At 48.4% G+C, this 60,948-nt stretch overlaps 1 protein-coding gene across 1 annotated transcript; it reads left to right on the top strand.

Moving 5' to 3' along the window:
* Nucleotides 1–31,734: 31,734 nt before the first annotated feature.
* Nucleotides 31,735–60,715, top strand: LOC147099455 (cytochrome P450 2J2-like). Its single transcript, XM_085969625.1, has 9 exons — nucleotides 31,735–32,175; nucleotides 35,948–36,110; nucleotides 40,945–41,097; nucleotides 44,365–44,525; nucleotides 45,093–45,266; nucleotides 47,482–47,623; nucleotides 48,453–48,640; nucleotides 55,159–55,300; nucleotides 56,350–60,715. The coding sequence occupies exons 1-9, from the start codon at nucleotides 31,960–31,962 to the stop codon at nucleotides 56,547–56,549; spliced, it is 1,539 nt and encodes a 512-aa protein (XP_085825751.1). The 5' UTR covers nucleotides 31,735–31,959; the 3' UTR covers nucleotides 56,550–60,715.
* Nucleotides 60,716–60,948: the final 233 nt, after the last annotated feature.

The raw sequence follows: 60,948 nt of genomic DNA on the forward strand, positions 1-60,948 counted from the left end.
AGGATTACCGCAACCGGAAGGGCTACCATTCGCTGAACGTACAGCTGGTGTGTGACCACAGGCAGCTCATCCTAGCTGTCAATGCCCGCTTTCCAGGCAGCAGCCACGATGCCTTCATCCTCCGACAGACTTCTGTGGCAGACATGTTCCAGGCCCAGCCTCACCCACGAGGATGGCTTATCGGGGACAAAGGCTATCCTTTGTGTACCTGGCTGATGACCCCGCTCCGTGCACCCAGCACCCCTGCTGAAGAGCGATACAACGAGAGCCATCAAGCGACGAGGAACATCATCGAACAAACAATCGGCGTCCTGAAGCAACGGTTCCGCTGTCTCGATCGTTCCGGGGGAGCACTGCAGTATTCGCCAGAGCGAGTCTCCCATTTCGTCGTCGTTTGCTGCATGCTGCACAACCTGGCTATCCGCAGGACTCAGCCACTGCCACCACACATTGGAGGACCACCTGAGGAGAAGGAGCAGGAGGAGGAGGAGGAGGACCAGCACAGGAGGGAGGCACAAAGTGCAAGGGCCGCCCGTCGCCGGCTTATTGAACGTCGGTTCTAGGCCCCCTCTCAGGGACTGGCTTGTGCCAATGTCAGCAGATGAATGTAGCCGCTCCACAAGCCCTCAGCCGAGCAGGCCAACCAGGACTTAACCAAAAAACCATGCACACTGCAATTTAACAACAAAAATTTATTGAAAACCTCTGCCCTTCCCACATTACATGCTCATGTGGAGAAGCCCCCTCCAAAAACACAAAACTACCAGTCTCGGCCTTACAAAAATAAAGAAAGACACCAGTCTCGGCCTTACACAAATAAAGATAGACACCAGTCTCGGCCTTACACAAATAAAGAAAGACACCAGTCTCGGCCTTACACAAATAAAGATATACACCAGTCTCGGCCTTACACAAATAAAGATAGACACCAGTCTCGGCCTTACACAAATAAAGATAGACACCAGTCTCGGCCTTACACAAAAACAGATAGACACGAGTCTCGGCCTTACACAAAAACAGATAGACACCAGTCTCGGCCTTACACCAAAACAACTGCACAAGTGTCGGCCTTCCAACAAGCACCAGGCATTTGTGCATACCTCTACTTTTTGCCCTGCGAGGGCGATGCCTTGCGCATCCTTGCCTGGCCCCTGCCCGCCCTGCTGCTCCTCCTCAATGGGAGCCCAGTGGCTGCAGCAAGGCTGGGGGAAGGCTGCTGAGGGACAGATGGCGAGACGGCAGATGCCCTTGGGGGTCGGCCTGCACCAGCTCTGGCCTTGGAGGGGCCAGCTGCTGACTGCTCCAACTCTGGCTGGGCGGCAGCAGTGTGTCCAGCAGCTCGTGGCAGCTGCAATGGCGGAGTGGCAGTGTCGGCTGCAGGAATGGTGGCAACCTGGCAGATCGCAGGTGCTCGCTGGTCGCCTGACACATTGGCACTCGCACGGGCCAGCAGTGCAGCATGCGCAGCAACCAGCTGAAGGACAGATTGCTGGGCTGCTGCTGCGCGGCGAGTGCCCTGGCGAGGCTTGGCTGATCCAGCGAGGGTGGCAGCAGTTAGTGCCCGTGTGGCCCTGGTCTGTGTCCGCAATACACCAGCCAGTGAATGGACGGCACGACTGAGCACTTGGCTAGAAGCCGACTGTGCTGCTGTGAAGTCCTGCAGACTCGTGGCCTGTGCTGCCGCGATGTCCTGCAGACTCCTGGCCTGTGCTGCATTGATGTCCTGCACACTCCTGGCCTGTGCTGCATTGAATTGTTCCAGACTCCTGGCCTGTGCTGACCCGAATTCCTGCACACTCCTTGCCAGTGACTCTATGGAGTCAGGCATCCTTGCCACTGCAGCCATGAGCTCAGTGTGCCTGCGCTGAGCCTGGATGGCCATTTCCTCTAGGAGGCGCACCTCCTCTGCGCTGACCGTCGCAGGACTGGAGGCCGCACTCACCCTCTGGGGAGAAGTCCGCCAAGCTTCCCCACCCCTCCCGCGTTGCTGCAGGCCACTGGGCCCCGGAGCTTCACTCTCCTCCGACCCTTCCCCCCGGCTCCCCTCCAGGGAAGCCGTGTCCCCTACATCGGCATGGGCTGGCGCGGCTGAGGGTGGCACTGATGGGCCGGCTTCCTCTTCCTCCTCCTCGTCTTCCGAAGGGCTGACAGTGGCAGCTTGAGGGCCCGCCTCCTCACCTGGCGATTCACCATCTGAAAGCAGGAAGGCACAAGAGTAGCTTTAGAGTGAGGACAGGGCGGCAGCGAGGGAGGCATGAGTGGTGCCATTCACCGCATTGGTCGGACAGTGGCAAAGGATGCTGATCTGATGCGCAAGTGGAACGAGAGAGGTCCAAAAGGTCATGCCCTTACCATTGGTGCCCAGAACAGGGTCGGCATCTCCAGTGACGACGGGGCCAATCAGCCGGCCTCCCATAATGCGCTGGTCGAGGTCGGAGAGCTCTTTGATGTCAGGACGGCCTCCCCCGGTCTCAGTTTGGTTGCGCCGGTTGTGCGCAACCTTGGCCTGCAAGAGAAAGGACGGCCTCTAAGTACAGTGTGAAGCCCTGATCCTGTCTGCACTGCCTCCCATGGTCGAATAGCTTGTACAGTGTGTAAAGTGCTGAATGTGCAAGTGATTTTCATGCCAGTCCCATAGCTGCTGGATGAGGGCTGGCCATTAGGGCTTTCAGGTCCCTTTGCCCATAATGTGAGGTGCACATGCAAGGATGAGGAGGACACTGGAAAGGATACTCACCCTGACAACCCGAGTGAGGTCGTTGAACTTCTTCCGGCATTGCACAGCAGTCCTGGCAACCACGCTGTTGGAAGACACCCTGTTGGACACCTCCCTCCAGGCTTTCCGGTAGGCGCTGGGCAGCGGCCTCTTGCCACCTTCTGGGTACAAAACATGGCGCCTGCGCTCCACTCCGCCAACCAGCACCCTCAGGTCCCCGTCGCTGAAGCGCTGCGCTCTCTCCCTGGCCTTCTCCATAGTCCTGGGCGTTGTACAGGTGAAGCTGAAGTGGTCAGGCCTAGGTTGAGGGCTGCAGTGTGCAGGGCGTGGCAGGCAAACAAATCCACCCTCCCCCTTTAAGAGCTGACCGGCGCCAGAGTGTCTGCCGTCAATCAAAAACTCGCCGCACCTGCGTTGCGCCCGGCCTCGGTGGTATCGTTCAGCACCGCCAGCTTAGCGCCTAAAGATAGTCGTGCATCGCCTGTTTTAGCGCAGCAGCAACCTCTTGGGGCGATGCGACTGAATATCGGCGAAGGGGGCGCGACTTTGCGCCGGGCGCAAACTTTAGCGGCCGCCCGACTTTACCGCCCCAAAAGTGGCTCGACTGAATTTCTAGGCCTTTCTCCCTATCTGCTCTATCAAAGCCCCATATAATTTCAACACCTCCATGAAATCTTCCCTTAACCTTCTCTTCTCTAAGGAGAACAATTCCAGCTTCTCCAGTCTCTCCACATAACTGAAGTCCCACATCCCTGATACCATTCTGGTAAATCTCCTCTGCACCCTCCCCAAAGCCTTAACATCCTTCCTAAAGTGTGGTGCCCAGAATTGGACACAACACTCCAGCTGAGGCCTAACCAATGATTTATAAAATTTTTGGAATTTGCATTCTGTGCCTATATTTAGAAAGCCTTAACAGCCATTTCAAATTGTCCTGCCACCTTTAAAGTTTTGTGCATGTAAACCCCAGCGGGGAAAAATTCGTTAGTGAGCATAATGGGTCGCTATCATCGCCTGGGCGCTAAATTTAACGCCCTGCGAAAAATAGTGCCGGCGATCGCTAACTTCAGTGTTAGCACCCCAAGAGGGAGGTGGAGCGCTCATTCAAACGCTCCACTTCCTTCTTAGAGCGCTAACCCTGAATATCGGGGCGGTGCGTTCTGCAGCGCTGCGCACTGGGCCACGTAGCGCTGCCGCACGGAAGGGCTCTTCCCCTCATTAAAGGGGAGGGCCCAAGCCCACAACGCAGCGGGGCCCTGCCTGGGCCACCGGGGAGCGGGGCGCCGTGCCAGCAGCCCGGCACACAAGAGGAGCGCCGGGCGGCCTGATCGCGGCACGGACCCCGCATTCAAAGACGCAACAGGCCGCGACAAGTAAGTCGGCCCATTTTTTCTCCCCCGCCCGCCACCTTCCCCTTTACTTAGCACCCCGCCAGCCTCCTGCCACTCCGTTCCCGCCCCCTGAATCAGTCGCCGTCATCGCCCAGCGCAGGTTCAGGGGGCGCGGGCCAATTTTGCATGTGGGCTGAAAATGGGGTGCTGCGCGCGGTGATGATGTCGTCATTGCCTGCGCAACGGAGCTGGGGGCTGCCGGTTGCCGCCGCCGCTAAACCCCCGCTGAATTTAGCGGGAGTCATTATCGTCGCCGTGCCCGGGCGAAAAGTCGTTTGCGCGTCTCATCAGCACCCCTTGGGAGCGCTAATGCGAGGCGCAAATGCACCGAATTCCTAGCCCATGGTCTCTCTGTTCCAGGACCTCTTTAAAATTATACCTGATGTGCCGAATAACGGCCTGAATCCAAGAGGTTATATCTTAAAACTAAAGGCTTTTATTAAGTAAGAACATAGCATCATGTTAACACAGGGCAACCATCATTCATCACCGACCCAGCCCTTATGAGTAAGACCCAGCTCTTATAAGTAAGACTCACACCAATCCGGAGGATGCAGAGGGGCGGGGCTAGGGAGGAGCATTAGTGGTTACACCTGTAGAACATTCCAGACATTAACAAGTACAACAGCAACAGACAATACAAATGCCAGAACACAGTTATTTCATCACATTCACCCCCTGCTATAGATTCAGTCTGTCAGGAGGTCTGATAGTCCTCTGGGAATGACGTAACTCTTGCTGAGGCTCCTCCCGGAGTACTAACTCCGGTTCATTCGAATTCCCAGAATCATCAGTGTTTTCCACACTGAGGGTTTGTGTCTCTGAACGTCCAATACCACGATTGAAAACTCTACTCTTGGAGTCGAACTCTTTTCGAGCTCCAGCAGGTGCAAGATCTTTAATAAAGACCGTATCCTCTCACCCATCCGGATATTGAATGTACGCATACTGGGGATTAGCATGGAGCAGTTGTACTTCCTCCACCAGCGGATCAGTCTTATGGCCTCTCACATGTCTGTGCAACAGCATAAGGCCCGTGGTCGTCAACCATGTGGGTAACAATACTCCATTAGTAGCTTTTCTTGGAAAACTAAACATCCTTTCATGAGGGGTGGCATTCGTTGCTGTACACAAAAGAGACCTTATGGAATGCAGCATGTCTGGCAGGACATCCTGTCAGCGAGAGGTTGGCAGGCCTCTCGACTTCAGAGACAGTACGATAGCCTTCCACACTGTTGCATTTTCTTTCTCGACCTGCCCATTACCACGAGGGTTATAGCTGGTAGTTCTATTCGTTGCAATCCCTTTCGATAGCAAAAACTGTCGCAATTCTTTGCTCATAAAGGAAGAACCCCTATCACTATGTATATAGTTAGGCATGCCAAACAAGGAAAACAGTTGGCAGAGGCATTTAATTACAACAGCACTAGTCACATCCGGACAGGGGATAAGAAAAGGGAACCGAGAGTACTCGTCTATAATATTAAGAAAATAGACATTACAGTCGCTCGATGGAAGGGGACCTTTAAAATCGAGACTCAAACGCTCAAATGGTCGAGTTGCTTTGATAAGATGAGCTGGCTCGGATGGCTTATAGAAGCAGGGTTTGCATTCAGCACAAACACAACAGGTTCTGGTCATTGTCCGGACCTCCTCAATAGAGTAGGGTAGATTGTGGGACTTAATGAAGTGGTTCATTCTGGTAACCCAGGGTGGCAGAGTGCGTCGTGGAGACTTTGAAGCTTATCTATACCTAGACTAGCACATACTCCTCGTGACAAAGCATCCGATGGCTCATTGAATACTCCAGGCCTGTACTGAATATCATAGTCATATGTTGACAGTTCTATTTGCCATCTTAAAATCTTATCATTTTTGATCTTGCCTCTCTGCTTAGTATTGAACATAAAGGCCACAGATCGCTGGTCAGTAATGAGCGTAAAACATTGGCCAGCAAGATAATGTCTCCAATACCTGACTGCTTCGATAATCGCTTGTGCCTCCTTTTCCACTGAAGAATGTCGAACTTCTGGTCCTTGCAATGTATGAGAGAAGAAAGCTACTGGTCTACCAGCTTGGTTAAGAGTTGCTGCCAACGCAAAATCAGATGCATCACTTTCCACTTGAAAAGGGATCTTCTCATCCACGGCACATACCACTGCCTTCTCAATGTCCCGTTTGATATTAAAAAAAGCCTCCTGAGCTTCCGCCGATAGCGGAAAAGACGTCGACTTAATAAGAGGTCGGACTTTATCTGAGTAGCTAGCCACCCACTGGGCATAGTACGAGAAGAATCCCAGACACCTTCTTAAAGCTTTTACAGTGTGAGGTAAAGGTAATTCCTTAAGCGGGCGTAATCTTTCAGGATCTGGCCCGATTACCCCATTCTCCACAATGCAACCAAGAATACATAAATGTGTAGTATTGAAGGTACACTTGTTTTCGTTGTAGGTCAGGTTTAACCTCTTTGCAGTCTCTAGGAACTTCGCGAGATTTTGATCATGCTCCCGTTGGTCGCGCCCACAGATAGTAACATTGTCCAGGTACGGGAATGTTGCTTCCAACGCGTATTCATCCACCATACGATCCATCTCCCGTTGGAAGACGGATACCCCATTCGTCACTGCAAAGGGCACCCTAAGGAATTGGTACAGGCGCCCATTAGCTTCGAAGGCCGTATAAGGTCGGTCTTCTATTTTAATGGGGAGTTGATGGTAGGCAGACTTTAAATCAATGATGGAGAACACGCGGTACTGAGCTACTGGTTCACCATCTCAGAAATACGAGGCAAAGGATAGGCGTCTAATTGGGTATACAAGTTTATAGTCTGGCTATAATCGACCACAAGACTTTTCTTTTCATTAGTTTTAACCACCACCACCTGGGCATGCCACGGGCTATTACTGTGTTCGATGATTCCCTTCCGTTGAAGCCTTTCCACTTCCTCTTTTATAAATTTTTTATCTTCTGAACTATACCGTCGATTCTTAGACGCTATAGGTCTACAATTAGGAGCAAGGTTCATGAACAAAGAAGGCGGACTTACTTTTAAAGTAGAAAGGCCGCAGACTGTGAGTGGAGGCCTGGATCCACCATACTTAAAGGTGACGCTCTCATGCTGACACTGGAAGTCCAAGCCTAAAATTAAGTTCACACACAACTGAGGTAATAAGAGGAGTTTAATGTCCTTATACTCTGTATCCTTAAAGGTCAATGTGACTTTACAATATCCAGTTACCTCCGAAGTAAGGGACTTGGACGCCATCACGATTTCACTTCGAGTAGGATACACCTTCAATGAACAGGAGTTAACAAGGTTGGGGTGTATAAAACTTTCAGTACTGCCACAGTCTATCAAACACCCAGTAGGACGACCATTAATCTTAATGTCCATCATAGATTTCGACAAGGAACACGGTATGGTCTGGTCAACCGTAACCGAGGCTAGAGTAAAATGATAGGCGGCAGCAGAAAAGACATCGGGTACAGGATTACCCTTACACACTTTACTAAAATGTCCCCGTTTCTTACATTTAAAACAGGTAGCCTCTCTGGCTGGGCATCTTTGCCTGGGGTGTTTAGATTGGCCACAAAAATAACACTTAGACCCATGGGGTACAGCCGCAACAATAGGATTAAGTGGAGGCTCCATTGGTGTTATGGATGCCTCCATACTCGGAACACACGAGGCTGAGAGAGATGCATGGGCTGATGCATACACTTCTAAATTCTTCTGGGCTACATCTAACAATCGAGCAGTAGCGACGACCGTTTTAAAAAATAACAAGTCATTCTTGAGGAGTCTCTGTCTAATATAATTAGATCGGAGGCCAGATATGAAAGAATCGCGGATGGCTTCTTCCTGATACAATATGGCAGAGACAGCATTGTAGTTGCAATCCTTAGCCAAAGCCTTAAGGTCCTGCAGGAAATCGTCCAGGGATTCCTCGGGTAATTGCCTGCGAGTAGACAAAGATACCTGGCGTATACTTTGTTAACCAACTTAAGGTACTGGGCCTTAAGGGCTGCGAGGGCCTCTTCATATGTAGTAATATCTTCAATTATAGAGTAAGTTTGATGACTTACCAAGTTGGTTAGAAGACCCAACTTGTTAACCGTCGGATCGAACAATGCGATGAAGTGTACAAAACATCGAAGCCAATGCGTAAATTTCTTCGACGCGTCTGCCGAATGGGGATCGATATCCAGGTGCTCTGGTTTCAAAAATCGATCCATCTTCCAAAAGTTGTTACTTAATAAAATTGATGTGTCAAATAACGGCCTGAATCCAAGAGGTTAAAGCTTAAAACTAAAGGCTTTTATTAAGTCAGAACATAGCATCAAGTTAACACAGGGCAACCATCATTCATCACCGACCCAGCCCTTATGAGTAAGACCCAGCTCTTATAAGTAAGACTCACACCAATCCGGAGGATCCAGAGGGGCGGGGCTAGGGAGGAGCATTAGTGGTTACACCTGTAGAACATTCCAGACATTAACAAGTACAACAACAACAGACAATACAAATGCCAGAACACAGTTATTTCATCACAATACCCTATAATTTATTTTGCCTGTCCTCATTCTTCCTTCCAAAATGTATCACTTCACACTTCTCTGCATTAAATTTCATCTGTCATTTCTCTAGTCTGTCTATGTCCTCCTGAAGTCTATTACTATCTTCCTCACTGTTTACCACATTTCCAAGTTTCGTGTCATCTGCAACCTTTTAAATTTTGCCCCCTATACCCAAGTCCAGGTCATTAATATATATCAGAAGGTGCAGAGGCCCTAATACTAACCCCCGGGGAACACCACTATATATTTCCCAACAGTCCGAAAATCAACGTTTCACCACTACTCTCTGCTTTCTGTCTCTGAGCCAGTTTTGCATCCATGCTGCCACTGCCCCTTTCATCCCAAGGGTTTTAATTTTGCTAACAGGTCTATTATGCAGCACTTAATCGAGCACCTGTTGAAAGTCCATATAAACAACATCAACTGCACTACCCTCATCAACCCTCTCTGTTTCTTCATTGAAGAACTCAATCAGGTTTGTCAGACACGATTTGCCTTTAATAAATTCATGTTTGCTGTCGATTATTAACCCTTGTTCCTCTAAGTGAATATTCATTTCTGTCCTGGATTATAGCACCAACTGGCCTAGAGTTACAGGTTTTATCCCTCTCACCTTTTTTGAACAGGGTTGCAACATTTTCAACCCTCCAGTCCTCTGGCACTACGCCCATATCCAAGGAGGATTGAAAGATTCTGGCCAGAGCCACAAGCTTTTGATCTATGTCCAACCTTACTATCTTGAGCAACCTAGGATTCCTTGACCCCCCCATTCCTACTAAACTGCTGACCACCCAATTTCCCTTTCTGGTGCCCATGCTATTGATACTGTAATTGTTTCTTCCCCTCATGTACCCTCCCTTTCAAAACCATCGTCATGACCCCCTCCTGTGCTCCATTTGATAACACGAGATGCATAAACTTTTTTATTTTTATCTTAAGAAGTGCCTGTTCCTCCAGGCTGGGAGTGGAACAAATTACCATTCCAGCTTTTCTGCCTTTCCTTAAATACCGATGATGATGATGTGTAAGAGACGGTGAGATGTAACCCTTTGCGTTGTGTGACTTAATGCAGATATTTTGTTCTGTATTTCCAGGGAACGTTTATCTTAATTAACATGCTGTCAGCTTTGTCTGATGAGACACAATGGAAGGACCCAAAACAATTTAATCCAGAGAACTTCCTGAATGAAAATGGGGAATTCTTTAAACCAGAGGCATTCATTCCATTTTCAATGGGTGAGTCGGCACTTCAGGCTGCCAAGATTCTTGTTTACAATCAGTTCTAGATTAATTTAATCTTCACCCTAACAACAAGCAGGAGCGCTTTCCAACACAACTCATGCTTTATTCTTCCTGAAGATAGAGGTGGGGGTGGGGAGGGGACCTCTGCTAACTGCAAGTCTCTGACGTTATTTCTCCTTTCTTTGTGGAAATCTCTGTAATCATCCAAACCTCTGCTGCCCGTGTCCTAACTCGCACCAAGTCCCGTTCGCCCATCACCCCTGTGCTTGCTGACCTACACTGGCTCCCGGTCCGGCAACGTCCCGATTTTAAAATTCTCATCCTTCCGTAGTCTCACCCCTCCCTATCTCTGTGACCTCCTCCAGCCCTACAACCCTCCGAGATCTCCGCATTCCTCCAATTCTGAACTCTAGCGCATCCTCACTTCCTTCACCCCGCCATTAGCGGCCGTGCCTTCAGCTGTCTAGGCCCTAAGCTCTGGAATTCCCTCCCTAAACATCTCCGCCTCTCTCTCCTCCTTTAAGACGCTGCTTAAAACCTGCCTCTTTGACCTTGCTTTTGGTCACCTGTCCTAATATCTGCTTATGCAGCACGGTGTCAAATTCTGTCTGATAACGCTCCTGTGAAGCGCCTTGGGGATGTTTGACTTCGTTAAAGACGCTATATAAATGCAATTTGTTGTTGTTGTTGGAGGCTAACCAGGAGAGCATTGGGTGAGTTGAGTCTAGAGGTACAGATGAGGGTTTCAGCCGCAGGTGAGCTGAGACGGGACGGAGACAGGCGATGTTGCGGAGCTGGAAGAGAGCTCCCTTGTTGGAGCGCCCCCTGGTGCTGAGCAGAAGAGAAACATCTGCCCCAGAGACAGCTATGTCAAGAAAGACTTACGTTTGTGTAGCACCTTTCACGACCTCCCACAGCCAATGAAGTACTTTTTGAAGTGTAGTCACTGTTGGCCCCAGGGATAACTCCCCTGCTCTCCTTCGAGACAGTGTCCATGGGATCTTTTACATCCATCTGAGAGGACAGACAAGGCCTCAATTAAACGTCTCATCTGAAAGACAGCACCTACCAACAGTGCAGTGCTCCCTCAGTACTGCACTGGAGTGTCAGCCTAGATTTTTGTGCTCAAGTCTCTGGAGTGGAACTTGAACCCACAACCTTCTGACTCAGAGGCGAGGGTGCTACCAACTGAGCCACAGCTGTCAGGGAGACCTCATGGCTCACCCATTATATGCTCCTATCAGGACAACAACGACTAGCATTCAAATAGCACCCCACTATCAAAAGATGTCAGCACTTTACAGGGACACTTATGAAGGGTTAAAGGTGGGGGAAACGAAAGACATGAATGAAGAGCTAGATTTTTAGAAGACTTTTCAGAAAACTGACCAGTACTCATGAGTCGGAGGAGCAGAGGATGGGGCTTGGAGAAGATTCCTGAGGTGAAGCAAAAGTAGGAATGGACTTAAAACAAGGCTAAGGCTCTTGAATTTGAAACACGGGACAAAGCAGCCCGCTTGATCGGCACCCCATCCACCACCTTAAATATTCACTCCCTCCACCACCGGCGTACCGTAGCTGCAGGGTGTACCATCTACAAGATGCACTGCAGCAACTCGCCAAGGCGTCTTCGGCAGCAGCTCCCAAACCCGCAACCTCTACCACCTAGAAGGACAAGGGCAGCAGGCGCATGGGAACCCCACCACCTCCAAGGACCCCAGCTAGTCACAATATATATTAATGACCTAGACGAGGGAACTAGATGTAATATCTCCAAGTTTGCAGAAGACACAAAGCTGGGTGGGCGTGTGTGCTGTGAGGAGGATGCAGAGAAACTCCACTATGATTTGGACAGGTTGGGTGATTGGGCAGATGCAGTATAATGTGGATAACTGCGAGGTTATCCACTTTGGTGGCAAAAACAGGAAGACAGATTATTATCTGAGCGGCAATAGATTGGGAAAAGGGGAAGTGCAACGCGACCTGGGTGTCCTTGTGCACCAGTTGCTGCAGGTAAGCATGCAGGTGCAGCAGGTGGTTAAGAAGGCAAATGGTATGTTGGCCTTCATAGCGAGAGGATTCGAGTACAGGAGCAAGGATGTCTTGCTGCAGTTGTACAGGGCCTTGGTGAGACCACACCTTGAGTATTGTGTGCAGTTTTGGTCGCCTTATCTGAGGAAGGATGTTCTTGCTATGGAGGGAGTGCAGCGAAGATTCACCAGACTGATACCTGGGATGGCAGGAATGACGTACGAAGAGAGGTTGGGTCGATTGGGCTTATATTCGCTAGAGTTTAGAAGAATGAGAGGGGATCTCATTGAAACTTTAAAAATTCTAACAGGACTAGACAGACTAGATGCAGGAAGGATGTTCCCGATGGCGGGGAGTCCAGAACCAGGGGTCACAGTCTAAGGATAAGGGGTAAACTATTTAGGACAGAGAGTGGTGAACTTATGGAATTCTCTACCACAGAAGGCAGTTGAGGCCAATTCATTAAATATATTCAAGAAGGAGTTGGATATATTTCTTAAGGCTAAAGGGATCAAGGGATATGGGGAGAAGGCAGGGACAGGGTACTGAATTTGGATGATCAGCCATGATCTCATTAAATGGCGGAACAGGCTCGAAGGGCCGAATGGCCTACTCCTGCTCCTATCTTCTATGTTTCTATGTAAGTCACACACCATCCTGACTTAGAAGTATATCGGCCGATCCTTCAGCGTCGCTGGGTCAAAATCCTGGAACTCCCTCCCTAACAGCACTGTGGGAGCACCTTCACCACACGGACTGCAGCGGTCCAAGAAGGCAGCTCACCACCACCTTCTCAAGGGCAATTAGGGATGGGCAATAAATGCTGGCCTCGCCAGTGACGCCCACATCCCATAAACACATTAAAAAAAACCCACCAGGGAACAGATAACCAAGTGGGTGTTGGAGAGGACAAAATTCACAGACCGCATGATAACCAGAATTATACGCCCAATACTTTATGGCTAGATATTGGCAAATATTACGTTAAGAGAAAGCCTTTAATTGCTTTTAATTCTGTAGTGCATTAGTACAGCTGGAGTAATCAAAGGTAAAGGAGCCAACATTTTAATTTGTCACGTTGACACACTGGAACTTCACCTGTGCAGTCACCATTCTGGACCTGAGCGTTGACCTGCAGGTGTCACCCATTTATAAGCACTTCCTAGAACTTCCTGTGCATGCTTATTCCTACCATATTCCACATCCCTCCCTTTATGCTTCACTCCACCATCAGAAGTCCTTGAAGCGACAAGGGAGCTTTTGTGACCGCAATGGTCTCCCCTCCGCAGGAGGCCGCTTCTGAGGACTGGCCTCCGGTCTGCAAATGCGACTCTCCTTTAGTCAGGGGGGGCAGGTTATTTATAATAAAGTGTTCCATCTATCATAATCAAGGAAGTTCTCAAAAGAGTCAGGGGTTCACAGAATCATTAAGTGCATCGCGCTCTCTCCATCCAGTATTCTGTTCTGAGTACTGGTGAGGGCGATGGTTCCTCTGGGGAGAGCAGCCAGAGTCAAGTCCACGGCACCACGGGTGGCTCAGCTGCACAGGGAGGGAGGAAAAAGAGTGGAAGAGCAATAGTTGCCGGGGATTTGATAGTTAGGGGAGCAGACAGGCGTTTCTGCGGCCGCAGACGTGACTCCAGGATGGTATGTTGCATCCCTGGTGCCAGGGTCAAGGATGTCACTGAACGGCTGAAGGACACTCTGAGGGGGGAGGGCGAACAGCCAGAGGTCGTTGTCCATCTCAGTACCAACGACATAGTCAGAAAGAGGGATGAGGTCCTGCAGGCAGAGTTTAGGGAGCTCGGAGAGAGATTAAAAAGCAGGACCTCAAAGGAAGTAATCTCCGGATTACTCCCGGTGCCATGTGCTAGTGAGTACAGGAATAGGAGGATAGAACAGATGAATGCGTGGCTACAGAGATGTTGCAGGACGGAGGGCTTTAGATTAATTTTATATATGTAATTTAAAAATTTTTTTAATTCATGTGTCCTTGTATTTTTTAAGTCATCCGTACGTACAGAACTCCCATAAGTATGAATGAGGATTCCCTTCTTTCATTGGTTGGCCTGGCCCATGTGATCCCGGGGTGCTTGCGAACCTCTTGCGTCCCTGGGATACCTGGGCCTCTGCGCATTTCTACCAGGAGAGGCCCAGGATCACGGGCCTCCGTATCTCCCGGACCACCAGGTCAATGCGGAGAAAATTTGATGATCGGAGGCAACCGCCCGCGGGAAGCCTCCGATCAAAAATTCCGGCCCTAACTGTCCAGTTCTAAGCTCAGTATTCAGGTTGATCAAACCTTCGACTCCAAATTCTCGTTACAATTGATCGCTTTTATGCCTTTCTCTCACTCCTGGTACGTGACAACCAGCACGTTTACTACATGACAAAGTTGTACCGACAGATACCGCCCTATATTTGTTACCTTATCTAATCACTGGTTCAGCTTTTCATAACTGCAAATTACTAATCTTAATGTACTTTTGCCTCTCCAATCTTTGAAATTATGCCCCCTATAACCTAGTCCAGGTCGTGATTATGTATCAAAAAAGAACCCTGGTCCTAATTGCACACTCCTGGGGGACACCACTGTATACTACCCTCCAGTCTAAAAAACAACCGTCCCCCGTACTCTTGTGTCAGCTGTGGCTCAGTGGGTGGCACTCTCTAGGTGGGAGGGGCTAGGAGTGAGCCAGATGTTACTGGTTGCCTGATTGCAGCTGGGTGTTGGAGGGAGTTTTGTAAAAAGTTGCTGGTGGGTTTTGTTTTCAGGTTTTAGGGCCTTTTTGGCCCACAAAAACAGCCAGATGGCTGCCGAGGGGTCCGGAGTGCCAGGCCCCTCAGAGGACAATGTTCCCAAGAGGAATTTAATTAGGGAAGAAACTGTGGTGGGAAAGGGGGAAAAAAAGGCCCAAGGATTTGGGCCGGGACCCCAGGAGGTTTGGTAAAGAAAACACGGTGGTGGTGCAGTGTGAGGATAAGAAGATTCGAGCCTGGGATATAATCTAGGCAGTTCATGAGGACTGTGGCGAGGGAAGCTGCTTTGCCTGCTGACCAAAGCCAAATGTGGGATTCGAGGTGACGGTCAGTGGTCGTGAGGAGGTGGAAAGACTGTTACTCAGTCTGAAAGTTGGTGAGAAATTCTTGGAGGTGACTCTGCTATATTCAGAGGAGGTGGTGGTTTCATTTTTAAACTTGCTAATTTACATTGAGGACAAAGTGCTAAGCAAAAAATTGGAGTCATGGGACATTAAAATCTGTTCTGCAATAAAGAGGAGGTACTATCCGGGAACACGGGTAGCAGATGGAACCCGGTATATAAAGGTGCGCTTCCCAGAGGGGGTGAGGTCGTTGCCGTAGAGTATGAAGTTCGAGACACTAGAAGGAGTGCAGTACTTTCGTGTGCTGCATGATACGGTGAGTCGGGACACATCGCGCGGAGCTGCAAAGCAGAGAGCTGTGGGGTGTGTCACAAAGGCCCCACCCGCTGTGAGTGTGTGGCAGAAGGGAGCGATATGAGTGATGAGGAGATGGGAGAAGGAGCAGGAGATGAGAGTGGAATGGTCGGAAGAGCGGTGCAGTCGGAGGACACAGCCGGTAAAATGAAGGAGAAAGGAGCACAGGAAGAGGCAGAGGTTGGCGGAACGGAGAACAGGATGGAGATAGCAGAAAACACGCTGAGTGCGGTGGAGGGGAACAAAGACAGCAGCGGGCAGCAAGGGTCGAGTGCAGACTCGAGCCTTAGTGCGGTTCAGCTCCCCCTGGGGAGTCTGGTGTCTGCAGGGGGAGAGGAGGCGGGAGCGGGCTGTGTGGTGGATGTGGGTGCTCCGGGGAGAGGCGGGGAGTCGGATATCTTGGTGAGAGGGAGGGAGCAGGACGGGGAGAGGGTGCAAGATGCAATAGCCTTAAAGGGTCACCAGGATGGGATCGGCGAGATAGAGACGTCAGAAGGGAATAATTTAGGCGCGCCATTGTCCCATGGAGAGAGGGAACAGGGTGCAAGGGTCAGAGGTGGAGATGTGGTCAAAGGGAGCGGCACAGTGGGAGAAACTGCGATAGCAGGAAGACTCTCTATGGGAGATGAAGTATCTGACGGGGAGCAGGATTATGTATCGGATGGGGAGCAGGCACAGGGGGTTGCAGAAGAGCTTGAGTGTGAGGAATTAGAGGGGGTCAGAGACATGGAAGTCGGGGGTGGGGTGGCATCATGTGGAAAGGGATAGGTTAGTGAGGGGCAGAAGGAGGGAGAAAGGGCAGCTCCTGGGCCCAAACTTAATGCAAGGAAGAGGCTGAAACAGCAGGGAAAGTTAAACAGGAGGTGAAAAAGAGTCGGAGGCTGCAGGAAAAAGCAACAGCTGCCCGAAAAGTTGAAAAGGAGCATGAGAGTAGGGAAGAGCCAGAGATTAAATGATGGGGCGATTATCAGGCATACTTCCCTTCTTTGGAGCCATGATTACATTGGTCTCGATTAATGTGAATGGACTGAGGGGTGAGAAGAAATTGCAGCAGTTGTTGCAGGGTTTTAAAGGTTCGGACTTGTTGTGTCTGCAAGAAACCTTTTGGGATGAGGATATACTAGAAAGAAGGGAGAGGTGTTTGCAAGTTGTGCAAACAATAACCGTAGAGGGGTGGCTGTTTTGGTGATTCCGTCCATAAAAGAGAATGTTGCCTTGGTGGCCAAGGACACTGAGGGGAGATTTTTACGGCTTGTAGGGGGTTTCTTCCTGCTCTCTTGCCCATTCTGGCCTCCTGCCAGGCTTCGTGCAAGAATTACCCTTGAGTGGTTCGACCCACTCCCCCTACGGTTCTAGACCTTGGACTTAGATGCAGAGAACAGTAGTGCAGAGAAAAGGACTCAATAGACCAGGCTGAATAGCACGAAATGGATGCTTTTATTTTTTTAAACAGCTTGAAGCATTACAAAATACATGTCATAGGCACAGATTAAAGTAACTACAATCATGCACAAATTTATGAACTTGACTCTATGGAAATGGGGAACACACGGCACATCGTAAAAGGGGAAACACATTACGATTTCCCTTAACTCCCTCCCCTATACCTAAACTAAGTTTCGACCTGGGGAACCTGGGATCATGCTCACCACTCTCGAAATCGCGAGAAAGGGGGGTTCGCAGCCTTTTTGGCACCGCTTTCCGTCGTCACGTGGATTTGGAAACTTCTGGCACAGTCGATATTCTCTCTCTCTCTCTCTCTCTCTCTCTCTCTCTCGAGGCGATGGGGTAGACACAGCCTCGATGAGCGCTCGTCAAGGTTGAGATCCACTAAGCCTGTCGTGGATTTTTGTTCATGGAGTAGAACAACAACCCAATGGGATGTTGAGACACGGAAGTGTCAGGCCCGGACTGTCTTTTTGTCTCCGGCCTGGTCGGTTCTCCAGAGGGTTTCTTCTCCGTCGGCCTGGGTCGTCGATGATCTCCCGACCCCAGTACCCAGGCCACCCTCGTCGTCTTCTCGTCGTGGCCGAGCCTTGTTTGGCTGAACACCGACCACGTTGTCTTTTTACCGAAACCGTCCGTCTTTAAAAAGACGAAAACGTTTTCATCGATTCTGCATCTGCCGAAGTGGAAGAGGCGCCGATCCTGGCACCGTCCGAAGAAGTTGAAGTAACGTATATGGACTTTCAATCCATAGTTATACTCTTTTGGAACAGTCTTATCTCCCGCCAAATCATAGTCCTGTCTTTGTATTAACTTTGGCGGGCAGAAATCTCTGCAGGGGCGCTTTGTCTTGTAACGGAGCCGGTGATAACTTAAACTGGCCTTCCTGGCCGATAATGTTTTTTAATGTCTTTTGCCTTGTCACCGCGGCTCGGTTCGCATATTGATCGGTCCGGAGATTTTCCTTGATGGCTGCTAAACGGTTTTTCCTTTGTACAATAAATGGGTATGAGTGATTTTGCATTGTCCGCCCATATCTTGATGGGCCCCATCCTGTACTTGTAATCCATTGAATATGTATGCTGTTCCTCTGAGTTTCGGTTCCCAGATACTGGCTTTCGCGGGCTCACTGTCTTCAATCCACAAGCCTGTCTGGCTTGCAGTAACAGAAATAAAATGGTTCAGAAACTGATCACGGGGCCTGGCGGCCATTTTGTATGCCCTTTTATCAAAGATTTTTCTGTGCAAGCTTACTTTGGTCAATAAACAGTCTTATTTTATCCAGTTTTCTTGCGTGATTTTTGCTGAAAATTGCGAATCTTACAGGCTAAGGGTAAAAATGGAGGGATTTAATTGCGATCTCTTTAATATCTATGCACCAAACAACCATTGCAAGCATCGCGAGTTTTTTCGGGGTTTATTCACTGAAGCGGCAGAGGTGGAAAATCTTTGTATAGTGGGGGATTTTAATGTATTTTTATCTTGGATGGACATTTCAGCCCAGATGACCTTTAAGGATGATAACTCCAGAGGGATGATTGTAAAAATGATGGCAAATTTAAATTTGAGAGACTTATGGAGGGACCGGAACCCCATAAAAAGGGAGTTCTCCAGAACAGGTTGGGTGGGTGATGTTTTAAAACAGAGCCGAATAGATTTTGTGTTAATGCGGAAAGGTTTAAGTTCTGAGGTGATGGAGATTTATTATAAAAAAGTATTTTTTAGTGATCACTCGGCTTTGGTTCTTAGAATTAGGAACAGCAGAGTTAAGATCGGTTCAGGGGTGTGGATTTTAAACATTCAGTACCTGAAAGAAATTGCTTATAAAGAAGGGATTATAAATATAATAAAGAATGCTCGGAAGGAACCTTTGTTCTTGAAAGAAAGAAGAGTTTGGTGGGACAATTTCAAATATGAGGTAAAAGTTTTTTCGGTACGCTATGGGAAAAAGAGGGCGGCAGCTAACTGGTGTCGAGAAGAGAATATAAACAAAAGGTTTACGGATGTCTGTAAAGCAGTTGATGGAGGGGATAAGGGAGCTGAGACTAAGTTCCGGGTGCTAAAGGAAGAGTGGGAATTATTGCAAGCTGAAAAATGCAAGGGGGCCATTCTCCGTGCAAAGGCTAGAGATGCATTGGAGGGCGAAAGATGCACTAGATATTTTCTAGAGCAAGAGAAGCTGCGACAGAGATTATCGTTAATTAAAGAGTTGAAGGTTGGGGAGAAGATCATTCATGAAAGTGGGGAGATTTTAGAGGCGGCTAGCAGCTTTTATCAAGAGTTATATACAAAAGAAGACATTTCCAATTTGGCGATGGAGAAGGTTACTGCTTTTATTGAAGAGGGTTTAAAGGAGGATGAGAGAAGCATGTGTGACAAAGAAGTAGGATTAGCGGAAATAAAAATAGCAATAAGTGGAATGAAGGGGGGGAAAAGCCCAGGGTCCGATGGACTAAGTGCAGAATTTTATAAAGAATTTTTCGAGATTTTAAGTCCATTGCTCTTAGAAGTTTTTAAGGAAATTAAAATTGAGGGAAGCCTGGCCCCATCTATGAGGAGAGGTATCATAAGCTTAGCTTATAAAAATAAAGGGGATAGATGGGATCTGAAGAATTGGAGGCCCATCACATTAATAAATGTGGATTATAAGATCTTGGCGAGGGTTATGGCAAATCGTTTGAAGGAGGTGTTACCGGAGATAGTTTTGCTCTCTCAGTCCTATGGAGTCATAGGCCGGGACATCGCAGACTCTGTGGTCTCAATCCGAGATGCAATAGAGCTCATGGAAGAGAGTGGGAGGGAGGCTTATGTATTAAAGATAGCTCAAGAGAAAGCCTTTGATAGGGTCTCTCATGAGTTTTTATTGAAGGTTTTGGAAGCATTTGGTTTCAAGGAAAATTTCATTCAGTGGATAAGGATTTTTTATTCAAACATATTTAGCTGTGTTAAATGTAATGGTTTTTATCCAAGTATTTTCCGATACAGAGATCAGTGAGACAGGGTTGTCCCCTGTCCCCATTGTTGTACACATTGGTAGCAGAACCATTAGGTTACATGATGCGAAAGAAACAAGGGGTAGTTGGGATTGTGGTTCCCAGTTCTGGGCTGGTGTCGATGATACACCAATATGCAGATGACACAACCTTAACATTGAGAAATGGGGAGTCAGTGAGGAAAGCTATGGATGTAGTGGAGGAATATTGCAGAGCTTCAGGAGCCAGAGTGAATTATAGTAAGTCCCAATGCCTGGTTGCAGGGATGGGTAGGGGGGAATGGTTGGGGGAATGTCTCTTTAAGGTGGTGGAGGTTTTGGAAGTTCTGGGGGTGCATATGGGGTGCAAGAAAGACAGGGGTGAAGTGGATCGATTAAATTGGGAACAGAAGGTTATGAAAATTAAAAAGATTTTGGGAAGATGGGAAAGAAGGTGGTTGAAAGTGCAAGGAAGAGCGACAGTGGTGTCTGCTCTCCTGCTATCTAAGCTATGGTACTTATTGACGGTGGAGGATATTCCTGAGTGGGCGGAAAAGTCCATCCGAGAGGCTTGTGTGAGGTTTTTATAGGAAGGGAAATCAGCCTTGGTGGCTTACAATACCATCATTGGACGGAGAAATCAGGGAGGTCTCAATTTCCCAGATATTGATTTGAAGAAGAAATCCTTTAGAATCAAAAGGGTGAAGAGATTTCTTCAGAAGTCAAATACAAGTTTTTGGAAGAGTTGTTTTGAGCATTTTTAAAAACGAAGTGGGATAGGAGGGCAGGGGATATTGTATATGGAATACAATAATATGTTTTTGAAATCGATAAAACTTCTCCCTAGGTTTTATAAGGGGGTTGTAGAGACTTGGGCCCAATTTTTAAAAAGTGTGCAGTTTATGCCCAAGGGGGCTGAGGAATTTTTAGAACAGCCCTTATTTTTGAACAGGTGGGTCAACATCAAAGGAGAGGTTTTATTTAATCAAGCTTTTATAAAAGCTGGGATTATATCTGTGAAAGATGTATTATACGAGGTGATTCCAGGTTGGTTGCCGGAAGCGATAGTGAGGGACATGGGCCTAGAAATTCACTATGGCCCCGCCAGCTGGCTAGCGCCCAAAAGTTAGCGCTGGGCGCGGAGCCATTTGCGACCGTCAGATATTCACTTTTTGCGCCCCAAGTCGGAACTGGGCGCTATTCCAGGGTGTGCCCGCCCCCGCTTGGGGCGCTGAAACTGAATTTCAGCGCTCTAGGTGCCGCTGCGCCACCCGATGCGGTGCGGCAGGCTGCGGTACTGCAGGCCTCCTCCTTCTCTTAAGGTGGAGGTGCCTGCAACGGGGAGATTGCCGCTGGATTGTGCTGGCAAATGAGCCCGGCACCACGGAGAAGTGCCGGGCTCGCGGAAAGCAGCCGGCAATGCCGCGGGGGGGGGGTGGTGGAGGAGGCCGGGGAAGGAGGTGCGGGCAGGCGGCCGCGGAAAAAGCAGCCGGCCGCACCTCCACCTTTATGCGCCCCACTAAGGCTGCAGTAAGGCCCTGGTCTCCGGATGTCAGTAGCGGCCGCCACGGAGGAGGCGGCGACAACTGAATATGGGGGTCGGGCCGGCATCGGGGCGGAAACGGGGCACTGCGCACACCGATGACGTCATCGGTGCCGGCGCAGCGCTACCGGCTACCGCCGCCATTACCGCCGAGCTCAATATCAGCGCAACCTCCTCTACTGGCGCAGAAGCCCTCTTTAGGCGGTAACTTGGCGCAAAGCTTGCAGCGCCTTACTGAATTTCTAGGCCATGGTGTGGGAGGAGGATCAGGAGGTAGAGGGAAAAGCAATAGGAATCATGTATGAGAAGATTGTGAGGGCAATGCCACAGGATTGGATGGAAGAAATAAATGCGGAAATCTCCAAAGGAAGTAAAATGCGTCCTGCTTTTCCAAGCTTTGTACTGGAGAAAGGGGGAGAGTTGGTTCAATTTGACAACTGTAATACTCGAGATTTCTATGAGGTATTCAGAGAATGGAGATTCAAGATACCTGCTGGTCAGGAGTTTTGTCAGAGTATATACCCACAGCTGGACTTCAACAGGATTTGGAAGGGAGTGTGGGCGAATTTTAAATGCCGAGAATGGATTGAACTGGATTTCAAATTGGCTCATAACCGGATTTTTACCATGACGGTCTTGTGCAAGATTGGACGAGTGGAGGCGGCAACTTGCCCAATGTGTGGGACACGGGATGAGACTCTGTCCCATTTACTGGTGTTATGTCCGCAGTTAAATGACTTTAAGTACTATGTTCGACAGTTGTGTGAAGCTTTTTTGCTGGGTGGGGACCGAACAGCGAGAATGGGAATCCCGCGGGACTCAATTTTGAGATGGGGATTGCAGGAGAGTCTGCCCGAGTCTAGCGGAGCAGCAATTAATTTAATGTTCAGTTTGGCTAGATTCGTGATTGTGCAAAGAAGGAATGCTCTGTTTTTTAAGGGGAGGAGAATCAATCTAAAAGAGTATTTTAAATATAAGCTAAAAGATCATTATAAGGCTCTGTGGATGTTTTATTCAGAAAGGAATTTAAGGACAGTATTTTACAACCAATTTTTAAAGTACAATCGATTAATATATGTTACAGGTGACAAATTAAACTTCAGGTTTTGATGTTAAAATGTGGTGGCGGAATGGCTGTGCAGAGCGGCGGAATTGATTTGTATCATACAATGAAATGATCATGATGTTGTAAATGTTCTTAATGTTCAATAAAGTATATTAATTTAAAAAAAAGTGGGTAGCACACTCGCCTCTGAGTCAGAAGGTTGTTGGTTCAAATCCCATTCCCGGGACGTGAGCATATAAAGCTAGGCTGACACACCCAGTGCAGTGCTGAGGGAGTGCTGCACTGTCAGAGGTGCTGTCTTTCAGATAAGATCTTAAACTGAGGCCCTGTCTGCTCTCTCAGGTGGATGTAAAAGATCCCATGGCACTATTTCAAAGAAGAGCAGAGGAGTTCTCCCCGGTGTCCTGGGGCCAATATTTATCCCTCAACCAACATAACAAAAACAGATTATCCGGTCATTATCACATTTCTGTTTGTGGGAGCTTGCTGTGCGCAAATTGGTTGCCACGTTTCCCACATTACAACAGTGACTCCATTTCAAAAGTACTTCATTAACTGTAAAGTGCTTTGAGATGTCCTGTGGTTGTGAAAGGCGCTATAGAAATGCAAGTCTTTCTTACTCTCTGCTTTCTGTCTCTTAGCCACTGCAGGGAAAGAATTCTGGAGCACCGCACTTTAGGAAGGACATGAAGGCTTTGGAAAGGGTGCAGAACAGATTTACTTGAATGGTTCCGGGGATGAGGGATTACAGTTATGTGGATAGACTGGAGAAGCTGGGGTTGTTCTCCTCGGAGCAGAGAAGGCTAATAGGAGATTTGGTAGAGGTGTTTAAAATCATGATTTAGATAGGGCAAAGAAAGAGAAACTGTTTCCAATCGCTGAAGGGTCGATAAGCAGAGGGCACAGATTTAAGGCGATTGGCCAAAGAACCAGAGGCGAAATGAGAAAAACTTTTTTACGCAACGAGGGGTTAGGATTTGGAATGCGCTGCCTGATAGGGCGGTGGATACAGATTCAATAGTAACCTTCAAAAGGGAATTGGATCAATAGTTGAAGGAGAAACAATTGCAGGGATCTGGGGAAAGAGCGGGGGAGTGGGACTGACTGGATTGATCTTCGAAAGAGCCGGCGCAGACTCAATGGGCCAAATGGCTGCCTTCTGTGCTGTACTATTCTACGATTCTATGTATTCTAAATAAATGTGTTGTCTCCATCTCCGACACTGAGGAGAACTGAGAGACAAGGGCAAGTTTCTGGTTATCTATGCTGTAAAACATTTAGTTGCCCTTTTCTTACTGAATTCCTAACTATTTTATGAAGCTTGTAAGATTTGCAAAATTTCTACATTTCCCTGAAGGTTATTATTAATAAACGGGACCCTGCGTGGACATTTTAAATTAAAAAGGGTACCCAAGATGGCGTCTGTGCCTCGTGGCAGAAAGCCTGTGAGATTTTAAAATGGACTCTGCAACGCAGACAGCTTGTGGATCGAAGCCAAAGCTGCAGTTTCTGTGAAGAGAGACTTTGTATTTTGAAACCAGACAGGACTCTGAATTATATATTAGACCGAATTGGAGATGAATCTAAAATCAGTTTAGGCCTATAGTTAAGGCCATCAAGCAGTCTACATATATAATCGGAAACAGATTAAGAGAGCCATCGAGGCTGGACAGGCCCATCAAGGAACTTTCATGACAATGCAAGTTAATTATCGGGCCGGTAGATGCGATTACCGGCCATCTAAAACCAGTTAGTATGGATTGCTACCATTATTTAAAATAGCCCGCCAAGATTAAGACAAAGAACTAACCTGATTTGGCGCGCAGATAAGGGTTTTCAAAAAGAGTATAATTGAAGGCCCCCGGGTAGCAATCGCTTTCTTCTCTTCTCTTCTCTCCGCTCTTCGGCTCTTCGCCCTCGTGGCTGTCGCTCTTTCCCCGTCCTGCGCTTACCCCCTGGCCTTTACCCGTGCCTTTCTCCACTCCATCTGGAATCGCCCCGGCACCGTATTGGACGGACACGGACAATTCAGGACAGGCGAGGCGGGACACGACGAGGGGAGGAGGGAAGACCACCTGAGGAAGGCCAACTGAGGAGACGAACTGAGGAGACGGGCTGAGGGTAGGCTTCAAATTATCGGGCCTCAGCCTTAGCCGACCTGCGAATATCTGCACACCAACTTAAACTGATGGCTGTCGACAAAGAATCGTCCCTGCAAGGTGAAGTACCCAAACAGAGACTTTAACTTTGGGGTACTCGAACCTGGACAACGCCCTTGCAGCGCCCGGAGACCATGTGATGACGGCAGGCTCCAGGGAGCACCAAGAGCGAATCCCGAACCCCGCCGCTGTTTTGAGTCCAACAAACCCTTTTGATTGGTGAGCATGAAGTTCTGACCCCTCATAGCTTAACCTAGTTAGGTATAGGGGGTGGGATAAGGATAAGGGGATTGTTAAGATTGTTGTTTGCCCTCGGTGTGCCGTGTGTTCCCCATTCCCTGTATAAGTATAGTTATTCTTTCGTATTTTTGCCTGTAGAAGTGTACACTAGTAATTTTCCATAAGATTGTATCCATTCTTCCTCTTCAATAAAATCTTGGTTTTTGTTTACATCCAACCACCTGTCTACTCGAGTTTTCTGTACCGCCGCCTTGTACCTAAGTCCGGTGTCTAGAACCCAGGGGCGTGGGAGCGATTCGAACCGCTCATAAAACAGTCAGAGGCATAACTGTCTGGACCCCACAGGCCGCCCCCTACAAGCTATTGTCCATTTGATTACGTGCCACTTGCAGGAGGATCACGTTCATTATATTGAGGTGGTACTGTATTTGGTTAATCCTGTGCTGGGGAGAATTGCAAGCTTAAGGATTGAAGCAATTCCTTCTTGGTACCTGAGTTAATTTGGGTCAGCGGCTGGTTGAAGTACTGCCATGTTCCTGATGGTGGTGATGTCGAGCTGTTTAAACCCAATCAGCATAGAAATATAGAAGATAGGAGCAGGAGTAGGCCATTCGGCCCCTCGAGCCTGCTCCGCCATTCAATGAGATCATGACTGATCATCCAAATTCAGTACCCTGTTCCTGCCTTCTCTGCATATCCCTTGATCCCTTTAGCCGTAAGAAATATATCTAACTCCTTCTTGAATATATTTAATGAATTGGCCTCAACTGCCATCTGTGGTAGAGAATTCCACAGGTTCACCACTCTCTGGGTGAAGAAATTCCTCCTCATCTCTGTCCTAAATGGCTTACCCCTTATCCTTAGACTGTGACCCCTGGTTCTGGACTCCCCGACCATCGGGAACATCCTTCCTGCATCTAGTCTGTCTAGTCCTGTTAGAATTTTATAAGTTTCAATGAGATCCCCTCTCATTCTTCTAAACTCCAGCGAGTATAAGCCCAATCGACCCAATCTCTCCTCATACGTCATTCCTGCCATCCCAGGTATCAGCCTGGTGAATCTTCGCTGCACTCCTTCCATGGCAAGAACATCCTTCCTCAGATAAAGCGACCAAAACTGCACACAATACTCAAGATGTGGTCTCACCAAGGCCCTGTACAACTGCAGCAAGACATCCCTGTTCCTGTACTCAAACCCTCTCGCTACGAAGGCCAACATACCATTTGCCTTCTTAACCGCCTGCTGCACCTGCATGTTTATCTTCAGCGACTGGTGCACAAGGACGCCCAGGTCTCGTTGCACTTCCCCTTCTCCCAATCTATTGCCATTCAGATAATAATCTGCCTTCCTGTTATTGACACCAAAGTGGATAACCTCGCATTTATCCACGTTATATTGCATCTGCCATGCTTCGGCCCAATCACCCAACCTGTCCAAATCATACTGGAGTTTCTGGACATCCTCCTCACAGCACACACGCCCACCCAGCTTTGTGTCGTCTGCAAACTTGGAGATATTACATCTAGTTCCCTCGTCTTGATCATTAATATATATTGTGAATAGCTGGGGTCCAAGGACCGATCCCTGCGGTACCCCACTAGTCACTGCCTGCCACTCGGACAAAGAGCCGTTTATTCCAACTCTTTGCTTTCTGTCTGCCAACCAGTTCTCTATCCAAGTCAATACCTTGCCCCCAATCCCATGTGCCTTAACTTTACACGCTAATCTCTTATGCGGGACCTTATCGAAAGCCTTTTGAAAGTCCAAAAACACCACATCCACTGGTTCTCCCTTATCTATTTTCCCAGTTACATCCTCAAAAAATTCCAGTAGATTAGTCAAGCACGATTTACCTTTTGTAAATCCATGCTGACTTTGTCCGATCTGGTCGCTGTTTTCCAAGTGCTCTGCTATTACATCTTTTATAATGGACTCTAGCGTTTTCCCCACTACCGATGTCAGGCTTACCAGTGCCAGGAACCATATCAGTTCTGGTTCTGGCTCTACTGAACAGGCAGTATTGATCTTAAACACCACATCGCACTAAATATTCTACAAAGATAACTGGACACTTGCAACTAGTGCTCCTTTGGTACGTATTCCCTTGCTGTGTTGTATCTGGAGATTTGTGTGCTTATTATTTTAAGTTCAACAGCTTGCATTTATATAGCGCCGTTTACATAGTAAAACGTCCCAAGGAGCGTTAAGAAACAAAATTTGACATCGAGCCACACAGGAAGCTATTAGGACAGGCTTGGCCAACGAGGTAGGTTTTAAGGAGCATCTTAAAGGAGGAGAGGCGGAGAGGTTTAGGGAGGGAATTCCTTAGCATAGGGCCAAGGCAGCTGAAGGCACGGCCGCCAATGGTGCAGCGATGAAGAATCATAAATGCGCAGGAGGCCAGTGTTGGAGGAGCGCAGAGATTGCGGATGGTTGTGGGGCCGGAGGAGGTTACAGAGATAGGGAGGGGGGGAGCGAGGCCATGGAGGGATTTGAAAATAAGGATGAGGATTTTAAAATCGAGGCGTTGCCGAACCAGGAGCCAATATAGGGGCGTTGGGTGAACGGGACTTGAGATACGGGCTGCAGAGTTTTAGATCAGCTCAAGTTTACGGAAGGTGGGAAGTTGGAGGCCGGCCAGGAGAGCATTGGAATCGTCGTGTCATTTTAGATTGAAGCATATAAGAGTCTGAAGGGGCTTGACGGGGTAGGCGCAAAGAGGATGTTTCCCCTCGTGGGGGAATCTAGAACTAGGGGGCAGAATTTCAGAATAAGGGGGCACCCTGTTAAATCGGAAATGAGGAGGAATTTCTTCTCTCAGAGGGTCGTGAACCTTTGGAATTCTCTTCCCCAGAGAGCTGTGGAGGCTGGGTCATTGAATATATTCAAGGTGGAGAGAGACAGATTTTTGAAAGGTAAGGGAGTGAAGGGTTATGGGGAGCGGGCAGGGAAGTGGAGTTGAGGCCAAGATCAGGCCAGCCATGATCTCATTGAATGGCGGAGCAGGCTCGAGGGGCCGAATGACCGACTCCTGCTCCTACATCTTATGTTCTTATGAGTTTGGAGGTAACAAAGGCATGGATGAGGGTTTTAGCAGCAGATGAGCTGAGGCAGGGGCGGAGACAGACGATATTACGGGGAGTAAGTGGTTCAATTCATAAATTGATTATGAAACTTGTTTACAATTGGACATCGTGAAAAGCAGGCTTCAATGATAGGAGAGATGTATCCCATCCATTAACATGTCTGACTTATTATAAAGAGGGAGGGTCCCTTTATCACGCAGGTTCCAACTTGGAAATGTGCCTGGCGGTTAACAGTGATACACACTGGCAGCATAAAAAGCCGACCCACGCCGGGTCCCGTCTCCTGGAGGCGGGAAGGGGATTACTGCCACTTAACTGCCTGTTAACAGGTAGTTAACAGGCAGATAAGAGGATTTTCCCCATTTTGCCCTCACAAGTGCGGGCTTCCCGAAGGCTCTGAAACCTGCCAGGGTCACCGAGGTGAGCAGTGGGTCTGCGGGGATCGGAGGGGTGCAAAAGTGCACTGTGAAGGTAAGTGATGGGTGCAAGTGTGGAGAGGTGAGTATGTGAGGTAAGTGGAAAGTGTTAGAAAAAGTTTACTTACCTTTGTTTCTTCCTGTAGGCTTCAGTCGGTGGGTATGCGCAGAGTCTCACACCTCCGCGGTAGAGATGACAGATGGCCGCTGCATTCTCCAATGCAGCAACCATCTCATTTCTGCTAAAGAAAGAAGTTTGATAAGGTCTTGAATTCAAGAACTCATCAAACTACAGGTAATGTCAGTGTTTGACAGCTTCACAGAGCTGTGCTGTCAAACGATGACAATTCACCAGTCAAAAATTTATGAGAGATGAAACGTCATACACTGACGTTCTCTGTAACCGGCTTTCCCTTAATTGGACTGCTAAACCCGCTGGGCGGGCTCAACAAGGTCAATCAAGGGAAAATAGCGTGGGTTGGCCAGAAATCGATGGAGGCGGGACTGAAACCCGACAAGTGGGAGTCCCGCCTCCAAAAGCTCCCCATTGGCAAAATCCAGCCCCCTCAGTCTGTGCAAAAACGCACAGCACCTGCCTTAATTCTAGCCCGGCGCTCAGCGAGCAGAATATGTGCAAATGTACTAACTCACAAAATTCCTGTTGATGTAACCAAACAGAAACTCTATTTTGGTTCCAGTTCTATATTAGCAGAGATCTATCAATATTAATAGGGTTAGATTGCGAGGCCAGACTTGCATTCCCTTCAATATAGAAGATTAAGGGGTGATCTACTTGAGGTGTTTAAGATGACTAAAGGGTTCGATAGGGTAGATGGAGAGAAACTATTTCCTCTGTTGGGAGAGCCCAGAACAAGGGGGCACAACCTTAACATTTGAGCCAGGCCGTTCAGGGGTTGTTGTTGTTAGGAACGCGCTGCCTGAGAGGGCGGTGGAAGCAGATCCAACAGTAACTTTCAAACGGCAATTGGATATATAATTGTAAAGGAACAATTAGCAGGGCGATGGGGGAAAAGCAGAGGAGTGGGATTAATTGGATGGCGCTTTTCAAAGAGCCGGCACAGGCCTGATGGGCTGAATGGCCTTTCCCTGTGCTGAAAGACTCTGTGGGCTCGATTTTAACAGCCACGAGGGGGCGGGTTTGGAGGCGGGCCAGCTGCGAAAATCGGGAAAAATGGCTTCAGACACCCAACCCGCCTCCATCCCGCCCCCACGCGATTTTCGTGGGTGTTTGTTGAGCCGCTCCCAAACTGACCCGACTCCAACCGGTGGGACAGGTAGTTAAGGCCTTGCTAATCCTAGTTTGATGGAGGTTTCCCATCTTCGTGCCTCCGGCTCCTGTTTCCCGTCTTGTCAGAAACAGTCCAGCTGCAATGAGGCGGGTTGGTGGAGGACATGATCTGTAGTCATTATTGGTGCAGCACTTTAAAAGCGCTCCTGGAACATGGCTGACATTCAAATGCAACAACTTTGTTGTTGGAGGTTTGGGATAAGATTTTGCAAATCTACTGACCTTGTGACTGGCCAAGCTGACACACATCTGCTGTTTGAACTGATTGGAATAATTTCAGGCCACTTTGAGTGTGCGCTTGCACGCTTCTTGCCTCAACTGGAATCTATAACAAGGGGATGGGAACCGTTTACATCCTCTCATCCTGGTCGTCAGATTCGGAGGAAGAGCAGCGCGGCTTAGTGCTGCCGGATGAACAATTGGCTCAGCACACAGCCTCCTTGGAGGAAGATGAAGAGGACGAGGAGGAGGATGAGGACGAGGACGGGGAGCGATGCCTTGCGGGGCCGGATGTGGCCAATCCAGCAGCAGGCGACCACATTGCTGGCCGTCAGGCAAGGGATGCACTCAGTCATGGTAAATTCACGTAAGCTTATGCTTCAACCACAGGTGGCCGGCACATGGAGATGAATATAAGTCCGACAGTCTCAAGCCCCAGGCATCATCTGTCCAATAAACGGTGGTTTGTGCTCAGTGTCACCACCAACATTCTACATGGAAATCGCCCCGAGCCGTCACTCTTGAACTTCCATTTCCCTGAACTCAGAGGCCACACTTTAGGTGACCTCAGCAGCTCATTAAACCATTTTCGACACTAAACCCATGTGCGTCTGCACACAGACCTCAAGCTCACCTCCTCAGCAATTTGCAGCCAAGCTGCCTTGGTTTGCTGAGGAGACCCTCCTCCTTCCGTTTCCAGAGAAGAGGACCTCCTGACGTCCTCTAACTCCCTCAGCAAGAGCATGGAGAAAGACCTCATTGAACCTGGGTGCAGCCTTAGTTTTTGGGGGCTCCCATTCCTGCAGCTCCCAGCACCTTTCAGAGAAAAAAGCATTAATATTACGAAGCAAATGATTGGAACACATCTGGCATCTTTTTCATTTCATAGTCAGATAATAAAGTCATATATCAAAAAATCATGAATCTCTTTCTGGAATTATATGACCAGCAATATCATTCATTAAATATTGCTCAGAACAGACGCTGTCAACTCCCCTTTCAAGATAATTTTTTAAAAATTCGTTCACGGGATGTGCGCGTCGCTGGCAAGGCCGGCATTTATTGCCCATCCCTAAGTGCCCTCGAGAAGGTGGTGGTGGTGAGCTGCCTTCTTGAACCTCAGAGGGCAGTTAAGAGTCAACCACATTGCTGTGGGTCTGGTGTCACATTATCGGCCAGGCCGATAATAAAGCCCCAAGCCATCCCAATGACATTGGTATGCAAAGAGGACGTGGCCCCTTTAAACTTTCCAATAAACAAGGCGTCATGGGAGGCCTGCTGTGTTTGTGGGTCATCGAAACCTTGTGGAAGAAGCTTTTAGTTCAGAACTGAACACTTGTACAAAACGGCAACAAATCTCTCTGCGGCGCACATGAAAAGCTTGACATACAGATTGTTGTCTTGAATTCGGTTGCTGGTGCAGTTGTTTGTGGGAGACTCCCACCCAGGAGTAAAGATTATTCCCTTATTCTGGGATAAGCCACAAGTTCCGCCAGATAAACACGGAGGACCAAGAACATCAACTTTTAGCTCCACCATGAACTCTGTATACTCCAAACAACTCCATTACACCAACATCAACTTGTATTTATATAGCGCCTTTAACGTAGTAAAACTTCCCAAGGCGCTGCACAGGTGGAAGGATAGTCTCATCTCACCTCTGGAATTCAACTCTTTTGTCCATGATTGGACCAAGGCTGCAATGGTACACTTTCCGAAATATAGAGGAGGTATGAAAGAGAGGCTGCTGCCTGGGAACTCTGCCAGAGGCTGTTGGCAAACTATAGCAACCCGACTACCAATCAATACAATGCCAGCAAAATGACCCCCTCCGGAGGTTTATCAGCCACTCCTCGCTGAGGACTCAGTCAACAAGAAAAACTGCAAAACTCCGTCAACAAGAAAAGCTGAAAAACTGGACTCTGGACTCTCCTGATTACAGGACTTGCATCTGGAAAAAAAAAACAAGTCTGCTCTTGCCTTTTGAAGGACGAGTTGCTTTATAAAGTTGTAAACCTTTCATTCATTTATATAAAGCATAAACTGAAGCAAAAGCGTTAGGTGCTGGGTGCTTCTGAAACGTTGAGAATGGCAATCGTGGAGCAGTTGTTGGAGGGGGCACCTCTTTGTTGGCTTCGATATCTCGATCTACAAACCCTCCTGATCTTCCTGGCGGTGTTTTTAACCATGATGTCTGTGATGAAAGTCAGGCGATCTAGCGGACTACCCCCAGGACCACCCATGTGGTCACTCGCTGGAAACATCTTCATCGGGGGACAGGCGCCCCACCTGGCTCTCACTGAGGTAATGGCTGCTCCCGCTCCCAATCTTTCTCCGTCTCTTATTTGATTGAAGCCTAAGTCTCGATTTGTGATTGTTTTGTTTGACTTCTATGTTAAGGAGATAAAATATATTCCCAAGCCTGTAAGGATAAATGTTGCACATCTCTCACTTTGTTTGTTGCCTCTAGTCCCTGGTTACTCAGTTTGGGTGGGGCGGGGGATTAGTGATTTACTACTTCCTGCAGGGGATGTGCACACAATATTGGAGGAAAAGCTCTAGTTATGAGCAAAGGCTAGAGAATCTGGGGCTTTTTCTTTCCATCGGAACAGATTAGGCGAAGAGGAGATTTGGCAAGAGGTGATAGGAGGGGTTTTTGATAAGCGGGGAGCCGTATTTCCATTGGTCACACAAGGGCATAAAATACCAGAGAGCAAAGGGAGCGGTCATAGAATCCGAGAATGACACAGCACAAAGGAGGCCACTCGGCCCATCGTGTCTGTGCCGGCTCTTTGGTAGAGCTCTCCAATTAGTTCCACTTCCCCCGTAGACCTGCAAATTTTTCCTCTTCAAGTATTTATCCAATTCCCTTTTAAAAGTTATTCAATCTGCTTCCGCTGTCCTTTCAGGCAGTGGGTTCCAGATCATAAGATCTCGCTGCATACATTTTTTTCTCCTCCTGTCTCCACTGGTTCGTTTGCCAACTGCCTTAAAGCTGTGTCCTCTGGTTACCGACCCCTCCCACCAGCGGGAAGCAGTTTTTTCCTTATTTGCTCTATCTTCATGATTTTGAACACCTCTCTCATCTTTCAAACTCCGAGGCCGAGAAATTGGTTCTCGCTCGGAACGGGTAGGCTCGAGTCTCACCTGGTATTGGGCCCTGGGTCTCCTCTACACGAGGCCTACGCGCTGCCTGTTGGACATCACCAGACAGCTCACCGGCAAAGAGGATTTGCGTTTCGTGCATCTCACTTTTATTTTTTGGTGAGGATTAGTCTTGGATCAGGCGGAGTCGAGAGTTTTTCCTCTGGAGCAGGAGGAGGCAGTGCCCCACACAAGGAATCCTCAGGCCTTTCCAGACCCGCCCTTCACATTCGCTCCCATCACCGGCAGCTGTTTTGCAGGACCTCCCACTCCCCCCCTCCCCCACATCCTCCCAGGACTAACATTATCCCGGGGGACCGTGCCTTGGGTCAGTGGCGGAATTGGCCCCCCGCCCGAATGTCCCCCTCCCCACCGCTCCCCCCCGCCCCGTCCTCCAGGCATCATTCCTGTTGGCTTTAGGCGGGAGACAACGCGGAGAAATGTAAATGAGCCTGTGAGTTAAAATGGCCTGGGCCTCGAGCCAAGGGAGTCCATGGGGGGCTACCCTGCCGCCCCTGCCGCAAGCCCACCGCGAGTGCATCCGGAGTCAAAATCGGGGGCTCCTGTCGGTGTGAAGCTGACAGCCATGCTCAATGTTAAATGGCGCAGGCTAACTTCAGGCAGCCATGGGGGAAGCTCCGTAATATCAGCCATGGGTGCAGTATGCGTTCCTCAGGTGGCTGACCCACTTTACAAGCCTCGATCACCGTCACCATCACAGCAAGGCAGCAGCGAGATACCCTCCAAAAACATTATCGTTGTTTGGCGGTCTTTTATATTGACGTTTCCTGTCCTGGGCCCATATTTAGCCCTGAACCAACATCACTAAAAAACAGATTATCTGGTCAATATCTCATTGCTGATTGTGGGAGCTTGCTGTGCGCAAAATCGGTTGCAGCGTTTCCTACATTACAACAGTGACTACACTTCAAAAAGTACTTCATTGGCTGTAAAGCGCTTTGGGACGTCCTGAGGTCACGAACGGTGCGAGATAAATGCAAGTTCTTTCTTTCTTTCCAATGTCACAGATAGTTCCCTATTTTCTTCAGTCTTCCTTAACTCATAGGGGGCGATTTTGCCAGCCCTGGGGAGGTGGGTTTGGAGGCGGGACTGCCGGGAAAATGGCAGTATCTGGGGGCGGGTACCTATCCCGCCCCAACCCGCCTCTGTGCCATCTTCCCAGGAGGCGGGTACCCGACCCGCACCGGGTCCCATCTCCTCGAGGCGGGAAGGGGTTTGACGTAAGAAAACTACCAGGCACTTGGTCTAAGCGTTAAACAAAGCTTTAATCAACTGTTTTTCAACATGGAGATCTAGTTGTGTCCTTCACTAGTTCCTGTTAAAGAATGTCCTGAGCAAGCTGGGCCCATGCCCGAGTATTTATACTCTCTCTGGACAGCGCCACCCGCAGGCCGCTCAGTATTATTTCATAAGTCATTTCCACATGAATGACAAGATTCATGTCAGGGATTAATGCCAATTAACTGCCTGTTAACAGGTAGTTAACAGGTAGTTAACAGGTAGTTAACAGGCGTTTTTTTGGCTAATCCCTATTTTCAGCCCTGAAGTGTGGGTTTCCCGACGGCTCCGAATCTCGCCAGAGTCAGCGAGGCGGGCCGTTGGTCAGTGGGGGTCGGAGGGGCCGAGATGTCCGGTGTGCAGGTGAGTGATGGGTGCATGTGTGCAGAGGTAAGTGTGTGAGGTGTGTTTAAAATGTTTTAATAAGTTTTACTTAACTTTACTTCTTCCTGCAGGCTTCCTCCCTTCAGGTCTCGGGAGTCCCTCAGCTCACCAGCACAGAAAGCAGAATGGCCGCTGAACTGTCAAAAGCTGCAGCCTCTGCTTTCTGCTCAGGAGAGCTCTGTAACTCGGACTGAGTGACAGGACTGAACTTAGAAGACAGATTGTCAGTGTTTGACAGCTTTACAGAGCTGTCAAACGATGACAATTCATCTGTCAAAAGCTCTTGCCAGATGAAATGTCACTCACTGACGTTCTCTGTAACCGGCTTCCCCTTAATTGGCCTGCTAGGCCCGCTGGGTGGGCTTAACAAGGTCAATCAAGGGAAAATAGCGTGGGTTGGCCACAAGTCGATGGAGGCGGGACTAAAACCCAACAAGCGGGAGTCCCGCCTCCAAAAGCTCTCCATTGACAAAATCCAGCCCATAGAATCGACTTTTAATACCCAAACTTAGAGTCATCTAATCACTACTTTCTGATTGGCCATCTCTTCCCTTTTCAATCTGGGCGCTGTTTCTGCACCACAGAACTTAACCCTTCCTCTAGTTCCTTCAACAGGAACTGGGAAGGCATCTATACAGTAATGTACAGTGATTAACCTTCCTTCAGCCTCAGACGCTATAAAATGGGGAATGAGCCAGTGAATGCAAGAAATATTTAAGAGAACGCCCAGTTCTTTGGAGAGAGGTCTTTAAAATTGTGACGTGGTTCGATAGGGCAGACGTGGAGAAGATGTTTCCACTTGTGGGGGAGACCAGAACCAGGGGCCATAAATATTGGATGGTCACTGAAAAATCCAAGAAGGAATTCAGGAGAAATCTCTTTACTCAGAAAGTGGTGAGAACGTGGAATTCGTTACCACGGTGAGGTGAACAGTATAGATGGATCTAAGGGGAGGCTGGATAAACACATGAGGGAGAAAGAAATAGGAGGGTATGTTGACAGGGTGAGATGATGAGGGGTGGGAGGAGGCTGGTGTGGAGCATATACACCGGCATGGACCTGTTGGTCTGATTGGCCTGTGTAATTCTATGTAATTTTGGAATAAGGAAGCTCCTAAAGCAGTCTGCTATGAAAGTTCATCAAGTAGCGAGATTTGTTTTCAAACTTTTTGGGGGTAAATTGCGGCGAGACGTACAAAAGTGCCCATCATCTTTTTGTTTTTCTTTCCTTCCCTTTCCCCCAAAAACAGCTTTCCAAGAAGTACGGGAACATTTTTACGTGCTATGCAATGGGGATACCTATCGTTGCCCTCAATGGGTTTCAGATCATTCAAGAGGCCCTCGTCCAAAACAGTAGAGAATTTGCAGGGCGGCCACATTTTCCTCTACTTGATGATTTGACGAAAGGTCAAGGTATTAAGCTTTTATGAGTTTGTTTCATTTTCCTGTAACGCCCTGGAAAGTTACTGTAACAACAACAACTAGCATTTACATAGCGTCTTTAAGGTAGTAAAACGTCCCAAGGCGCTTCACAGGAGCGTTATCAAACAAAATTTGACCCCGATTCACATTTGGGGATAATAGGACAGGTGACCAAAAGCTTGGCCAAAGAGGGAGGTTTTAAGGAGCGACTTAAAGGACGAGATAGAGGTAGAGAGGCTCAGGGAGGGAATTCCAGAGCTTAGGGCCCAGGCAGCTGAAGGCACGGCTGCCGATGGTGCGGCGATTAATATCGGGGATGCGCAAGAGGGCAGAATTAGAGGAGCGCAGAGATCTCGGAGGGTCGTGGGGCTGGAGGAGGTTACAGAAATAGGAAGGGGGGCGAGGGCCATGGACGGATCTGAAAACCAGGATGAGAATTCTAAAATGGCGGCGTTGCCAGACCGGCAGCCAATGTAGGTCAGCGAGCACAGGGGGTGATGGGCCAACGGGACTTGGTGCGAGTTAGGACACGGGGCAGCCAAGTTTTGGATGAGCTGAAGTTCACAGAGGGTGGCAGGTGGGAAGACCCTCAGTGCTTAAGTACATTGACTGGGGTGAAACCGAGCCACACGTCAACGATCCCAGATTTGATCCCTGATCTGTGCCGAGTTATCTGGGCTCAGCTGGAGTGACAGTACTGCAGGGGCGGGAAACAAATTGGGCTAGAGCTCCTGTTCTTGATTGCTAATCTAGGTGACAGCCTCGGGTCAGTGGTAAGCACTCTCGCCTCTAAATTCAAGCCCCACTCCAGAGACTTGAGCACGTATTCCAGGCTGAATCTTCAATCCAGTACAGTGGGAGCTCCGCTGCACTGTCGGAGGTGCCGTCTTTCGGATGAGCCATTAAGCCGTTTCCCCTCTCAGGTCCACTATTCGATGGGGGGTAGGGGAGTTCTCCTTGGTACCCTGGCGAAGATTTATCCCTCAACCAACGTCCCTAAATCAGATTATCTGGTCATTTATCTTATTGTTGTGTGCAAATTGGCTGCCAATTTTTCCTGCATTACAGCTGTGGCTGTGCAAATCGAAAAGCACTTCATTGGTAGTAATGCCCTCCCAAAGCTCACTATCCATTCTCACACAGGATGAAGAATGGCCGCCACCATCGTATGATCAGAATGAGTTATGACCTTCAGAAAAGAATGACATAGTATTTACAGCACAGAAACAGGCCATTCGGCCCAACTGGTCTGTGCTGGTGTTTTTGCTCCACACGAGCCTCCTCCCACCCCTCTTCACCTAACATCAGCATATCCTTCTATGCAGTGTGTAACACCTACAAGATGCACTGCAGCAACTCGCCAAGGCTCCTTCGGCAGCACCTCCCAAATTAGATTGAAGGCTATGCTATGTGATCATTAAAGGTTGAGGTCAGAGGCTGGGTATTCTGCGGCGAGTGTCTCACCTCCTGACTCCCCAAAGTCTTTCTACCATCTACAAGGCACAAGTAAGGAGTGTGATGGAATACTCTCCACTTGCCTGGATGAGTGCATCTCCAACAACACTCAAGAAGCTCGACACCATCCAGGACAAAGCAGCCCGCTTGATTGGCACCCCATCCACCACCTTAAACATTCATTCCCTCCACCACCGGCGTACCGTGGCTGCAGTGTGTACCATCTACAAGATGCACTGCAGCAATTCGCCAAGGCTTCTTCGGCAGCACCTCCCAAACCCGCAACCTCTTCCACCTAGAAGGACAAGGGCAGCAGGCGCATGGGAACACCACCAGCTCCAAGTTCCCCTCCAAGTCACACACCATCCTGACTTAGACGTATATCGCCATTCCTTCATCGTCGCTGGGTCAAAATCCTGGAACTCCCTCCCTAACAGCACTGTGGGAGCACCTTCACCACACGGACTGCAGCGGTTCAAGAAGGCGGCTCACCACCACCTTCTCAAGGGCAACTAGTGATGGGCAATAAATGCTCGACGCCCACATCCCACAAATGAATTTAGAAAAAATCAGCTTATCCTTCTGTTCCTTTCTTCCTCATGTGTTTATCTAGCTTCCCCTTAAATGCATCTATACTATTCGCCTCAACCACTCTGTGTGGGAGCGAGTTCCACATTCTCACCACTCCCTGGGTAAAGCGGTTTCTCCTGAATTCCCTACTGGATTTATTGTTGACGTTCTTGTATTGATGACCCCTAGTTTTAGTCTCTTGCAGAAGTGGAAACATCTCTACGTCTACCCTATCAAACCCCTTCATAATCTTAAAGACTTTTATTAGGTCACCTCTCAGCCTTCTCCTTTCTAGACTCTGTTTAATCTTTCCTGATAGGCATAACTTCTCAGTTTTGGTATCATTTTGTGCACCTTCTCCAGTGCCTCTATAACCTTTAATAAGGTATGGAAAAGTGCAATGGAGAGAAAGAAGTTGGCTGTTATCTATGAAAGGGTTTTAGTTATGTTGGAGGGAAATCTAACACAAGCATGTTTTGTGGTTTGTTTTGAAGACAACAAACTATCGCCACGCACCCCGCAGGTAGAGCTTCCTACTTGTTTCTAGAATTAAAGGCGCTAGATTCTCTTTTCGGGCTGGTGTAGCGGGTGGAGCAAGACTTTCGCCCACCCCTCCCTCCGACTCCACCCCAATCCCAACTCATGTGAGGTGTTCTCGCCAAAACAGAGACTCTCTACCCACTGTTTCCATCTGCCTGAAGATGAGCCAGACCATTCTCAACCTTGGTGTTGTGTTTTGACCCCGAGATGAGCTTCCGACCACATATCCGCTCCATCACCAAGACCGCCTACTTCCACCTCCGCGACACCGCCCGATTCCAACCCTGCCTCAGCTCATCTCCTGCCGGAAGCTTCATCCATGCCTTGGTTAACTCTAGACTTGACTATTCCAAGGCTTTCCTGGCTGGCCTCCGACCTTCCACCCTACATAAACTTGCGCTCACCCAAAACTCTGCTGCCCGTATCTTAACTCGCACCAAGTCTCGTTCACCCATCACCCCCTCTGTGCTTGTTGACCCACATTGTCTCCCGTTCCGACAACACTGCAATTTCAAAATCTTCACCCATGTTCTCAAATCCTTCCACTGCCTCACCCCTCCCTGTCTCTGTAACCGCCTCACCCCTCCCTGTCTCTGTAACCGCCTCACCCCTCCCTGTCTCTGTAACCGCCTCACCCCTCCCTGTCTCTGTAACCGCCTCACCCCTCCCTGTCTCTGTAACCGCCTCACCCCTCCCTGTCTCTGTAACCGCCTCACCCCTCCCTGTCTCTGTAACCGCCTCCAGCCCAAAAGCCTTCGAGATCCCTCCTCTACTCCCTCTTCACCCACGACTGTGTGGCTGTTCATGGTTCCAACACCATCATCAAGTTTGCGGATGATACCATGGTAGTAGGCCAGATCACCAACAACGATGAGTCAGCCTACAGGGAGGAGGTCCAGCATCTCGTGAAGTGGTGCGCCGATAACAACCTGGCCCTTAACATCAAGAAAACCAAAGAAATCATTGTGGACTTCAGGAAGTCTAAAGGCGGAAGTCACACCCCCATCCACATCAATGGGGCTGTGGTGGAAAGGGTGGACAGCTTTAAGTTCCTCGGAGTCCACATCACGGAAGACCTCTCCTGGTCCATCAATACCTCCTCTCTGGTGAAGAAGGCCCAGCAGCGCCTATATTTCCTAAGGAGGCTGAAGGGATGTAACCTGTCACCCCTGATCCTCTCAAACTTTTACCGCTGCACAATAGAGAGCATCCTGACGAACTGTATCACAGTATGGTATGGCAGCTGTAGCTACTATGACCGGAAAGCCCTGCAGCGGGTAGTCAAAACTGCCCAACGCATTACCGGCACCCGGCTACCGACCATAGAGCACATATGCCAGAAACGCTGTTTACGGAGGTCACGGTCCATCATCAAAGACCCTACCCACCCCAGCCACAGTCTGTTCGCCCTCCTGCCATCTGGGAGACGCCACAGATGCATTTGCACCCGTACGACCAGATTTAGGAACAGCTTCTTTCCCAGGGCTGTCATCCTACTGAACTCCACAAATAAACTCTAAAGCCTGCACATCTGCCAATGCACTTTATTATGGTTATGTTTATGTTAATGTATTACAAGCCAAATGTATGTTGAATGTTTAAATGTCTTAATCTAAATGTACACTCTCGGGAGCCGCAAGCCTACATTTCGTTGTACTGCACTTGTGCACTAACAATGACAATAAAAGTTGATTTGATTTGATTTTTGATTTGATTTGATTCTGGTCTCTTGCGCATCCCTGATTTTAATCGCTTCAGCATTGGCGACCGTGCCTTCAGCTGCCGAGGACCTAAACTTTGGAAATCCTTCCCTAAACCTCTCCACCTCTCCACCTCTCTCTTTTCCTTTAAGATGCTCCTTAAAACCTACCTCTTTGACCAAGCTTTTGATCATCTGTCCTGATGTCTCCTTATGTGGCTCGGTGTCAAAAATGCTTTCACTGGTAAATCTTTTGTGAAGCTCCTTGGGACGTTTTGCTACGTTAAAGGCTCTATATAAATGCAATTTGTTGTTGATGAGGCAGCGGGTCTGTGTCAGAATGGTTGTCATTGTGAGAGCAAAAAAATCAGTGACTGAAAATAGCCATCTTATTCCGACCCAGTCCCAACCAGAAGGGATTTCGTTTCCTAGCGCGAGGCGTCAGATTGTAAGTGAACTACTGGGTCACCGATGTGCTGTGAACTTTCTCTTAGTCCTCAAAAGACAGGTAGAGGAAACTGGTTATTATTATTTATCCACTCTTTTCCCCCTTCCTGCTAGGCATTATCGTGGCCCCCTACGGGAGGTCCTGGAAGCAGCAACGGAGATTTACACTGACGGTTTTACGAAACTTTGGTTTAGGCAAAATTGCCTTTGAGGAGAAAATTCTGGAAGAAGTCCGGTATCTGACTGAAGTCTTTAAAGCATCAAAAGGTAAATTCTGTGTTTTATCTCCTTAACTTGTTATGACAAGGTCACACTAAGGTTGCCAAACCTCCAGGATTATCCTGGAGTCTCCAGCAATTGAAGATTGGTAAGTAGGACACTGCTGGGAGCAACCTCGGGAGACAAAAATCATAGGGCCATTAAAAAAAAAATTGTCTTTCTTTCTCATTTCCTTCAAACTCTTTCATTTACTTGTTATAGTTATGTTTCACTAACGGCCAAGGTTAATCCGATTGGGTAACAGAGTTTGTTCCCTTTCCAATTGAGGTGGGAAGGCAGTGGGCCGGGAGGATTAGCCAATGGCGGGAATGTGGGGGCGGGGTTGTTTGAGGCAGTGGATCATGTGATGGAAGCTCCAGGCATGCACCCAGCAGAGTTGGCAACCCGAGGTCACATGGCATGGCAGCACTCTGCATTGGGATCCTTCACTTCTCATCGCTCCACCATTGGCGGCCGTGCCGTCACCCTGAAGCCTTGCTGTGCATCAAAGGTCTTCATATAATCCTAATCAAGGGTTACTCCTGAAACAAATCCCTCCATGGCCCCGCGCCTCCCTATCTCTGTAACCTCCTCCAGCCCTACAAACCTTCGAGATCTCGGCGTTCTTCCAATTCCGGCCTCTTGCGCATCCCTGATTATAACCGCTCCACCATTGGTGGCCGTGCCTTCAGCTGCCAAGGCCCTAAGCTCTGGCATTCCCTCCCTAAAACTCTTTGTCTCTCTCTCCTCCTTTAAGAGGCTTCTTTGACCACATTTTTGGACACCTATCTTAATATCTCCTTAAGTGGCTCAGGGTGTCAAATTTTGTTTGATAACGCTCCTGTGAAGCGCTTTGGGATGTTTTACTACGTTAAAGGTGCTATGTTAATGCAAGTTGTTGTTGTTATTGTTGGGACGCCCAAGCGGACATCTCAGCAAACTTTATTTCCTAGCCATTATGACCAGTGACCATCTTGTGCACTTTTTGGGACAGTTCCCCATTTATATGGGGTTGCTTCATCAGTGCAGATCTACCTCCGGTAGAAGTGGATGCTTTGCTGCATTCACAATCTTCAGAGGCAACCTCTACAAGACATACAAAGTTCCACTTCCATTGTCTCATAGTCCACAAATGGGCCAGAAGATGCAGATCAACGATCGTGTCAAGGAGCAGAAACAGTTTCCTCAAACAGTTGTATTAAATCTTATAATTTGGATTAAATGTTGATAAATTGTTAAGTTAGCACTTGCTAAGTTGTAGGGCTGGATTTTGTCAATGGGAAGCTTTTGGAGGCGGGACTGCTGCTTGCTGGCTTTCAACCCCGCCTCCATCAGCTTCTGGCCAACCAGCAGGATTTTCCTCTGATTGACCTTGTTAAGCCCGCCCAGCGGGCTCAGCAGGCCAATTAGGGGGAAGTCACTGACAGAGCACATCAACATATGACGTGCCATCTGTCAAGACCTCTTAAAAGAAGAAATGTCAGTGTTTGACAGCTCTATGAAGCTGTCAAACACTGACATTCTGTGTAGTTTGATGAGTCCTTGTGTTCAGGACTCATCAAACCTTTCAACTCTGCATAAATCCTCTGGCTGTTGGTTCAGAGGAGCCAACAGCCAGTCTGTGAAATCTACAATGGAGATGTCAGGACTCTGGATCCACAGCAGCTGAAGTCTGTAGGCAGAAACAAAAATAAGTGAACATTTTATAACACTTTACACTCACCTTACATACTTACCACTCCACACTTGCACCCATCACTCACCTCTACATTGCACTTTCAGACCCCTCCGACCCCCGCAGACCTCCGACTCACCTCCTACAACCTGGCGGGGTTCCCCGAGGTCGGGAAGCCTGCACTGGGAAAGGTAAAATGGGACTGATCCTATCTTCTGCCTGTTAACTACCTGTTAACAGGCAGTTAATAGGATTTAATCCCTTTCCCCCCTCCAGGAGACGGGTCCCAGGGCAAGACGGCTTCCCGTCTCCTGGCAAACGGGCACGGAGGTGGGAGGGGGGCGGGTTCGCCAGCCGCCCCCACGTGCTGCAACTTTACTGGCAGTCTCGCCTCCATACCCGCCTCCTCGGGGCTGAGAAAATCCAGCCCGTAGTGTTAGTCATTAACTTTTTGTTAAGGACTATACTCCCAACTAATGACTTGCTTGAGGGCCACAGTCAGGATAACTACAACACATGGAATCATGAGGCAGAGGACGATGTGTGCGATTCTCTCCCCAGGGTAAACTCCTAATTTTGCTCACTCCAATCTGCACTGTTACCAAGTAAAGGACAGGCAGTTAAACATAGAAACATAGAAGATAGGAGCAGGAGTAGGCCATTCGGCCCCTCGAACCTGCTCCGCCATTCAATGCGATCATGGCTGATCATCCAAACTCAGTACCCTGTCCCCGCTTTCTCCCCATATCCCTTGATCGCTTTAGCCTTAAAAAATATATCCAACTCCTTTTTGAATATATTTAATGAATTGGCCTCTACTGCCTTCTGTGGTAGAGAATTCCACAGGTTCACCACTCTCTGGGTGAAGAAATTCCTCCTCATCTCTGTCCTAAATGGCTTACCCCTTATACTTAGACTGTGACCCCTGGTTCTGGACTCCCCCGCCATCGGGAACATCCTTCCTGCATCTAGTCTGTCTAGTCCTGTTAGAATTTTAAAGGAGGAGAAAAACGATAGGATCAGTTTTGATGGGGATCTCTCACTTCCTGTGTGGATGCTGAGATTACTTACCCTCCCAATAGCTTACCCTTGCTATGCTTTACTGGAACGAATGGTACGGGGAGGAAACAGTAATTGATCCCAGTTCAGTCAACATCACACAGCTGGACAGGGTAAAGCCTAGAAAAGCAAAAACTTGCATTTATATAGTGCCTCTCATAACCTCAAGCATTTTACAGCCAATGAGGTATTGTTGGAGTGCAGTCACTGTTGTAATGTGGGAAAGGTGGCAGCCAATTTGTGCACAGCAAGCTCCCAGAAACAGCCACGTGATAGTGACCAGAACATCTGTTTTAGCGATGTTGGTTGAGAGATAAAAATTGTTGAGGGAGAACCCCCCCTTCTCAGCAACCAATGAGTTCTTTTTCAAACTATGCGCCATTCTAAACATCAGCTAGATATCATGAGTTGGAAACTGCTCCGAGATGATCTGACTGAAGTAATGGAATGTCAAAACCCTACCTCACCTGGGCAACCTCTTCACAATGTCGGAGTCTACCTTTGCTCCTGCACATCCACCCACTTCTTTTTCTTTTGTACAGATCAACCCTTTAATCCCAATTCTAAAATCACCAGCGCTGTGTCCAACGTGATTTGCTCAGTAGTTTTGGGGAAGCGTTTCCATTATGAAGACAAGACATTCACGCGACTGATAGAACTGATTGATGAGAACATGAAGCTTCAGACAACAATATGGGCACAGGTAAAAAAAAAGGACTTTCTTTCCTTAGGGACAAGAGAATATGCTTATTAAAATAGGGATACAGATGTCAAAAATTTGGCTCATAGAAAATAGGAACATAGGAACATAGGAACAGGAAGTGGCCATTCAGCCCCTCAAGCCTGTTCTGCCATTCAATTAGATTATGGCTGATCTGAATCTTAACTCCATCCAGCCGCCTTGGTTACGTAACCGTTAATACCCTTTGCCGAACAAAAATCTACCAATCTCAGTTTTGTAATTTTCAATTGACCTAGCCTGGCACCTTGCCAATAAATCAGTGCTCAGAGGGGACACTGTGATAATCGTCCGTAGTCTGGACCGGGTAGGAGGCAAGAGTGTGAAATAGAGGGGCTAAATGGCCTACAGTTCCTATTGACTGTAAAGCACTTTGGGACGTCCTGAGGTCATGAGAGGCGCTTTATAAATGCAAATTCTTTCTTTCGATCTGTTTTGTAAAATGAAGTTTCAAACCTTGAAAGCCTTGTGACTCACTGTGTATTGGAGAACCAAAATCATACATGGCAATCTTCTTCTGCTTGCTGCTAGGTGTATTCCATAGCTCCCTTCATTCGCTATTTCCCGGGGCCTCATCAGAAGGCATTTGAAAACCAGGCCTTAATTGAAGCCATACTTCAGGACTTCATAAACCAGCACAAAGACACTCTGAATGGTGAAGAGATCCAGGATTTCATTGATGCCTATTTACTGGAAATGGAAAAGGTGAGCACAGCATTTAATGAAGTATTTCATTTTGTTGGTGGGTCTGTGCGTTGCAATAGGCTAGAGCTCTCTTCTTTGACCTTTCACCTCTGAAAGTCTGCTTCGATCCCAGGTCAGACTAACGGCCCAAAATGCTTTTCTCCCTTCAGTAACTCACTCAGTGTCCTCAGTGAAACAGCAGCCTCGGCCCAGCTACTAGTAGGTGAGAAAATCAGTGCAAGCCGTCTTTAAAGTAGTGGGATAGCAGTGGAGAATGAAGGGAATGCGAGCGAGGGGGGGCTTCACCGCCTGACCCAGTCTCGCTCCCTCTACCTCTGCTGCCGAGACCTCCGAATGTAAATGGCAATGGGGTGGAGGGCATCATTCCCTGGCTGATTTCCATCCGTCTGCCTGTATTACTGCCGCTTCCCATGGGGAAGGTGGCGATGAACCCGAGGAATGTCGCTGAGATTCCCCCCGTGGAGGGAGCTGGCTTTGTGGTGGCCTCCTTCGCCTCCATTCTGGCCCTGAACACTTACCTGCTGTAGGTGCTGAAGGTCTTGGCTGTGGTCTTCAGAGGGGGCTCGCCTCTGACCTTCAGGATGCTTCTCCCCCCTAATGGACCCCATTGGTGCCTCCCTCTTGGTATTGCGAACCCAACTGGTCACCCACCGTGCATTTCTGATGAGCTTCCCCTTCAATGTATTGCCCTTAGAGAGAATAATAGTCCTACCAGTTATAGCGGGCACGTTGGTGTCAACGCAATTTGCCCGCTACACATGCTGGACGCTGTAAACAAGAAATGTTTTTATTCATTCATGGGATCTGGGCATCGCTGGCAAGACCAGCATTTATTGCCCATCCCCAATTGCCCTTGAGAAGGTGGCAGTGAGCCGCCTTCTTGAACCGCTGCAGTCCGTGTGGTGAAGGTGCTCCCACGGTGCTGTTAGGGAGGGAGTTCCAGGATTTTGACCCAGCGACGATGAAGGATCGTCCGATATATTTCCAAGTCAGGATGGTGTGTGACTTGGAGGGGAACTTGGAGGTGGTGGTGTTCCCGTGCACCCACTGCCCTTGTCCTTCTAGGTGGAAGAGGTCGCGGGTATGGGAGGTGCTGCCAAAGAAGTCTTGGCGAGTTGCTGCAGTGCATCTTGTAGATGGTACACACTGCAGCCACGGTGCACCGGTGGTGGAGGGAGTGAATGTTTAAGGTGGAGGATGGGGTGCCATCTGAAAAGACTCATTTGGTGCTGGCCCGTATGAAAAGCATCAGAGCAAGTGTCTGAATCATATTTGGGCAAGGCGGCGTGAGACCCAGCTCAGGACAGGAGATAGCCTCAAATCAGCAGCTACAATGTGACTGCAACCATTATAAAGCCAATTCTATAAGAGTGCCATCACTGGCGGCCTGAGATCGTGGCACTGGCGGGCAGTGCGGAAACGGGACAAGAAGAAGTTGTGCATCGTTCCCACCTGCTCCCCCCCTCCCGCTCCCCCCCCGCAACCCCGGCATCGCACCAGGAGCTCAAAAGGATGGCAAATAGGGTTGGCAGAAGTTCTAGAGGACCTGAGGTAGGGGGGCTGGAGGCGACAGGGCTGCTATTGGACGAGTACAAAGTGCTCCCATTAAAGAGGTTGAGTTACACCTGATTGTAAAAGAGAGGCTGGAACTTACCAATAATTTTGTACAGATACAAAATAATTTACCAGGTAAGGCAGTGAAGTCAAAGACATCAGTGGCAGAAGGGTCGGTAACCAGAGGACACAGATTTCAGGTCATTGGCAAACGAGCCAGAGGTGACATGAGGAAAAAAAAATTTACGCAGCGAGTTGTTGTGACCTGGAATGCGCTGCCAGGAAGGACGGTGGAAGCAGACTCAATAGTAACTTTCAAAAGGGAATTGGACAAATACTGGAAAAGGAAAAATTTGCAGGGCTATGGGGAAAGAGCAGGGCGGAGTGGGACTAATTGAAGAGCTCGCTCAAAGATCTGGCACAGGCACGATGGGCCGAATGGCCGCCTTCAGCGCTGTATTATTCTATGATTCTGTGATTGGGGGAGTTTGAAATCCTCATACCAGTCGGACAAGCTGCAATGGGCTGAATTATCCTGGACTTTTCCTTGCGTCACTTTTTCCCTCTGGTGCGCAGTCACCTCGGCAGGGAGCAAGGGTTCGCTGGTAGAAGACTTTGGTGTTGTTAAGAATTGGAAAGAAGAATAACATTTATTTTGCAGGAACAGAACTCTCCTGACTCTTGCTTGACGGAGGGAAACCTGCTCCAGAATGTCAACGATCTCTTTGTTGCTGGAACGGAAACCACAGCAACTACTCTCCAATGGGGCATTCTATACATGATGCTTTATCCAGATATGCAAGGTACAACCAGGCCTCTGACTTAAAGAGGGTGGCCGTTCTACTAAATTGCCCATAATAAGTGTAATAAAAGAAGGCATTTCTCCACTTTTCAGTGAGCCTCACTCATCTCAAGTTGCTCTGTTTTATGCTTTGGAACTGCTGTTTGGAGATACTTTGGGAGCAGTCATTTCCTGTACAATATCCCCTGCAGCAACATTAGATCTTTCCAGCCACAGACATCCCATAAATAATGAGTTATGGGTACAATCTCCCATTGACGATATCAGAGCACACAATGACTACATAAGGGGGAGATGAGCAGAATGTTTTTAGACGTAGCGATTGAAGGAGGCTATTCGGCCCATCGTGTCTGTGCCGGCTCTTTGAAAGAGCTATCCAATCAGTCCCACTTCTCTGCTCTTTCCCCTTGGCCCTACAAATTTATACTTTTCAAGTATTTCTCCAATTCCCTTTTGACGGTTACTGTTGAACCTGCTTCCACCGCCCTATCAGGCAGCGCATTCCAAATCCTCACCACTCATTGGGTAAAAAGAATCCTCCTCATCTCCTCTGGTTCCCTTGTCAATTATCTTCAATCTGTGTCCGCTGGTTACCGACCTCTCCGCCAGTGGAAACAGTTTCTCCCTATCTACCCTATCAAAACCCCTCGTAATTTTGAACACCTCTATTAAATCTCCCCATGGCCTTCTCTGCTATAACAATCCCAACTTTTCCAAGGATTTGGCCTTGACAATTTCATCAATGGACACAGAGAACATGTAATTATCAATTTGAGGGACAGGTTGTGCACCTGACGTCAACTGTTATTCTTTTCTGTTTTGCTTTACAGAAAAGTGTCAGAAGGAGATAGACAATGTGATCGGCTGGTCCCGTGCCCCATCCATGGAGGATGGAACCAACATGCCGTATGTCAACGCTGTTGTTCATGAGATTCAAAGATTTGGGAACATAGTACCACTTGCAGCGGGCCACGCAACAATACAAGACACAAGCTTTAGGGGATACACAATCAAAAAGGTGACTCATTCTTTGTTATCGGAGTGCTTTTCTATTTTTCCTAATTGCAATTTGTCTCTGTCCCTCTCAGAGCCTCAGCCATTCCTCAGCTGAGCAAACTGACACTGATAGCACTGGTAGATCTGAGAAGCCTATCAGTGAATGGCCAAAGTACACAAAGACAGAACATAAGAACATAAGAAATAGGAGCTGGAGTAGGCCATTCGGCCCTTCAAGCCTGCTCCGCCATTCAATAAGATCATGGCTGATCTTTTACCTCAATTCCACCTTCCTGCACACTCCCCATATCCCTTAATTCCCTTCGTTCCGCAAAATCTATCAACCTCTGTCTTGAATATACTCAATGACTGAACAACCACAGCTCTCTCGGGTGGAGAATTCCAAAGATTCACAACCCTTTCAGAGAAGAAATTTCTCCACATCTCAGTCCTAAATGGCCAACCTCTTATTCTGTGACTGTGACCCTGTGTTCTAGATTCTCCAGCCAGGGGAAAAGATTCCCCAGCCAGGGGACCGCATTAGGTAACAACTCCTTCCATCCCTCAGGTCAAACATTAACTGAGAAGGCAGACTATCCAATTAGTCCCACTCCCCCGCTCTTTCCCCATAGCCCTGCACATTTTTCCTTTTCAAGTATTTATCTAATTCCCTTTGGAAAGTCACTATTGAATCTGCTTCCACCGCCCTTTCAGGCAGCGCGTTCCTGATCACAAAAACTCACTGCGGAAAAAAAATTCTCCTCATCTCCCTCTGGTTCTTTTCCTAATTACCTTAAATCTGTGTCCTCTGGTCACCGACCCTCCTGCCAGTGGATACACTTTCTCCCTATCTGCTCTATCAAAGCCCCTTGTGATAATAATAATAACTTCCGGGAAGTTATGTGCATCACTTCCTGTGAACTGTGAACTATGAACTGTGAACTTTGTACATACCTCACTTCCTGTCATACGTCACTTCCTGTTGGACTGGTATAAATACTGAACTGCTCAGTATTGTAAGGGGCTTCTACCAGAGGCATGGTGAAGACCTCTCTTGTATATAGTGTGATTATAAGTTGCTTAAAGCTTACTTTAAAGTTACTTAATGTGTGAGACTCCTTTTTCTTACATCAATTTAAGCAACTTAGTATTTACACTCACAAATACTAGACCTTCGGACAAACTCGGAGTTAAGGATCCAGGGAACCACCCATCATGGAAAACCTCCTTAAACCTACTCGTCTGGACTTGGACCCAAACACACCAGCAGCTGGCAGGGTATGGAAGCATTGGTACCGTACTTTTGAGAATTTCCTTGATGAATGTAATGCGACTGCTCCTACTAAACTGAGGATGCTTATCAACTATGTGACCCCAACAGTGTTTGAATATGTTGATGAATGGGATAATTACGATGAGGTGATTCGGGCACTTAAGAAACTGTATGCCAAGACTCCAAATGAGGTCTATGCTAGACATCTACTGGCCACAGCCCGATAAGGGCCAGGGGAATCGATTAGCGAATTCCTTCAAGAACTTCGCAGGCTCAGCATAGATTGTAACTTTCAGGCAGCCTCAGCTGAGCTGTACCGCGAAGAAATGATTCGTGATGCTTTCATCTGCGGGATTGCCTCTCCATTTATACGCCAGCATCTACTAGAAAGTAAAACACTTGAGCTACAAAAAGCTTTTGACCTAGCTTGTTCTCTGGATTTGGCAAAGAGAAATGCAGACCTCTATCAGCTGCCCAGATCTCGATCTGCTGCTGTAACTGCAACCAGACAATTCAAGTGGTCTCAGGTGAACCCTATCATGGAGGAATCTAATCCTGATAATTCTGATGAAGAAGAGGAGGATGACCCCACTTTAGCAGCCTCTTGGCAATCTAGGAAGGAATGCTTCTTTTGTGGAGATTCTTTTCACCCTAGGAAATTCTGCCCTGCTCGCAATGCAATCTGCAGTCATTGCGAAAAAAAAGGACACTTTGCTAAAGTTTGCCAATCAAGAGCCTCTACGAGGGCCTATCCAGCTAAGGCCTACCGAACTGCCCCAATTAGGGCCTATCAAGATGCTCCAGCTAGGACCTATCAAGCTTCCTCTCGAGCTCTCTCCCGAAGAAGCACACCGAGAGTTTCAGCCACTCTCTGTGCAACGACACCAATTACAGCTGCTTGCCCACAGAACCTGTTTCATGCAGCTACAAAAGTTTCAATTAAAGGGCATACCTTAGATGCCTTAATTGACTCAGGAAGTACTGATAGTTTCATTAAAGAACAGATTGTTGCGAAATTGAAACTACATGTCATCCCATCGGACCAGGCAATTGCGATGGCTCAGTCATCACTTAATAACAGAACCTCCGGCTTTTGTGTTGTTGATATGACACTTAATGGTCGCCTGTATCCCTCCACCCGACTTTCGGTGCTCAAGGACTTATGTAGTGATCTCCTCTTAGGGCTGGATTTCCAAAAACAGCATAAGAAACTCACCATTGAGTTCGGCGGATCCAAACCTGGACTTACTATTTCTAATATACCGTCTAAATTACCGTTTTGTGCATTGTCAGCAGCTTCACTTGATGAACCCTCATTATTTGCCAGTATTCCGCCTCGATGCAAACCAATAATAACGAAATCGCGGCGCTTTAATCAGGAAGACCAATCTTTTGTTGAGGCTGAAATCTCTCGACTTCTAGCAGAGGATATCATTGAACCATGTTCGTCGCCCTGGCGGGCTCAAGTCGTCATTGTCAAGAACCCTCTAAAACCTCACAAACAACGACTATGCATTGATTATTCGCAAACCATCAATCAATATACTGACTTGGACGCCTACCCATTGCCACGCATTGATGATATGGTTAATAAACTGGCCGAATACAAAGTGTTCTCAACTTACGATTTAAAAAGTGCCTATCATCAGGTACCCTTGAAGGTCTCAGATAAGCAGTACACGGCCTTTGAGGCTAATGGACGGCTGTACCAATTTCGTCGCCTCCCATTCGGGGTTACTAATGGAGTTGCTGTCTTCCAACGGGCAATGGATGGCCTGGTTAAACAGGAAAACCTAAGGGACACTTTTCCCTATCTTGATAACATTACTATTGCAGGTCACGATCAACAGGAACACGACGCCAACCTCCAAAAATTTCGGGATGCCCTCCATCGCCGTAACTTAACCTTGAATGAATCTAAGTCTGTTGAGTCGCAACCGACCATCAACATCCTTGGCTACTGCGTAGGCAATGGTATCATTAAGCCAGACCCAGAAAGACTTCGCCCGCTCCAAGAGCTCCCGTCACCTAAGAATCCAGCTTCTTTACGTCGGGCTCTCGGTCTGTTTGCATACTACGCTAAATGGATTCCTCATTTTTCGGACAAAATCCAACCCTTGCTGCATGCTAGATCATTTCCATTGGAAACAGCGGCTGTTGCAGCCTTTAACCTTCTCAAAAAACAGTTGGAGAAAGCGGCTCTTCACTCCATCGATGAGAATCTCCCTTTCATAGTCGAATGTGATGCCTCGGAGGTGGCGATCTCGGCTACTCTAAATCAGGAAGGTCGTCCTGTAGCATTTATGTCCAGGACCTTACAAGGTGCCGAGCTACATTATCCTCCGGTTGAGAAGGAAGCCACAGCCATCATAGAGGCAGTACGGAAGTGGAACCATTTTCTAGCTCGCCAGCACTTTACATTAATCACGGACCAGCGATCAGTCGCCTTCATGCTTGATAATCGAAAACGAACCAAAATTAAGAATAATAAAATACAACTTTGGAGGATGGAACTGGCCTCTTTTGGTTATACCATTCACTATCGACCTGGCAAGGAGAATGTGGCCCCGGACACCCTCACACGGGCATTCTGCTCCGCTATGTCGTCCTCTACTCTCATAGATGTCCATAATGGATTGTGTCATCCTGGCGTTACGCGCATGCTACACTTCGTACGATCACGGAATCTCCCTTTTTCTACTGGAGATGTAAAGAAAATATGCTCAGAATGCCGGCTTTGTGCGGAATTAAAACCTCCGTTCTTCTGCCCCTCAGATGGTGTGCTCATACACGCAACCCAACCGATGCAACGACTTAGCATCGATTTTAAGGGCCCAGTGCCCTCTTCCACTCGGAACACATATTTGCTCACCATGATTGATGAATATTCACGTTTTCCGTTTGCCTTCCCCTGCTCCAATATGCTGGCGTCCACAGTAATCTGCTGCCTTGAGCAGGTATTTTCTCTCTGTGGCATGCCGGCTTATATTCACTCAGATCGGGGTCCATCCTTTATGTCAAAGGAACTCGAGGACTACCTCTCAGAACGGGGAGTTGCTACAAGCAAAACAACACCATACCATCCCATCGGAAATGGGCAGGTAGAGAGGTATAACGGTATCATCTGGAATTCCGTACGTCTTGCTTTAAGATCTCAGAGCCTACCAGACCAGCAATGGGAAGCAGTGCTTCCGGATGCATTGCACTCTATACGGTCCCTTCTTTCTACAGCCACAAATACTACACCTCATGAGCGGTTCTTTGGATTCCAGCGTCGCTCATCTCATGGGACATCACTCCCGTCATGGCTAACTACTCCTGGACCGGTACTACTCTGAAGATACGTTCGGACGTCTAAAAATGACCCCCTCGTATATGAGGTCGAACTAACCGATGCCAACCCCACCTATGCAAACATACGATATCCCGACGGCCGAGAATCTACCGTATCATTATGGGATCTGGCTCCCTGCCCACCAGGACCTAGTGGGACATCGGGTGATGGTATTTTACCGGGAAACTCTTGGAATCTATCGGGTACCCCTCTCCAGGATCCTGATCGGACACCAACTAGCTTGGTGCCGGTAGAACCCCGTACTCAAAGTTGCGACCCTACCAGTACCGCGCACGAGAGCACTGATCCGCCACAGACCAGCTCTGCACCTCCCCCTGAACAGAGGCAGACCGACTTTGAACCTATTGGGGCTCGTACACGAAGCCATGATCTCCCCGACCCTTCACAGGGTAATCCAGGCCACACAGACTCTGACCAATGGCCAACCGCATGTAAGCGGACCAGCGACCCTCTACGACGGGAACCCAAACGGGTGCGACTCTTCCTCGTTCGGCGGCTGCGGAACAAAAGGAAGACCACAGCCTTCTAATCCTGCAGGAGGGAAGAATGTGATAATAATAATAACTTCCGGGAAGTTATGTGCATCACTTCCTGTGAACTGTGAACTATGAACTGTGAACTTTGTACATACCTCACTTCCTGTCATACATCACTTCCTGTTGGACTGGTATAAATACTGAACTGCTCAGTATTGTAAGAGGCTTCTACCAGAGGCATGGTGAAGACCTCTCTTGTATATAGTGTGATTATAAGTTGCTTAAAACTTACTTTAAAGTTACTTAATGTGTGAGACTCCTTTTTCTTACATCACCCCTCATGATTTTGAACGCCTCTATCAAATCTCCCCTTAACCTTCTCTTCTCTAAGAAGAACAACTCCAGCTTCTCCAGTCTCTCCACATAACTGAAGTCCCACATTCTTGGTACCATTCTAGTACCTCTCCAAGGCCTTGACATCCTTCCTATAGTGTGGTGCCCAGAATTGGACACAATACTCCAGCTGAGGCCTAACCAATGCTTTATAAAGGGTTGGAATATAATTTTTGCTTTTATATTCTATGCCTCTCTTTATAAAGCCTTAACAGCCTTATCAACTTGTCCTGCCACCTTCAAAGATTTGTGTCTGTAAACCCCAGGTCTCTCTGTTCCTCATCCCCTTAAAATTATACCATATCGTTTACTTTGCCTCTCTTCATTCTTCCTTCCAAAATGAATCACTTCTCACTTCTCTGCCTACACGCTAGAGTTTGAAAAGAGGTGGCTGCAGAGATAATGGATACTTTGGTTGCGATTTTCCAAATTCCCTACATTTAGAACGTTCCCAGCAGATTGGAAGGTAGCAAATGTAACCTCGGTATTCAAGAAAGGAGGGAGAGAGTTAGCCTGTAGTGCTCACTCACTTAACCTGTCTAGTTCCCTTTGCAGGCTCTTTGTATCCTCCTCACATCTTACTGTCCCACCTAGCTTTGTATCGTCAGCAAACTTGGATACATTGCACTCGGTCCTTTCATCTAAGCCAGAGCCACAAACATTCAATCTATGTCCAACCGTACGTCCCTGAGCAACCTAGGATTCCTTGACCCCCCCATTCCTACTAAACTGCTGACCACCCAATTTCCCTTTCTGGTGCCCATGCTATTGATACTGTAATTGTTTCTTCCCCTCAGGTACCCTCCCTTTCAAAACCATCGTCATGACCCCCTCCTGTGCTCCATTTGATAACACGAGATGCATAAACTTTTTTATTTTTATCTTAAGAAGTGCTTGTTCCTCCAGGCCGGGAGTGGAACAAATTACCATTCCAGCTTTTCTGCCTTTCCTTAAATACCGATGATGATGATGTGTAAGAGACGGTGAGATGTAACCCTTTGCGTTGTGTGACTTAATGCAGGTATTTTGTTCTGTATTTCCAGGGAACGTTTATCTTAATAAACATGCTGTCAGCTTTGTCTGATGAGACACAATGGAAGGACCCAAAACAATTTAATCCAGAGAACTTCCTGAATGAAAATGGGGAATTCTTTAAACCAGAGGCATTCATTCCATTTTCAATGGGTGAGTCGGCACTTCAGGCTGCCAAGATTCTTGTTTACAATCAGTTCTAGATTAATTTAATCTTCACCCTAACAACAAGCAGGAGCGCCTTCCAACACAACTCATGCTTTATTCTTCCTGAAGATAGAGGTGGGGGTGGGGAGGGGACCTCTGCTAACTGCAATTCTCTGACGTTATTTCTCCTTTCTTTGTGGAAATCTCTGTAATCATCCAAAACTCTGCTGCCCGTGTCCTAACTCGCACCAAGTCCCGTTCGCCCATCACCCCTGTGCTCGCTGACCTACACTGGCTCCCGGTCCGGCAACGTCCCGATTTTAACATTCTCATCCTTCCGTAGCCTCACCCCTCCCTATCTCTGTGACCTCCTCCAGCCCTATAACCCTCCGAGATCTCCGCGTTCCTCCAATTCTGAACTCTAGCGCATCCTCACTTCCTTCACCCCACCATTAGCGGCCGTGCCTTCAGCTGTCTAGGCCCTAAGCTCTGGAATTCCCTCCCTAAACATCTCTGCCTCTCTCTCCTCCTTTAAGACGCTCCTTAAAACCTGCCTCTTTGACCTTGCTTTTGGTCACCTGTCCTAATATCTGCTTATGCAGCGCGGTGTCAAATTCTGTCTGATAACGCTCCTGTGAAGCGCCTTGGGGATGTTTGACTTCGTTAAAGGTGCTATATAAATGCAATTCATTGTTGTTGTTGGAGGCTAACCAGGAGAGCATTGGGTGAGTTGAGTCTAGAGGTACAGATGAGGGTTCCAGCCGCAGGTGAGCTGAGACGGGACGGAGACAGGCGATGTTGCGGAGCTGGAAGAAGGTGGACTTGGTGATGGAGAGGATAAGGGGTATGAAGCTGAGCTCAGGATCAAGTAGGATGCCAAGATTGGGACCATCAATAGAGTAACGTCTAACGTCTACCATATGGTGTTTTACTATCTGCTGGCAACATGATTTGCAACGTAGTCTGAACACTTGAACCACTCTGGCTTGCTTCAAGCAAGGTTTATTTTTCATCTCCACTCATTAACACATTGAATGTTGCGTTGAATGTTCTAGGTCTGCGAGCGTGCCCAGGAGAAAAACTGGCCAGAATGGAGCTCTTTCTGTTCTTCACTTCTCTCCTCCAGAAATTTGAGTTCTACTGGCCCGACATGACCTCTTCACCAAGCCTGCAAGGTGAATACAAATTGACACAAACCCCGAAGCCATACATGATGGGGTTAAGATGCAGAAAGGCTCCAGATGATGAACTGTGATCTCAGAGTCAATCCACGTGATGGTGGTGGATGGTAGAGTTAGCTTCAGAGAAATATGGAATTTGCTTGATGGGAATAGTGGGAAAATCGAGTGCCTTTTCCTCTTCTCCGCGCCTGTGCAATGTTGACTGCCCAGGCACAGCAAAGAGGTGAAAGCAGCAGAGATTAATTCGCTGTGTTCTGTCAGAGTGTTTTATGAGGTCATCTGTGGTTGTTCCTGCAAACTTATGTTTATTAAAGACGTCAAGATTCAAACTGGCTGCAATCCTGGCACAAGTGCCGGGATCCAGCCCCACCAGTGCCCGGGCCAGCACTGACCCCACCAGTCTGTGGAGGGTCTGGAAAAGAGCACCAAATTGGCACGGTGCCAAGGGCTTGCCACACATCTCCGGAACCAGCCAGCCCTCAGCTGCCAAGATATCTAACCTCGGTGCCAGGTCCAGGGTGAATCGGGACACCCCCCCCACCCCGGCCCGTCCGAAAAATAATGAAAATGAGCCCCGAGGAGTCATCTTTGTAAAGGGTTCACCGTTTCATATGTTAAAAAAATCTACCATCTTTGAGGGCCAGGCCACGACCTCGGCCTAAAATTCTCTCCGCACGCCCCCCCCCAGCAGCGCCTCCCCCCCATGGGGTCCACTTCCGCCCTTCCGTAGGCCAGCGCTGGCATTCAATCTTACGTCAGATCTTTATGATGTCATGGGCACGGGGGCTCCCAATGTAGGGTCTCTCTGCATTCAGCCCAGCCCCCTCTGATACTCGTATAGAGTGCCCTATAGAGGGCAGAGATAAGTTCCATCCCATACTAGGCTCCGCAGAAGCCCCCCACCAATGTATGCCCAGAGTATTCAGGACCAGGTAGAGTTTGCAACCGTTCCACTGAACTCTGACCAACCTTTGCTGGAAGAGCCCAGGAATTTCGGCCTATGTAAGTTGGCAAACTCGAATGGTGCGCTAATTCTTTGAAGGCAGATTGTAAAGACAGGAACCAGCTGACAACAGAGAATGCAGTGGGGGTTGGGACCGAAGGGCCTGAATGGGACCGAGGGCAGTTCGGGTCCCATTGTCCTGTCCCCCTTCACTGCTGGACCATGTGCCCAATGCTGCCAGATCTCAGCAGCTCCCAATCCTACAAGACTAAAGTCGCCTCCCCTGGCAATCCCCGGGCTTCCCCCACACTCCTAGATCCTGGGCCCCCCACCCCCACCCCAAACTCCACTTCTCAATGCTTAAAAACCTCGAGATCACATTCCCAGTGCTTCCTGATCCCAGAACAGTCCACAGTTGCTCCAAGCCCCTGGAAGCTCCCTCCTCAATGCGCTTGCATTGCCTCTCTACACTGCTCCCAGAACCGAGGGCCCTACTTTCAGTGCTCACAGATCCTCCCAAAATACCGCGAGACCAAAAGACCCTATCCCATTATTGCCAGACTCAAGAACACCCTGCAATGTGGATCAATCAGTCTTCCTTATAATATTACATTGCATGATATCACTGTGCTTATAAAAGCTCCGAACTCAATGAACGATGTCACAATTAAATGCTTGTCGCTTCACTGCTGGTGCCGTGGAAATGTTGTGCTCAGAAAGGTGATGGGCCGAATGGGCCCCTTTCTGTGCCGTATGATTCAAATGTTCCATGGGTCAAGGCTGCAGAACATAGATATAAGTTTAGATAGATATCTGTGGAGTTTTACTTCAATTAACTTTGGAGGCAAGTCAAATTTTATAGAAGGTAGAATCATGGAATGGTTACAGCACAGAAGGAGGCCATTCGGCCCGTCGAGCCCGTGCCAGCTCTCTGCAAGAACACTTCAGCCAGTCCCACTCCCCCGCCCTTTCCCCGTAGCACCGCAAATTTTTTTCCTTCAGGTACTTGTCCAACTCCCTTTTGAAAGCCGTGATTGAATCTGCCTCCACCACCCTCTCGGGCAGTGCATTCCAGATCCTAACCACTCGTTTTTCCTCATGTCACCTTTGGTTCCTTTGCCAATCACCTTAAAAACAGGTTCCACCCAGATGTGAACTTGGATCGTTAGACCCAGAGTCCAAAGTTCTCACCATTACACCATGAACCCCATGCCCTGCAGTTGCCTGAGAAGATGAATTGAGAGGAATACAGACTATTATATAGGGGAGGAGCAGAATGGGTGGGGCAATTAACCTCTCATCCCACACTTTCTTATTCTATTGAATTATATGAAGCAATTAAAGGAGATTTAAATGATTACAATCATGAATCGTTTGTGGCTGAGACACTATCTGGAAAAAATTTGCACAACCACCATTTTCTTAAAAGAATTTGATTTTGTCGACCTCCTCGTTCCATTAGTTCTGTCAGAGCCACCGTTTGGGAGTTTGAGCTCCGAGAATCAAGCTGCTCCACCTGACGCTGAGCGAAGGCCCCAAAAATGGCGGGCAGGGAGCGCGGGCGCACTTTCAGCCGGAAGTGCGCCGGCCGCCATCTTGGATAAGGGCAAACAACAAGAGGCGTCCTTTACCCACGCAGGTGAAGCAGCCATTAGGCCCTTTTCACAAGCAAATAATGGAGCCAATGCCTGATTCAGCTGCCCGCTGCAAACATCGGTTTGCCACGAGGCAGCCATCGCCATCACGACTGCAAGCAGGAGATGCCCGCCCGAGGGATTGCCTGTAAACCTAAAAGGTAGATGACTTACCTGAATGTGGAGTGGGGAGGAGCAGGAGTGTAATTCCTGACCAATGTTCCCCCTAAGGTGCGTGGGCGCGCAGCCGCACACCAATTGGGAGGCCCCGCGCAGGCCGCTCACAAGCGATTGCCGCTGGAAGATGCTACGCAGCAAATTAAAAAAGAAAGACTTGCAATTCTATAGCGCCTTTCACGATGACCGCACGTCCCAAAACGCTTTACAGCCAATGAAGCACTTTTTGAAGTGTAGTCACTGCTGTAATGTGGGAAACGCAGCAGCCAATTTGCGCACAGCAAGCTCCCACAAACAGCAATGTGATAATGACCAGATAATCTGTCTTTGTTATTTTGGTTGAGGGATAAATATTGGCCAGGACACCGGGGAGAACTCCCCTGCTCTTCTTTGAAATAGTGCCACTGGATCTTTTACGTCCACCTGAGAGAGCAGACGGGGCCTCGGTTTAACGTCTCATCCGAAAGACGGCACCTCCGACAGTGCAGCACTCCCTCGGTACTGCACTGAAGTGTCAGCCTGGATTTATGTGCTCAAGTCCCTGGAGTGGGACTTGAACTCACAACCTAAAGGGACCACGCACGGAAAAAAAACTTAGAGGGAACATTGCTGCTGACCCCCACATTAAATCACTCGATCGCTGCTCCCGATCCACCCCACCCAGGTCTCCGCTCTCGGCCACCTTGTCTTTGCTGCCAATCCTAACAAACATCCACCCCCGCGCCCTGACTGCAGTCCCCAGGCCCCAATCCCGTTCGCCCGCTCCCTCTACCCCACCAGCCTCGACCCGCAATCGCGGACACCAGGACCTGTGTCCCAATCCCCACACGCCCATCCCCCTGCCCCAGCCTCTGACCCCCCGAACATGGCCCTGTGGGGTCAGATCAGGCTCCCACATCCACTTTCCCAAGGGCCACTGCGATGCCAGCAGCGCACCGATTTTTCCTCGCACTTTGTACATTCCGTCTCCACGACAACGAGGCCTTAGGCCCAATATCTCGGGAGCCTCGGACCTCACCATTCTGTCGCCGGGTAATTATCCTTTACCCACCCCCCACCCACCCCCGAGCGCCGAAAAATGGATGCTCCTGAATTTCCAGGCCGATCATCTGTAATATATTTCAAAACTCTTCTACTTAGTCTCAACTAATCTATTAAATTCGGAGAACAGGGAAGCCTGTAGCAAGAGCAGGGAGATTTTAATTTTCACATAGACTGGGAGAAACTCAAGTACTAAATTTCCAGAATGTGTTCAGGACCGTTTTCCAGAACCAACATGTTTTGGAACGTGTCGATAGTAGCCATGGTGTGGAGATGCCGGAGTTGGACTGGGGTGGACAAATATAAGAAGTCACAGGTTTCCTGTAAACATCTGACATTATTCTCTGACTATATAAGCTGTGTCTTTATGCATCTCTCCACTTCACCTGACGAAGGAGCAGCGCTCTGAAAGCTTGTGACTTCAAATAAAGCTGTTGGACTATAACCTGGTGTTGTGTGACTTCTTACGTTTTGGAACCAACCAGGGAACAGGCCGCACTGAATTTACGGACCAGAATTAGTTAACAGTCTGAAGGCAAGGGAGTATCTTGTGAGTAGGTAGGTCCTGGTGGGGTGGGAGGGGGCGAGGCTGGGGGGGAACGAGTCTGAGGGGGGGGGCGGGTGCGGCTGAGGGGAGTGAGGCTGAGGGGGTGAGGCTGAGGGGAGTGAGGCTGAGGG

Source organism: Somniosus microcephalus, chromosome 28, assembly GCF_052327205.1.
Source record: "Somniosus microcephalus isolate GS21.2 chromosome 28, FLI_Smic_1.0, whole genome shotgun sequence".
Lineage (NCBI taxonomy): Eukaryota > Metazoa > Chordata > Chondrichthyes > Squaliformes > Somniosidae > Somniosus > Somniosus microcephalus.

Bases quoted from the DNA above. Each gene is read 5' to 3' on its own strand.
- LOC147099455 (XM_085969625.1), top strand. From the start codon at position 31,960: ATGGCAATCGTGGAGCAGTTGTTGGAGGGGGCACCTCTTTGTTGGCTT. The intron at 32,176-35,947 runs GTAATGGCTGCT...CCCCAAAAACAG, and splicing joins CCCACCTGGCTCTCACTGAG to CTTTCCAAGAAGTACGGGAA. The intron at 48,641-55,158 runs GTGACTCATTCT...CTGTATTTCCAG, and splicing joins GGGGATACACAATCAAAAAG to GGAACGTTTATCTTAATAAA.